The 71277-nt window shown below is 45.5% G+C and overlaps 4 protein-coding genes across 5 annotated transcripts; 2 read left to right on the top strand and 2 right to left on the bottom strand.

Annotated features, from left to right (window-relative positions):
• Nucleotides 1–6252: 6252 nt before the first annotated feature.
• LOC120942567 (olfactory receptor 8D4-like) lies at nt 6253–7153 on the bottom strand. The gene has a single exon (XM_040355546.1). The coding sequence runs from the start codon at nt 7021–7023 to the stop codon at nt 6253–6255; it is 771 nt and encodes a 256-aa protein (XP_040211480.1). The 5' UTR covers nt 7024–7153.
• Nucleotides 7154–26634: 19481 nt separating this feature from the next.
• On the top strand, nt 26635–52702 carry LOC120942566. The gene is made up of 11 exons (XM_040355545.1): nt 26635–27263; nt 28555–28802; nt 30361–30588; nt 32433–32467; nt 36214–36490; nt 38913–39143; nt 41659–41859; nt 45347–45436; nt 46979–47025; nt 49560–49836; nt 52441–52702. Exons 1-11 carry the CDS (start codon nt 26758–26760, stop codon nt 52590–52592), a joined length of 2292 nt encoding a protein of 763 aa, XP_040211479.1. The 5' UTR covers nt 26635–26757; the 3' UTR covers nt 52593–52702.
• A 3793-nt stretch (nt 52703–56495) lies between these two features.
• PPIL3 (peptidylprolyl isomerase like 3) lies at nt 56496–61948 on the bottom strand. The gene is made up of 7 exons (XM_040355902.1): nt 61852–61948; nt 61581–61602; nt 61422–61496; nt 60941–61034; nt 59605–59672; nt 59358–59476; nt 56496–56794 (listed from the first exon to the last, which is right to left on the bottom strand). Exons 2-7 carry the CDS (start codon nt 61581–61583, stop codon nt 56668–56670), a joined length of 486 nt encoding a protein of 161 aa, XP_040211836.1. The 5' UTR covers nt 61584–61602; nt 61852–61948; the 3' UTR covers nt 56496–56667.
• A 196-nt stretch (nt 61949–62144) lies between these two features.
• NIF3L1 (NGG1 interacting factor 3 like 1) lies at nt 62145–69799 on the top strand. 2 transcript variants are annotated; one of them, XM_040355901.1, is made up of 8 exons: nt 62145–62237; nt 64615–65067; nt 66907–67060; nt 67138–67252; nt 67488–67626; nt 69139–69222; nt 69360–69545; nt 69639–69799. In XM_040355901.1, exons 2-7 carry the CDS (start codon nt 64638–64640, stop codon nt 69542–69544), a joined length of 1107 nt encoding a protein of 368 aa, XP_040211835.1. In that variant the 5' UTR covers nt 62145–62237; nt 64615–64637; the 3' UTR covers nt 69545; nt 69639–69799. The 2 variants fall into 2 exon arrangements, with proteins under 2 accessions (XP_040211835.1, XP_040211834.1); XM_040355900.1 differs by having other exon boundaries at nt 69360–69556; nt 69650–69799.
• The last annotated feature ends 1478 nt before the right edge of the window (nt 69800–71277 follow it).

Below are 71277 nucleotides of genomic sequence, written 5' to 3'. Positions count from 1 at the left end.
TACATTATTTGAGTTACAGAGGAGGTCTAGAGCTAGAATTATTGCTCTCACTCTAACGTTCGCGGTGACACCTCACATGTGTGGTTTGAACACCGTTTTCATATGTGGGCGGGACTTATGTATGCGTTCGCTTCTGGGTGCAAGCTCACGGGAACAGGGGCACTTTAAAAAAATATTATTTTTTTATTGTTAATTTTACTTTTTTTTTTACTTTGACACTTTAAAAAAAAATTGATCACTTTTATTCCTATTACAAGGAATGTAAACATCCCTTGTAATAGGAATATGACATGACAGGACCCTCTTTACAGTGAGATATGGGGGAGGGGTCAATAAGACCCCACATCTCACCACTAGGCTGGGAAGCCTAAAAAAATAATAATCACCGCTTCCCAGCCGAAGTGGCACCGTTTTTTTTTTAATGCAGAGGCCGGGTTTGACTTCATAACATTGCGCCTGGCCTCGGACGATCACAGAGACTCCGGCGACCATCTGGTCCACCAGAAATCTCTATGATCGACATGCCGGGGCCGGCGGATCCTCTCACCGACTCACCAATCGCACAGGTGAGTCGGTAGAAGCACCGGATGGCGGCGGGAGGTGGGGATGTCCCCTTCCGCTGCCTGTAAGAATGATCAAGCGGCGGAACAGCCGCTATGATCATTCTTATGGTGTAGGGAATCACCAGCTGAAACCGGCAATATCTGAATGATGCCTGTAGCTGCCCCCACCATTCAGATATTACACCACAAAGCCCAGGACGTCATATGACGTCCCCTGGGCGCCAAGTGGTTAAAGGTGCAAAAATACAACAAAAAAGTAGAAAAAAATATTAATTTATTTAAAGAGCATTAAAAGCAGTATAAAGACATGAATATGTCCAAAATGACCATACAATACATAAACAGGTACAAACTGATTGGATCTATACATGTTTTCGCCATTCCAATGGCTTCTTCAGGAGAATTATTATCAGGCACTGTACAAATGTTGGTCCCACTTTATTATGCTGCAGCCAATGATACATAAATACTGTCTTTATACTGCTTTTAATGTTCTTTAAATACATTTATATTTCTTCTACTTTTTTGTTGGTTTTTTTGCACCTTTAAAATCCCCAAATCCTTTGGTCTTCGATAGGCTATCCATTAACTTAATTGTTAATCATCTGAATATTTGACATAGAAAATAATAAACACATACCGTATATACTCGAGTATAAGCCGACCCGAATATAAGCCGAGGCACCTAATTTTACCAAAGACAACTGGGGAAACGTATTGACTCGAGTATAAGCCTAGGGTGTCCATCTGCATGCCTCTCTGTGCCCATGTCCATGCCTCACTGTGCCTCACTTTGCCTCACTGTGTCCATGTGCATGCCTCACTGTGCCTAAGCCTCACTGTGTCCATGCCTAACTGTGTCCATGCCTCACTGTGTCCATGCCTCACTGTGTCCATGTGCATGCCTCACTGTGCCCATGCCTCACCGTGTCCATGCCTCACTGTGTCCATGCCTAACTGGTTTCATGCCTCACTGTGTCCATGCCTCATTGTGCCCATGCCTCACTGTGCCCATGACTCACTGTGTCCATGACTAGACTGACGTTTAACATGGGAGTCAAAGGAAGAGGTGCCCGGGTTTGAAAAATCGGTGCTCCCCAGCTGTAAATCCTCTGGACAACAAACTTTGCACACTTGTAGAGGCGAAATGGGGCTACAGTTGTGCCAATTTCCGGGTCCAGGGAACCTACGACCGGCCGATTCCAGGTTACTTTTTAACATGGGAGTCTATGGAAGGGGTGCCCGGTTTGAAAAATTGGTGCTCCCCAGCCATAGGTCCCCTGGACAACAAACTTTACACACTTGTAGAAGAAGAGTGGGCCTACATGTGTGCCAAGTTTGGTACCGGGTCCCCAAAGTCTGGAAAATCAGGCACAAAAAGGTGACTTGAGTATAAGCCGAGGGGGGCATTTTTAGCACAAAAAAATGTGCTGAAAAACTTGGCTTATACTCGAGTATATACGGTAATTAAAAAGTGACACGTTCTCTTTAACATATTAATACCAATGTAATCAATGAAATATTCAGTACAGGAACCTATGGTAATAAATCATTTAATAGATTAAGTTACACTTCTATCCATCCAAAGCATAGAGAAGCATAAAAAAATGTGTGTAAGGCGTGAGAATGTCTTAGAATTTACCAATTTGGACTTGATATCAAATGTTATCTTCCTGACATCTAAAAAAAAGTCAAAAGCCATGTTAGCAGTAAGAGCATTTTTTTTCCTGTACCCAAAAATATATTTAAAGAAAAAAAATATATTTGGTTGAGCAAACTTTATAAATATTAATGCCTGGTACCTATAAAAACAAAACAAAGAAACAGGTAATTAAAATTTAAATAAATACCTAAAAAAATCCAGACTGAAAAAATGGTAATTTTTCTTTGTTTTGGCCTCTTTCCTCTGATACCCCCCAAGAAGTAGTGAATGCTGATAAAAGAGGAATGGGGGAGTCTCCTATGGAAGGGTCATCTCAGAGGCAGCAGGTCTAATGCAAATCCATTTTGCTGAAGAAAGTGACATTACAAAGACAGAAAATCCATCTGAAATTTCTGGTCACAATACATTTTTACTACAAGCACATACATATATTTATTACAATACAGAAATTTCCCCTGACACCTTTAGAGCACACAGGAGGGTACATTGGCTCTGCATTCATCGAAATAATTGCTACATAAAATAAAGCATTGCTATTGATTCATTTATTCCCTGCCGACACACAACTTTATCCCTTCTGATAATTGAGTAACTTTAAGGAAAAGTAAATTTGCTCAGGTTTGAAAGAAGTTTTCATTCTGAAAGAAAGTGACAATAATACCACGTACACACGATCATTTTTCGGCATGAAAAAAACGAGGTGTGGACTGGATCAGGGGGCCGTTACTGTGGCGGAAGCTACTCCTTGGCCCGTTACGGCTACTACTTCGGCTGCTACGCCTGCTGTGTCTGCTACAGTAAGTGACTTTGCTAGAAGTGATGAAAATGTTTCCGAGTCACTTGTGGATGCTGCTACAGAAACCACTTGTATGGCGGTTGTACCTGCCTGGCCTGCCGTAAAGAAAGTGGGCTATGTAAAGGCCTCCCACGGCCGTGGTCGAGGCCTACTCCAGCGTATACCGGGACCGGACTCCGAGGAGGATGTTGCCCTCGTAGAGGCCACGACGGGAACTAGTAAGCAGACTGGGGACAAAAGTGATTAAAGTTGTGCCTACCTGCTTTCCCTCAGAGGAGTATGCAGACTCTGAATTAGATTTATCATCTGATGCGGGGGATGATCATTGGTTTGAGCCAGAGTTTCTTGAACTGACATGGGATAAAATATTCCGTGCTGCCACTACCCGCAATTCAGGGAAATGCCCACCCATGGACTCTGGGGATACAACGCCTTGGCCGGAGATCCCGAGTGTAAATTGGGAAGTTGTGTTTTATACAGGTGTCATTACTGGAGGGAAGGATGTGCCTCCAACCATGACACCTACCTTAAAAAGGTCCCTGGAGGCCTGTGTGATGCCAGGACTGGGACACTCTCGCACACTGCCCAAACTTGCCCATTTGCAAAGAATTTTAATGAAAAGGGTAGCACTTGATTATGGGTGGGAGTTCCCCTATGTGCCCGAGGCCACTATGAAGGAGATTGAGGACAACTGTGAGGGATGGTATCAAGAAGCTATCTGGGACTATCTTAAAGTGCCAAAGTCATCCCAGGATTTCAAGTTGTCATTCATTATGACCCACCGTTTAATAAGTTGTCGGCAGTCTTGGAGCTATGGCCGGCACATCTATGCTGATCGGGTGGTTATTCAACGGCCTGGGAAGGATGACCTGGTCTACTCAATTACCACCCCTGATAACCAGGGAAAAACCCTTACCTTGCCCGATCCCAGGTTCTATTTGTAGGACAAAGAAGGAGAACTGGCAGAACTTGCTCGCATGTTTTTTTTCCCCTTTTCAAGAAGTCCACGAGGAACTATACTTTCTTCCTTGGTGTTGCTGAAGATGTGTTTGACTTTGGGGGGAAAGAACCTAGTCAGTTTAGATTAGGGCCTATGAGGACTTTGTGGTCAAGAAGTATCTTTGCTAGAAAGTGGTGCACATTATGATCATATACTCTGCCGCCAGAGGGCAGTGTTTGGTAACGCTCAGGAGAGACTTTGTTTTTTTTCTCTCCCTTCTTCATATTTTTTGCCTAGCACTTAGGTTTTAAATGCTCTTTAGGGAGTGTAAATAATTTGGTATTGTGTGTGTTTTTTTATTTTATTTTTCAGGTCCAGTTGATCTTCTATCAAGACTGTCGGAGAATGGGGCAGACTAGATAGATAGGAATAATAATGTGAATTGTACAAAAAACTGTGATGTGATATATCATTTTATTATTCCCACTCTTTTCCTCTCTGCTGTTGTTGCATTGTTCAAATGGGTTCAGGTGTGGGCGCTCAGGCTTGAGACGCCATGGTTTCGACACTGGGGACAGTGTATAGTTTAGTGGGGGAGTGTGTAGCCGCCTGCTACTTTTTAGCTGGTGCTGCTTTAAATTTAGAGTCGATCGCTGGTCTGTCGTCCCACCACCCCCGTGAGTGGCCCTCCTGGCCGGGGGTGCGTGTTCATGTGTTCCTGGCTCCAGGACCACATTGGTCTGGATGTGTGATCTACTAAGTAGGCCCGGTAGTCAGACTGGGTCTACGTTTGCAGAGTGGTCCTGTGCTGTCGATGAAGAACCTATCTTGGAGAGCTCCAAGCACAAGGCTGGTATCTCAGGAGAGGCCTTGAACTTCATTAAAGGATGCACTATTACTGAAAGGCTGAATGATGGTCGCCTGTCAGTTCTAAGTTTGCAAGAAGTTAATCGGGAGAGATCCGGGTGCTGAATCCTGCGTTGAGAGGATTTTGGACCAAACATACCTCTATCTGTGTGGGTGGGAAGGTCTATGGCAGAGACTTTACCAATTTCTGTGCGCCATCCTGGCTGCTAGGCTAGTGAGAGAGGTCTATCTAGGTGTGCAATACCCACTCTGTCTAGAGTGGCGACGAAAGCTGTGTTGCTGGAAGCAGGAGTGTTTCCGGACAGAAGTTGTGCACCTGAACCTACTACCTGTTACCCTTCCACCTCTTCTACTACGTCTTTTATTCTTTTACCAAGTTCAGCACATAAATCAAAGAAAAAGAAGTCTAAAGTGTGGACATTTAACTTTTTCAGCTCTCATCTGATACCCTAGATGGAAATAGAGGTAACTTGCCACCCAAAACTAACCAGCAGCTCCTCCAGGGGTAGTGCTACAGTAAATGCATTAAAGTTTGAAATAATAAGTTCTAAATCTTAAAGAAAGTGACAATAAAAATGGTGAAAAGTAGAGCGCTTAAATTTTTTTTAACACATATAAAATTAATAGAGGATAGAGGAATCTGAGGAACAGTATTTCTCCAATTTCCCTCGGTTGAAAACTTCACTGCATTCTGTCAGGTTTAGAGTGATGTATATTAGAATTTTTTTTTTATAAATAAAAAACAAAGTTTTTATAATTGTTCCAAGTTTCATGTATATTATAGTTTGTAAGAATATTTCTCTATCAAATAAAAAAAAAATGTATGAAAAGTTTTCTTACATCCTGGCATCACAATTACAATTAAGAAAAAAGCATCCAAGAGTTGCTGGGACTTGTGAGTTCAGTTCATACAGGGCCGATCCTAGGCAGGGTGCACAGGGTGCTTTGCACCCAGGCGCCTGCAGAGGTGGGAGCGCCTAAGTGCCAGAGTTCTCCCATTCCTCCTTTTCTTCTTGTTTGTGTCTGTCCAGAACTGATGTGTGAGCATAGGGCAGCCCGTCCAGCTTGGCAGTGCTCGGGGGAGTGTCCGCTCCTTTTCCTTACACAAGGGTCCTAGTTTTCAATGGCTGCTTACTGCTGATGAATGAATTGTGAGTCTTGGATCCCGCACTGTCTCCTCCAACTCCAGTTGGAATGGTTAAAGTAAGAGGTACATTCTAAAATTAGATCTAGTACGAGTATGCTTGTGAGGCAGTAACCTTTTATTGTGGGCGAGAACGGATGTGAATAAACAATATGTACAGCACTGATGCAAATTGTTGATGTTCTAAAAAAAATACTTTTAATAATTAAACAAGTATTATTTAGCTGAATCTTTCTAATTTCTCCTAATAAAGGGTTTAGCTCAGGCGGGGTCTGTATTTCAGGTGGAAGGTGGAAGACTCTTCTGTAAAAAAACATTGTGAAAGGCTTTTCTGATATCTTGGTTCCTCAGACTGTAGATCAGAGGATTGAAGAGAGGGACAACCGTGGTGTAAAAGACAGACACCACTTTATCAGCAGCAAAATGATTATTAGTGCTCGGGCGAAGATAATTAAAAAGAATTGAGAAATAAAATACGAAGACCACAGTCAGATGAGAGGTACATGTAGAGAAAACTTTACTCCTTTTACCTTTAACTTTCATTTTCAGGACAGTTTTGAATATATAGAGGTAGGGAAAGATGGTCAGTATCAGAGACCCAACTCCAATGAACCCACCTGAGAGAAAGATGAGAAGAATGTTCATGTAGATGTCACTGCAGGAGATCTGAAACAACTGGGGCAAGTCACAGAAGAAGCTTTTTATAATATGTGAGCCACAGAATGATAATCTTAAGGCACAAAGTGTGTGAACCAAAGAATAGGTAAAACCGAGACACCAGACAGTGGAGGCCAACTGTACACACACTTTCCAACTCATGATCTGTGTGTAATGTAATGGCTGACAAATGGCGATATATCGATCATAGGACATGACAGCCAACAGAAAAATCTCAGAGTAGGCAAAGGATATAAAACAGAAGACTTGGGTTATACAAGCCATTATTGTAATATTTCTTGTCTTGGTGTGAAGGTCAAATAACATTCGGGGGCCGGTGACTGAAGAACAACAGAGGTCCAAACCGGCCAGGTTCCCAAGGAAGAAATACATAGGAACATGGAGGTGAGAGTCGGAGACTATAAGGAAGATGATCAGCAAATTACAGATTATTGTCAGAAGGTAGATGAGAAGGAAAAATAAAAACAGAGGGAGCTGAAGAGAGGGAAGGTCCGACAGTCCAGAAAGGACAAATCCAATTGTCTGATTCAGCATTACAATATTTAGGGTTAAAGTTCATAGGTCAAAGGTCAGTTAGGGTTAGGGTTGGAATTTAGGGTTAGGGTTGGAACTTAGGGTTAGGGTTGGAACTTAGCGTTAGGGTTGGGGTTAGGGTTGGAACTTAGGGTTAGGGTTAGGGTTGGGGTTAGGGTTGGAACTTAAGGTTAGGGTTGGAACTTAGGGTTAGGGTTAGGGTTGGAACTTAGGGTTAGGGTTGGAACTTAGGGTTAGGGTTGGGGTTAGAGTTAGGGTTGGAACTTAGGGTTAGGGTCAATTTTCCAACAAACCAAGCGGGATCTGGGAAAGGTAGGGGTTTTAGGGTGGGACTGGGTAGAGTCAATAAGTGCACTTAGGATTAGGTTTAAAGTTAGGGTTTGGGTTAGGATTAGATGGGTTAGGGTTAGATGAGGTTACATGGGTTAGGGTTTCCCCTTGAAAAATAATGCCAGGACTCAGGAATTGGAACAGGGACCTCCCCAGAGGTCAAAGGTCAGAAGGAGGTTTCCCAGAGGTCAAAGGTATATATTTTTTTGTGATATAAACATCCAAAAAAAACTAAATTCAGCTCTTCAATTTATTGTAGGACTTGATATATGCCAATCCAAAGTATCAAATATAGAAATGTTGACACAAAATGTGGTGCAGAAATCATTAGACAATTTCTTGTAATGTCAAATGTTAAAATTCTTTACCAGAAATCAATTTTTTTTGCTCAAAATTTAAAGTTCCTGCAGAATACATAGAGTAGAGTGTCACTGCTTTCCTTTATCCAAGATACAGAGAAAAGTCAGTTTTTACTGCAGAATCAGAAATAAAAATAAGACTTCCCCTAAACAAGATATTTATTTTAATGTATGTAATGTATGTAGTTCTGGAAGTCCAGGCTGTAATAACAAAGCCCTAATAAGGTTCTAAAAATGTGATTCATAATGCAATCATTGCTATATATCACAATATTTAGTCTGGAGATAAGAATATGTTTTACTTTCCCTGAGTTGCCCCCCTCCTCGAAACAGAATACCAGATAATTATTAGATATGTGCAATTTGTTTTGTTTCAATTTTTTTTTATGAATTTCGACAAACTTGATCATTCAGAAATATCCAAAAATTTAGTAAATTCGTAAATTTTAAAAAAAAATTACTAAATTTGTAAATTTGAAATAATTTGAGAATTTGTAAATTTGTAAATTCATTCATTTGAAAATTTAAAAAACAGAAAATTCTAAAATCTGAAATGGTAAACAAACTTTTAATAACTTGACTATTGCTAACTATTAAATTATAGGTATGATCGGAATTCTTAAATTTGTAAATTAGAAAATTAGAACATTCGTAAATTCGTAAATTCCAAGTTCGAAATTTAGAAAAAATTTAAATCCATAAATTTGAATATCCGGAAAATCAAAAATCCTGAAATTAAAAAATGTAAAAATTAAAAAATCTGAAAATTCAAAAGAACAAAAATCTGAATATTCAAAATAATAACTAACTAACTAACTAATAATAACTAACTATTAAAGTGTAGGTACTGGAATTTCCTTTCAAATTTGGCTGTTAGTAAACGCAACGAATACGATTTTATCCAATGTTACGAATTATCCAAAATAATGAATGCTGCATCTAAACAAATGGAACGTAACAAATTAATAATAAATAATAATAATAAAAAGGTTTTATTATTATTTTTGTTTTTAATATTAATAAATTGTCCCCTTACATTTGTTTACATACGGCATTCAATATTTAGGATAATTCAGAACTTTGGATAAATTTGTATTTGTTACTTTCACTAACAGCCAAATTTGAAATTGGAAATCCCACCGACATTTCCCCTTAATACTTGTCATCCTTCCCAGTCAATAAAACGACAGCTAGGAGTTGCCAGACCTTCTGATAGAGAGATATATTGTTTATAAACAGTGTTTATGAAGAAAGATACAAAGTAACATTATTTATAAATATTGATCAGACAGGATATAAAGAGATGCAAAAGCCCATTGTTTATAAACATTGTTCATACAGAATTTAGAGGAATCCAAATAAACATTATTTATAAACATTGATCAGGCAGGAAATAGAGAGATACAAAGTGACATTGTTTATAGACATTGATCAGACTGGAGATAGAGAGATACAAAGTAACATTGTTTATAAATATTGATCAGGCAGGAGATAGAGAAATAAAAAGTAACATTGTTTATAAACATTGACCAGGCAAGAGATAGAGAAATACAAAGTAACATTGTTTATAAACATTGGTCAGATACAAGATGGAGACAGGCAAGACAAATATTTTTATAAATAGAATGTTAAAAAGAAAATCTATTCCTATTGAACTTTAATCAGCCCTAACTAACCCTCCCCTTTTTGTTTTTCAAACAACATTTTTTTTTTTTTATATATATATAAATGTTGTAATTTTAAACAGGGCAAATCCTTTTTATCCATATTTTTTTATCCTAACATTGATCAATTTAAAAAATAGTTTTTTTTTTAGTTTTGATACATTTTTTATCTATGAATTGCTTCAAGAATAAAATAATTTTTAGACAATATCAAAGACCAGATATAATTGTCTGATTCCGCATTACAATGTTTAGGGTTAAAGTTCATAGGTCAAAGGTCAGTTAGGGTTAGGGTTGGAATTTAGGGTTAGAGTTAGGGTTGGGGTTAGGGTTGGAACTTAGGGTTAGGGTTGGAACTTAGCATTAGCGTTAGGGTTGGGGTTAGGGTTGGAACTTAGGGTTAGGGTTGGAACTTAGGGTTAGGGTTGGAACTTAGCATTAGGGTTAGGGTTGGAACTTAGGGTTAGAGTTGGAACTTAGGGTTAGGGTTGGAAGTTAGGGTTAGGGTTAGGATTGGAACTTAGGGTTAGGGTTGGAACTTAGGGTTAAAGTTAGGGTTGGGGTTAGAGTTAGGGTTGGAACTTAGGGTTAGGGTAAATTTTACAACAAACCAAGCGGGATCTGGGAAAGGTAGGGGTTTTAGGGTGGGACTGGGTAGAGTCAATAAGTGGAGATGCACTTGAGGTTAGGTTTAAAGTTAGGGTTAGGGTTTGGGTTAGGATTAGATAGGTTAGGGTTAGATGAGTTAGGGTTACATGGGTTAGGGTTTCCCCTTGAAAAATTAGGCCAGGACTCAGGAATTGAAACAGGGACCTCCCCAGAGGTCAAATGTCAGAAGGAGGTTTCCCAGAGGTCAATGGTATATATTTTTTGTGATATAAACATTCATAAAAAACGAAGTCATTTGCATATTCTACGCCGACCGCAATGGAATCGCCACCTAGCGGCCGGCCTAGAATTGCAGCCTAAGATCCAACAGTGTAAGTCAATTACACCTGTTGGATCTTAGGGCTATCTATGCGTAACCTGACTCTATGAATCAGGCGCATAGATACGATGGGCGGATCACAGAGATACGCCGTCGTATCTCTTTTGTGAATCTGGCCCCATAAGCCTTCAATGACAGATTCGACCTTAATTAATTTTGATTTTCGGACAAATGCATTTTTTTAACGAAAAACAAAATAAATAAAAATTAATTTCGGGAGTAACTAAATACACTTATTTTTCGGACGAAAACGAAATTTCGAAACAAAATATTTCAGTGTGCACATGTCTCCTGCCTTATACAGTATTTTTGTATCAGTGTCTGCAGCATAATAAAGTAGAACCAAATGTTGCAATATTGCTGAATGTGACATAGATAACTCCTCCACAAAGATGTACAAATACAAACTCTTGGAGCATGAGCAAATATTTACTTAATTTTTCACAGGAGAAAGATTTTTTTGGGCATCAGAGAGTCATTTAGCACCACAGAAAAAAAAATATAAATTTATTTAAAGAGCATTAAAAGCAGTATAAATGAATATGTCCAAAATGACTATACAATACATAAACAGGTACAAACTGATTGGATTTCTACATGTTTCGCCATTCCAATGGCTTCTTCAGGAGAATTAAAAGCAGTATAAAGACATGAATATGTCCAAGATGACCATACAATACATAAACAGATGCAAACTGATTGGATCTCTACATGTTTTTGCCATTCCAATGGCTTCTTCAGGAGAATTATTATCAGGCACTGTACAAATGTTGGTCCCACTTTATTATGCTGCAGCCAATGATACATAAATACTGTCTTTATACTGCTTTTAATGTTCTTTAAATATATTTATATTTCTTCTACTTTTTTTTTTTTTTGCACCTTTAAAATCCCGAAAATCCTTTGGTCTTCGAGAGGCTATGCATTAACTTAATTGTTAATCATCTGAATATTTGACATAGAAAATAATAAACACATACCGTATATACTCCAGTATAAGCCGACCCGAATATAAGCCGAGGCACCTAATTTTACCACAAAAAACTGGGAAAACGTATTGACTCGAGTATAAGCCTAGGGTGTCCATCTGCATGCCTCACTGTACCTCACTGTGTCCATGTCCATGCCTCACTGTGCCTCACTGTGTCCATGTGCATGCCTCACCAGGGCTGGACTGGGACAGAAATTTGGCTCTGGACTTCATCCAGACTGGCCTACTTTGACAAGTATCTCCCATGGTGGCCGGACAACTCCCGCACCCCCCCTCGGCCACCCAAGCCCCCTCTCCCCCTTCACTAGCCACTAGCCGTTCTACTTTATTAGAGTAGAAGGGCTGGTACTGCACCTCTTATAGGCAGTACCAGTGGGGAAGCTAGACATTATTTCACCCGGGCCAAAGAATCAGTTCGTTGACCCCCTCCCCCTATGGGACAAGATTAGGTAGAAGTGAGAAACTCCCAGGCCATAGCTGTTGAGCCAGCTGTCTGTCCCCTCCCCCCATGATCCTCTGTCGTCCCCCCTGCTTCTTTGTTCCCCCCTGGTGAGTGCTGCGGGGAGGGAGAGACAGAGGAGTGGAGGGGGGCTGCAGTCTGCTGTCACTGAAGCCGGACCCACTGAGCCATCGGCCCACCGGGAAACTCCCTGTAGCCCCAATGGCCAGTCCATCCCTGTGCCTCACTGTGCCCATGCCTCACTGTGTCCATGCATCACTGTGTCCATGCCTCACTGTGCCCATGCCTCACTGTGCCTATGCCTCACTGTGTCAATGCCTCACTGTGCCCATGCCTCACTGTGTCCATGACTAGACTGACATTTAACATGGGAGTCTATGGAAAGGGTGTCCGGCTTTGAAAAATCGGTGCTCCCCAGCTGTAAATCCTCTGGACAACAAACTTTGCACACTTGTAGAGGCGAAATGGGGCTACAGGTGTGCCAAGTTCCGGGTCCAGGGAACCTTTGACCGGCCAGTGCCGGGTCCCCAAAGTCACTGGAGAAATTACCATTTAACATGGGAGTCTATGGAAGGGGTGCCCGGTTTGAAAAATCGGTGCTCCCCGGCCATAGGTCCCCTGGACAACAAACTTTACACACTTGTAGAGGAAGAGTGGGCCTACATGTGGGCCAAGTTTGGTACCGGGTCCCCAAAGTCTGGGAAATCAGTCACAAAAAGGTGACTCGAGTATAAGCCGAGGGGGGCATTTTCAGCACAAAAAAATGTGCTGAAAAACTTGGCTTATACTCGAGTATATACGGTAATTAAAAAGTGACACGTTCTCTTTAACATATTAATACCAATGCAATCAATGAAATATTCAGTACAGGAATCTATGGTAATAAATCATTTAATAGATTAAGTTACACTTCTATCCATCCAAAGCATAGAGAAGCATAAAAAAATGTGTGTAAGGCGTGAGAATGTTTTCCGAATTTACCAATTTGGACTTGATATCAAATGTTATCTTCCTGACATCTAAAAAAAGTCAAAAGCCATGTTAGCAGTAAGAGAATTTTTTTAACTGTACCCAAAAATATTTTTAAAGAAAAAAAAAATTATTTGGTTGAGCAAACTTTATAAATATTAATGCCTGGTACCTATAAAAAAAAAACAGGTAATTAAAATTTAAATAAATACCTAAAAAATTCCAGACTGATAAAATGGTAATTTTATTCTTTGTTTTGTTCTTTCCTCTGATACCCCCCAAGAAGAAGTGAATGCTGATAAAAGAGGAATGGGGGAGTCTCCTATGGAAGGGTCATCTCAGAGGCAGCAGGTCTAATGCAAATACATTTTGCTGAAGAAAGTGACATTACTATGACAGAAAATCCATCTGAAATTTCTGGTCACAATTCATTTTTACTACAAGCACATACATATATTTATTACTATACAGAAATTTCCCCTGACACCTTTAGAGCACACAGGAGGGTACATTGGCTCTGCATTCATCAAAATAATTGCTACATAAAATAAAGCATTGCTATGATTCATTTATTCCCTGCCGACACACAACTTTATCCCTTCTGATAATTTCAGAAAATGGAAGATAGATAGAAGAAGCCAGGTCATATTCTATTGTATTTGATTACATTCTATTCAATTCCATTCTGTTCTTTACTATTCTTTGATTTTCATTCTATTGTTTTATCATTTTATATTCTATTTTATCGTATTCTTTTTTAGAAATCGATTTATATTTTTTAGATTTTGATTCAAATTTGCTTTCAATTTTCATTCGAATTTGTTTTCGAATCGAATTGTTTTCGAATTCGATTCGAATAGAATTTGTTTTCGAATCCGATTGAAATATTATCAAATCCGGTCGAAATATTTTTGAATTCGACTGGATTTTTCGAAATTCGGTCGAAAACGAATTTAACACATGTAACAAATCTAACTTAACGAAATTAATTAAATAATGAATTAAAACGAAACAAAAATTTTTTTCCCTTTTGCACATGCCTAGAGAAGACACTGGGGGCCGTGTTATGCCCCGTACACACGATCTGGCTTTTGCCCGGCCAAACTCGCATCGGAATTTCCGACGGAATTCCATCGGAGTAAAAGAAAACATGTTCTCTATCTAAATTCCTCGGAATATCCAATGGAAAAAACTCTGATGCGGCATACACACGGTCAGAAATTTTCGATGGAAAAAGTCCATCTATATAGCACAGGCTATCCCCCGGAACACACGGCGTCATACAGCTTAGTATATTGCTCTGGCTGCCTTACCCTTGAGGGCTCTCAGTACATAAATACTTGGATTCAGACTTGATGCACTTGGCTGCATTACATTGGATGCCTACGTTTCTCTGCCACTCCCACTGTCCCGGAATCAATGTTCATATATCTTTAAAGCGGATGTGCCACTAAAAAAATATATTAAAAGCCAGCAGCTACAAATACTGCAGCTGCTGACTTTTAATATAAGGACACTTACCTGTCCTGGAGTCCAGCGCCGATCGCAGCAGATGACGAGCCGATCGCTTGTCACCCTGCTGCTCCCCCCTCCATCCTCGGTGAGGGAACCAGGAAGTGAAGCGCTCCGGCTTCACTGCCCGGTTCCCTACGGCGCATGCGCGAGTCGCGCTGCGCCCGCCGATTGGCTCCCGCTGTGTGCTGGGAGCCGAGTGTTCCCAGCATACAACGGGGGACGGACGGGAAGCAAGGAAAAAACCCGTCCTTTGCCCGTATCGTAGGGCCGGAAGTGGGTGCAGATACCTGTCTGTAGACAGGTATCTGCACCCCCCTCCCCCCTGAAAGGTGTCAAATGTGACACCGGAGGGGGGGAGGGTTCCGATCAGCGGGACTCCACTTTAGAGTGGAGATCCGCTTTAAACCATTAGAGTTTTTGGAGATATCTCTGGCCCTTTCCTACTATATATGGAACTCCCTTTTATGATCTTCTCGACATATATGTATATGATCCGGATTTTTCTAAGATAAAGAAATGTATTTTTCTACTGTTACTTTCTTCTGCTCGTCCTGAGGAAGCCCAACGGCGAAACGCGTAGACGATGCACAGACAATATTTTCCATATCATATATCCTATATGTTTTTTTTATTGATCTGTTTTGTTAATTTTCTATTTTTTGTAAAATTTATATTTTTGATATTCCCGTCTTGCCCCTAAAGTCCGACCATCAATTACCATTTATCTTATGAATTATCTTTTTTTTGTCTTCTAAACCTACGGATGTGGCAATGTGAGTGCTCCCCCCTCTTTCCCATTTTTTTATGAGTTACAGACAGAAGAACAGGAAGTGAGGATTTCTCAGAAGAAATAAGGACATTTAAAAGCAAAATGGAAGGATGAGGTAAGTGAAGGAGGACGGCACTAAGGTAAAGGAAGCTATTTAGGGAAACAAATTGTATCTTTACAACCCCTTTAAGATTCAATCCAAACTTCAGCAAACAGGCAAACTAAATGGGGGGTTGCCCTTAACGCCAAATGGCTGCAGCAGAAAATCATAAATATAACAGCAGTATTATTATGGCTGCTAAATGTGACCTTCCTGTTTAGGCTCCTGGTTTTCTAGGAAGCCAACCGCCACTGGCATCCTAACAACCAATTATGCGCCCACTCATCTCCCGGCTGAGAGATTCTGAACCAGAAGCTAAATGCAAACAAAGGGGTCGGTATGGCATTGGCAAGCATACCCACCCCTTTGTTTACATAGAAGCTGCTGGATGGGGAAATGTCATTTATAGCAAGTCTCCATCAGGAGCGGATTGTGTCGCCAAATTGGTGTTTTTGTTTTGGTGGATCTACGTTCTACGGACATTGTTCATCAAGACAGAATATGGATCTACATCAGTGGTCATCAACCCTGTCCTCGGGGGCCCACTAACAGGCCAGGTTTTATATATTACCTTGGGGAGATGCAGACTAGAATACGGCAATCACTGAACAGCAAATGATATCACCTGTGATGTATTTCAGTTATCTTGCAAACCTGGCCTGTTAGTGGGCCCTGAGGGACAGGGTTGATGATCTACATCACTGGATGACATGAGTGACAATGAATTAAAATTGTTGGATTATTTTTCTAAAATTTGTTTACTTACTTTTCACATTTTTGGGTGAAAAAGTTACCCTTACTTATTCCCCTGGTGTCCGAGGTCCCTCTTATTTTTAGCCCAACTCTATTTTATGCCAGGAATGGGACCAGAAGCCCCATAATGTTGCCAAAATACCAAGCTGTATACTGTATGTAATTGTATCAAAAAAATGTGGTTAACCATGTGTATCTCTCCTCTGTAGCTGCTGTTCAGAAGGTGTTAAATGCCTATACAAACATTTTCATTTTATACTACAGTACATACATTACGGCCCGGATTCAGATAGGAGATACGACGGTGTATCTCCTGATACGCTGTCGTATCTCTGAGTGTGGGAGGTCGTATCTATGCGCCTGATTCATAGAATCAGTTACGCATAGATTTCCTTAGATCCGACCGGCGTAAGTGTCTTACACCGTCGTTTCTTAGGCTGCATATTTATGCTGGCCGCTATGTGGCGCTTTCGTATAGTTACGCAAGGAATATGCTAATTAGGTATTTACGCCGATTCAGAAACGTACGTCCCGCCGGCGCATTTTTTTACGTTGTTTACGTTAGGCTTTTTTTAGTGTATAGTTACCCCTGCTATATGAGGCGTAGCTAATGATAAGTATGGACGTCGCTCCCGTGCCGAGTTTTGAAAATTTTACATTGTTTGCGTAAGTCGTTCGTGAATAGGGCTGGACGTCATTTACGCTCACGTCGAATCCAATACGTCCTTGTGGCGTACTTTGGAGCAATGCACAATGGGATATTTCACGGACGGCGAATGCGCCGTTAAAAAAAAACGTCAAAAACGCGGGGTCATCTTAAATTTAAATGAAACACGCCCACAACATCCCCATTTGAATTAGGCGGACTTACGCCGCCACACATACGTTACGCCGCCGTAACTAAGGGCGCAAGTTCTTTCTGCATACGGAACTTGCGCCCAAAGATACAGCGGCATAACGTATCTAAGATACGTTACATCCGCAGATAGATAGAGCATTCTATCTGAATCTGGGCCACAGTGTGTATCTCATACATATCAAATTAAACGAAAATAAGAGATATAAAGTAGACATGTCCAATTAGTTTTGTTTCAAATTCTTTTTTAGACGAAATTCATCAAATTCCGAAATTTGAAAATATTCTAACTAACGAAAACCCGTTTTGCTAATTATTTCCGAAATTTGAAAGTCCAAAAAATCTAAAATTCGGAAATTTGAAAATCCGAGATGTGAAAAATCTGAAATTCTAAAATTCAAAGTTTTCAAATCTGAAACTCCGAAAATCCAAATATAAGAACGAAAATTCGGAAACCTGAAAATTCGAAAATCTGAAATAATAACTAACTAATAATAACTCTTATTAACTTTTAAATTATAGGTATTGGAATTCCTTTCAAAACTGGCTGTTGAACATAATGAATACAAATGTATCCAAAGTTATGAATTATCTGTAATAACGAATGTTGCATCTAAATGAATGGAACGCAACAAACTAATAATAATAATAATAATAATAATAATAATAATAATAATAATAAAATCTTTTTATTATTATTATTTATTATTATCAATTCCTTATGTTCCATTCGTTTAGATGCGGCATTCGTTATTTCGGATAATTTGTAACCTTGGATAAATTCGTAAATCATCACGTTCACTAACAGCCAAATTTGAAAGGAAATTCCAATATCTATAATTTAATAGTTAGTTGATATTGGTTAGTTATTATTTCAGATTTTCAAATTTTCAAATTTTCGGAATTTCATTCTTATTTTTGGATTTTTTAATTTTCAAATTTCCGGATTTTTTAATTTTCTGAATCTTCGAACTTCTGAATTTCCAAATTTATACAAAGTTACGAATTATGTGAAATAATGAATGTTGCATCTAAACGAATGGAACACAACAAACTAATAATAATAATAATAATAAAAACTTTTGATTAATATTATTTTTTATTATCAATTCGTTATGTTCCATTCATTTAGATGCAGCATTCGTTATTTCGAATAATTTGTAACCTCGGATAAATTCGTAATTCGTCACGTTCACTAATAGCCAAATTTGAAAGGAAATTCCAATATCTATAATTTATTAGATAGTTAATATTAGTTTTTTCAGATTTTCAAATTTTCGGATTTTCAAATTTTCCGAATTTTGGGCCAGATTCACAAAAGAGATACGACGGCGTATCTCCTGATACGCCGTCGTATCTCTGTGATCCGCCCGTCGTAACTATGTGGCTGATTCATAGAATCAGTTACGCATAGATCTCCCTAAGATCCGACAGGTGTAATTGACTTACGCCGTTGGATCTTAGGATGCAATTCTAGGCCGGCCGCAAGGTGGCGATTCCATTGCGGTCGGCGTAGAATATGCAAATGACTAGTTACGGCGATTCACGAACGTACGCTTTACCCGTCGCTCTAAATTTACGTTGTTTCCGTCGAGATACGCCGCGTAAAACTAAGACTGCCCTCTAGGTGGCCTAGCCAATGTTACGTATGGCCGTCGTTCCCGCGTAGAAATTTTTAAATTCACGTCGTTTGCATAAGTCGTCCGTGAATGGCGCTGGACGCCATTTACGTTAACGTCGAAACCAATGACGTCCTTGCGACGTCATTTAGCGCAATTGCACATCGGGTAATTTGACGGATGGAGCAATGCGCAGTACGTTCGGCGCGGGAACGCGCCTAATTTAAATGGTGCCCGCACCATTTGAATTAGGCGGGCTTGCGCCAAGCGGATTTACGTTACACCGCCGCAAGTTTACAGGTAAGAGCTTTGTGAATCAGGCACTTACGCTGTAAACCTGCGGCGGTGTAATGTAAATGGGATACGTTACGCCGCCGCAGCGTAACGTATTTGTACCTGAATCTGGCCCTTTGTTCTTATTTTTGGATCTCCGAATTTCCAAATTTCCAGATTTTTGAATTTTCAAATTTCTGAATCTTCGAACTTCTGAATTTCCGAATTTATACAAAGTTACGAATTATCTGAAATAATGAATGTTGCATCTAAACGAATGGAACGCAACAAACTAATAATAATAATAAAAACGTATTATTATTATTATTTATTATTATCAATTCGTTATGTTCCATACATTTAGATGCGGCATTCGTTATTTCAGATAATTTGTAACCTCGGATAAATTTGTAATTCATCACGTTCACTAACAGCCAAATTTGAAAGGAAATTCCAATATCTATAATTTAATAGTTTGTTATTATTTCAGATTTTAGAATTTTTGGATTTTCAAATTTTTCGGAATTTCGTTCTTATTTTTGGATTTCCAAATTTCCAAATTTTTGAATTTTCGAATTTCTGAATCTTCAAACTTCTGAATTTCTGAATCTACTTGAAATAACACATTTTGATCATAATGAATGACCAGAAAAATTAAAAAACAAAAACGAATTAAACGAAAAAAAAATTACAAATTTGTTGGCAGTGCACATGTCTAATATAAAGGTGAAAATCAATCAGTCCCCAAAAAGTGTTCCAAGGACAAAAGAACTGTTCATTCCATAGTAGACTTCTTCATAAAAGTGCTTCATACTCAACAATTCATAAATAGTGAAGTGCTGAAGAACTACAAAAATATTATGCCGTGAGAGTGTAGTACACGCCCCTCTCATGACCCTACTCACCAAAAAGAATGGACACCCAGCTTTCCAGCATAAGGGTCTAACACGCTTTTATATGGTGAGGGGGTGCTCAAAGGATCTCCTTTCTCCTCCTGTGCCTCCCGTAGACTGGTACCTAAAGTATGCAGCTTCCGCTGTAGGTATCACTTGTGTGCCACCAGTGTCAATAGAGGGAGAGAAACTCTCAAAGTGTAGTAATTTAATTTATTCAGTTAAAAAAAGTTTAAAATTACCCTACGTGGAGGGAATGCGGAGAAGAAGGAAATCATGCTCATATCTGGTGGCAATGCAAATTTATCCAAATATACTGGATGGAGGTATTGGCCCTAATAAAACAGATAGATGGGAAGGAGATAGGTTTGGATCCCTGGAAATGTCTATTTCACGCTATGGAAGGTCAGAGGAAAGATTATAGAGCATCCCTCACTCCATTTCTTTTAAATGCAGCGAAAGCATTAATTCCGAGAAATTGGAGAAATAAAGATCCACCAAAGATAAAAGAATGGTTTAGTGAGGTAGATAAAATAAGAGTAATGGAAGAGCTAATAAGTTATCAAGAAGAGGCAGAAATAAAATTCCAAGAAATCTGGGGGAAATGGATATATTTTAAGCAATCCCAGACCTATCTGAAGATTATGGGGAAAGAAGACAGCTTGTAGGTTGATATCTAGAAAGACATCTTCCCCCTCCCCTCTCTCCCTGGGTTTTTTTTTTCTCTCTCTTCTTCCCCTTCCTCTTACTCTTTTTCACATAATTAGAAGTGATGGGAGGACAGAAGGTCCACCATCTCACTTCCCTAAAAAATAAGGACACGGGGATAGGGATGGGTTATACTATAAAAGCGATAAGTTTGTTAGGGGGTGCTTTCACCCCCCTTTTTTTTTATATATATACACTTTAAAAAAAATTCACTTTGGCCCCCTCCCCCCCTTTTTTTTTTTTTAACTAGGGAGAAGGGAGAGGAGAATGTGCCTTTAATTTAAAAGGACATCACTATAGAGATAGTATTGTAACGGCGGACCCAACTCTGTACCCACACAAAATGTTCTTTGTTATTTTTGTAATATGTAGTCTGTAAATGTTAATGTTATATGTGTGAAGAACCTGTGAATTTTTATGACCGATATTTAAAAAAAAAAAATGTATTAAGAAAGTATGTAAAGTTCTTCTATTTATGTGAAAAATAATAAAAACAATTGAAATATAAAATGACCCTACAACAAGAAAGGCAAATATTCACTTAGCAGAGCATAGGCAATCAATACAAGCCTCTTCCGGGTCCGCCGCAGCTCAGCATACGTTCCACGGATATCAGAAGTGACGTGACATGGCTAGAAACCAGGAATTCTGACGAAGCATTTCACCCCTCTCACCGACATTGTCAAAGGACCCGGAAGAGGCTTGTATTGATTGCCTATACTTTGCAAAGCGAATATTTGCTTTCCTTGTTGTAAGTGTAAATTTGTACTTTTTTACTAAATAAATTAAATTACTACACTGTGGGAGATTCTCTCCCTCTATTGACCCTGGTGGGACACAAGTGATACTTACAGTGGCAGCTGCATACTAGACAAGCCACGCACTGACGTCACCGCGTTGAATAAGAATGAAATTCCGAAAATTTGAAAATCTGAAATAATAACTAACCAATATCAACTAACTATTAAATTATAGATATTGGAATTTCCTTTCAAATTTGGCTGTTAGTGAACGTGGCGAATTACGAATTTATCCGAGGTTACAAATTATCCGAAATAACGAATGCCGCATCTAAACGAATGGAACATAACGAATTGATAATAATAAATAATAATAATAAAAAGTTTTTATTATTTCTAGTTCGTTGCGTTCCATTAGTTTAGATGAAGCATTTGCTATTTCAGATAATTCGTAACTTTGGATAAATTCGGAAATTCAGAAGTTGGAAGATTCAGAAATTCTAAAATTCTAAAATCCGAATATTTGGAAATTCAAAAATCCAAAAATAAGAACAAAGGGCCAGATTCATGTAGATTTACGGCGGCGTAACGTATCCCGTTTACGTTACGCCGCCGCAAGTTTTCGGGCGTAAGTGCTTGATTCACAATGCCCATCTGTAGCCTCTCCATTGCCCATCAATGCAGCCTGATCAATGTCTATCTATAGCCTCTCCATTGACCATCAATGCAGCTTGATCAATGCCCAACTGTAGCCTCTCCATTTCCCATCAATGCAGCCTGATCAAGGCCCATCTGTAGCCTCTCCATTGCCCATCAATGCAGCCTGCTCAATGCCCATCTGTAGCCTCCCCATTGCCCATCAATGCAGCCTGATCAATGTCCATCTGCAGCCTCTACATTGCCCATCAATGCAGCCTGATCAAGGCCCATCTGTAGTCTCTCAATTGCCCATCAATGCAGCCCATCAATTCAGCTTGATCAATGCCCATCTGTAGCCTCTCCATTGCCCATCAATGCAGCCTGATTAATGCCCATGGTCAAGTCTCTCCATTGCCCATCAATGCAGCCTGATTATTATTATTTTTTTGAAAAGCCTATGGCGTGTGAACACACCCAAAGAAACTCCACCCGGTGCAGAAAAAATGTGCACACACATAAAGAGTGTTCACAAAAATGTGCAGACGGGTGCAACGTCAAGTGGTCCGCCTGTGAAGAGGGACCCAAACCCTGATCCCCCGGGGCGTTAGGCTCCAGACGGGGACTGAGGTACTGTGGTCCGAGCAACCGAAGCCGACACGGACCCAACTTCCTCGGAGGGACTGCCGAAACAGAACCCTCCCAGTACTAGGTGGGGCTTCCCCGAAGGGAGACCCCATGAGAGCAGGCGAACTAAGCCAGAAGGCCATGTCCACCCACTCCCAAGACGTTCAGGGCTGGCCCGAGGACCCGCACCCTACTAATCACACAGTGACACAAAACGTGCACAACAAAAAAAGACAAAAAAGTGACAAACACAGGCTTAAATAAAATAAAGTGGGGGAAGGGATAGTGGAGAGGAGAGTGAAAGAAGTGGCCATTGTGGTGAAACAATGACCAGGCCCTCGGGCCAGGAATAAAAAAATTCCTCCGGTCCTAGCCAAAAGGCCCGGCCCAGGAGGCAGGTGCTAAAAAAGGCGTGTATCAGGACAGTTCATCCGTTTTTAATCTATCGGACATGCACGGAATTTTTTTTCGTACGATGCCAGATCGTACGATTTTCGTTTAATCAGTACAGCTGTCGTTCGAAAATGCAATACAAATGCATTACAACACATGACATCACTTCCGATTTTCTGCCGTACGAGAATTTTCGTGACTTTAGTAAACTCATCAGATTCGACATGAGATTAGCATACAAAAAAAAAACGGACGATCATTCGTCTGATAATCGGATCGCGTGTACCGGGCATTACAGCTAAACTCTTTCATAATACACAAAACTCTAAACAAATGTATTTATTGGGCCAGATTCACAGAAAAAGTACGCCGGCGTACTTTCAAATTTGCCGCGTCGTATCTTTAGTTTGAATCCTCAAACCAAGATACGACGGCTTTTGGCTTCGATCCGACAGGCGTACGGCTTCGTACGCCTTCGGATCGTAGGTGCAATACTTTGGCGCCCGCTGGGTGGAGTTCACGTCGTTTTCCGCGTCAGGTATGCTAATTAGCTTTTTCCGGTGATCCACGAAGGTACGCACGTTCGTTGCATTCTCTTACATCGTCGCTATTCGGCTTTTCCCGGCTTATAGTTAAACCTGCTATTTTGTGGCCTATATTTAGACATGCCATGTTAAAGTATGGCCGTCGTTCCCGCGTCGAATGTAATTTTTTTTTTTTTGCGTAAGTCGTTCGTGAATAGGAAAGGACGTAACTCACGTCGACGTTCAAAAAATGACGTTGGTGCGACGTCATTTCGCGCAAAGCACGGCGGGAAATTTGAAAACGGAGCATGCGCAGTACGTTCGGCGCGGGAACGCGCCTAATTTAAATGATCCACGCCCCCTACCCAGATCATTTGAATTAGGCGGGCTTGCGCCGGAGGGATTTACGCTATGCCGCCGCAACTTTACAGGCAAGTGCTTTTTGAATCAAGCACTTGCCCGTAATACTTGCGGCGGCGTAACATAAATGGGATACGTTACGCCGCCGCAGATGTACCTGAATCTGGCCCATTGTGTCTCAATTCAGGCGATAAGTCTTTTATTTATTTATTTATATTTTTTTTATACAGGGCGGGTAAAGAACCCAGTTTTATTTTAAGTGCAAGCTGATTCAAATGATGCTTTTCTCACTTTCTACACATGTATGTTGCTGTGTTTCTTTTAATTATGGAAATCTGAATTAATAATCATGGACTATTTTATTTAAGGTCATTTTTATATTTCATCTGGTTGTTTCCTGTGTTTGATGTGTGACTGAATTTGTTTTACATATATGTATGTATAGGAAAAAAAATTACAGATAAAGAATTTTTTCATTTTTGTTTTACAGGGATCATAATTTTTAGGCATGATTTCATTTGTAAAACCGAGCTCAACCTAATTGATTTAATTATTTTTTGTTTGTTTTGTATCGAAACAGAATAAATGTTTTCTTCTTTTAACACTCTGATATATTTGGTCTTAATTCAGATAATGTGTATTTTTTTTTAGATACAGGGCAGGTAAAGTGTCACATTTAATGTTATGTACAAGCTGATAAATATGAGGCTGTTCTCACTCTGTACACATTGTACGCTCACATGTCTCTTTAAATTGATGGAAATTTTATTTAAATTAACCTATGAAATGTTTTATCATTTGTGTCATTTTTTTATATCTCATCTGGTTATTTTCTGTGTTTGATATTTCATTGTTTCTTATCATAAAGGATTACGTTTTGGCACATTTAAAAGGATCATGTCACTCACTCTCTGACTCACCATTCATTTATATATTATGATCTAAGCACTTTAGCCGACTTGTTAATTCCCGACTTAGTTGGGGTAGGCGGTACACTTTGATGGGGGTGACCATTGACCTCTGGGAATCCACATTCTGACCTTTGACCTCTGGGGGTCCCTATTCCAATTTCGGAGTCCTAGCCATATTCTTCAAGGGTAAACCCTAACCCTAACTCTAACCCTAACCCCTAAACCTAACCCCCACCCCCTAACTATAACCCTAACACCTTAACATCCTAACCCTAACCCTCACCCTAACCCTAACCTAACCCTCACCCTAACCCTAAATCTAAACCTAACCCCCACCCCCTAACTATAACCCTAACACCTTAACCCCCTAACCCTAACCCTCACCCTAACCCTAACCCTAAATCTAATCCTAACCCTAACCCCCTAACACTAACCCTAACCCCTAACCCTAAAACTAACCTTAACCCTAACCCTAACCCCCACACCTAACCCCTAACCCTAACTCTAACCCCTACCCCCTAACCCTAACCCTAACACCCTAACCCTAAATCTAATGCTAACCCTAGCCCCCTAACACTAACCCTAACCCCCAGCCCCTAACCCTAACCCTAACCCCCACCCCTAACCCTAACCCTTAACCCTAAATCTAACCTTAACCCTAACCCCCTAACCATAAATCTAACCCTAACCTTAACCACCACCCCCTAACACTAACCCTAACCCCCACCCCCTAACCCTAATTCTAAGCCTAACCCCCACTCCCTAACACTAACCCTAACCCTACCACCCACCCCCTAATGCTAACCCTAACTCTAACCCTCACCCTAACACTAACCTAACCCTCACCCTAACCCTAACAATAAATCTAATCCTAATCCCTAACCCCCTAACACTAACACTAACCCTTAACCCTAACCCCCAGACCCTAACCCTAACCCCTAATTCTAACCCTAACCCCTAACACAAACCCTAACCCCTAACACTAACCCCCACCCCCTAACCCTAACCCCTAACCCCAACTCTAATCTAACCCTAACCCTTACCCCCTAACCCTAACCCTCACCCTAATCTAACCCTCACCCTAACCCTAAGTGTATCTCCACTTAGTGACTCTCCTACAATCCCCAGATCCATAACATGTGAGTGTTATTTTACTATTACTAACACCTAAAAATATTTGTGCAATGAGGATTCTTTCTGGTTTATCTATCTGTATGAGGCATCACACAGCACGAGACGCCAGCAACGGATCTCTGCAGAGATATCCCCACACGCGTGAACGACCATGCTAGAGATAGTTGGTCAACGCTTAGGGCTGCGTTTAATGGCATGGCACAGTGGCTGCGTTTGATGGCATGGCACAGTGGTGACAATTGATGGCACAGTGGCTGCGTTTGATGGCATGGCACAGTGGCTGCGTTTGATGGCATGGCACAGTGGTGCGAATTGATGGCAGAGTGGCTGCGTTTGATGGCATGGCACAGTGGCTGCGTTTGATGGCATGGCACAGTGGCTGCATTTGATGGCATGGCACAGTGGTGCGAATTGATGGCACAGTGGCTGCGTTTGATGGCATGGCACAGTGGCTGCGTTTGATGGCATGGCGCAGTGGCTGTGTTTGATGGCATGGCACAGTGGTTACAATTGATGGCACAGTGGCTGCGTTTGATGGCATGGCACAGTGGTGACAACTGATGGCACAGTGACTGCATCTGATGGGCACAGTGAGGCTGAAATTTTTTTCTTTTTCGTTTGCGCCCCCCGGAAAATTCTGAGCACCAGCCGCCACTGCATCATATTATGTTTAATTTTGTTCCATATTTCTAATTTACTACATCTTTATCTGAAACACAAGCCCATTCATAGAATGAGTTGAAACAGGGAACTTCCCTGGGAATTCCAGTCCTCCTCTCTGACCTGAAATACAACATATTTCAATGTCAGTGAACTGTTAAGAAACTACAGATAAAAGACAGAAAAAGCTGCTTTGGTGCAAGAGAACACCAGGAAACGAGACCAAATAATACATCATCTAAAGCCTCGAGCTGCGAGAAGGAAGAGAAGGACAAAGAAGTGGAATGGCTGTCCTTGGTTTTGGGAAGCATAATCTATCCTAGGAATTATTACCACTAATATGTCAGCTATGGCTATGATTGGAACTGAGACTTCTCGGGACGTTTGCCCTTCGGATCAGGGGCCTGGGATGGAACTCTGTGAGATTGACTTATCCCTAAAGAAGCACGTGTTCCTCAATCTACGAGGGAAAGTCCAAGTCCACGTGAATGGATCCGTGGTGGTGACAGGGACACCCTTATTTCATGAGGATGAGATCCAACTGGGGAAAAGTAATCCCTTGTATGTCTTAAATCTACCTAACCATAGGAGGACGGGCGTTCTTCGAAATCCCCCAAATAATTCCACGTATTATAAACACAGAGCAACGGGGCAATCTGAAGAAGCTTCCGTGGAAGGTTCCCAAGATCAGAAGGTCATTTTCCTGTCCGGGGCCGGCTTAGATCTAAACAGAAGTGCAGACCGCAACAATATGTCTTTATATTTCAATATTCCAGAGACCCTGTCCAAAGTGGGGCTGATCCAGGGGGGAGGGGTCACTTTTCAGCAGAAAACGGCAGCAAGAAGGTAAGAAAATGTTTCTAAATCTTCATGGGTCACCATTTTTGGGGTATCAGTAAGGATGCTTTCCAAGGAACGATGTATTTACTATCAAAGTATTTATCCACCCCAAACTATTTTGGTTAAAGGGGTTGTAATGTAAACTTTCCTGTTTTTTTCACCTTAACCACTTCCATACCGGGGGGCACTTATACACCTTCCTGCCCAGGCCAATTTTTAGCTTTCAGTGCAGTTGCACTTTGAATGACAATTGCGCGGTCGTGCTACACTGTACCCAAACTACATTTTTATCATTTTGTTCCCACAAATAGAGCTTTCTTTTGATGGTAGTTGATCACCTCTGGGATTTGTATTTTCTGCCAAAAAATAAATAAAAAAATTACCGAAAATTTGGAAAAAAAAACGTTTTTTTTTGTTTCAGTTACAAAACATTGTAAATAAGTACGTTTTCTCCTTCACTGATGGGCACTGATAAAGCGGCACTGATGGGCACCGATGAGGTGGCACTGATGATGGGCACTAATATGCGACACTGATGGGCACCGATAGGTGGCACTGTAATGCAGCACGGATGGGCACTGATAGGCGGCATGGATGGGCACGGATAGGCGACACGAATGGGCACTGATAGGCGGCATGGATGGGCAATGATAGGCGGCATGGATGGGCACTGATAGGTGGCACGGATGGGCATAGATGGGCACTGATAGGTGGCACTGATAGGTGTGTTCTACTAATGCATGCCAATCAGTGCCAAACAATAATGCCTGCCAATCAGTGATGCCCATTGTGGGCACTGATTGGTATCCATTGTGGGCACTGATTGGCATCCATTATTTATTTCTGAATGGCATCCCTGGTGGTCTAGGGTGGCATACCTGTTGTGGGCATCCCTGGTGGTCTGGTGGCATCCCTGGTAGTCCAGTGTGGGTATCCTCGGGGGGCTGCACTGATAATCGATCAGCACAAACCCCTCCTGTCAGAGGAGCAGCTGATCGGCTGTCCTCTACTCGCGTCTAACAGACGCGAGTGAGGAAAAGCCGATCACCGGCTTTTCCTGTTTACATCGTGATCAGCCGTGATTGGACACGGCTGATCACATGGTAAAGAGTCTCCGTCAGAGACTCTTTACCTAGATTGGTGTTGCGGGTGTCAGACTGACACCCCGTCTTAAAGGGGACGTACCTGTACGTCCATATGCCCAGCCGAGCCATTGTGCCAACGTATATAGTCGTGCGCTGGTCGGCAAGTGGTTAAAACTTGTGTTTTTTACATTTTGTTCTTGCTCCTTTTCAAGGGAAGAAAACGGAGAGAAACTGGGAGTCTTCTTCTGGGACTCTGACACAGACATCAACTGGCTCACACATGAAGTTGCTGATAGGATGATCAGTTCCATGTTCTGTCTGGCCCTGTCATGGGTTGGAGACCAAGTCTGGAGATCTGTGGCCTCAAGGTGCACTATGATAATCTTCTGCCATTCCATGAGGTCAGGGAAATCTTTGTATGACCTGAAGATGTACCTGGACCACCTCCTGGAGTCACATGGTAAGAAGGACATTCAATAACTATCTACTGTATGTAATGTATATAGCATAGTGAGGAAAGACTATCCTATAGAACTTGGATGTCACGTACCAGGCTGGAGGCTGAGGTGACGAGAGGGCTCCCCTTGCGGCTGATAGCATAGTACCCCTGGAGTTGGAGACAGAGGGTGCTCTGCACAGAGATGCACGGGTTGCCTGCCGATGAAGCTGTCTGAGCAGAGAAGGTGGTCACAGACAATGGTTCCCTGGAGGTGCTGGCAGATCTTAGCAGGTGGAAAAGCAGAGATGTTGTCAAAAGCCAGGGCGGGGGTCTAACAGGAAGGCAGTCAGAAGCAAAGGCAGGAGGTGTGGTTGTGATCAAGCCTGGGTCCAGGGCTTCAGGCCTGGGCCCCCTGAAATTGAGAAGAGGAGGGCCGCCACAAATTGAGAAGCGGGGGGGCTTTTTACAAAAAAAGAAGAAATAAAGAAAAATATATATTAAAAAAAATTATAAAAAAGGGGGGTAGCCATCCAGGGCCAGGGGGACCTCTGGGCCCTTTAATAAAATCTATATATATATAAAAAAAATATATAAAAAGAATTTACAAAAAAAGGGGGGTTGCCACCCGGGACCTCTGGGCCCTTTAATAAAAAAAAATAAAAAAATAAAAATTTATAAAAAATAAATAAAAAAAGGGGGGTTGCCATCCGGGGCCCTGGCGACCTCTGGGTCCTTTAATAAAAATATATATATATATAAAAAAAAAAAAATGAAACATTTATAAAAAAAAAATAAAACAAGGGGGGTTGACATCTGGGGCCCTGGGGACCTCTGGGCCCTTTAATAATAATAATAATAATAAAATATATATATATATAAATATATATATATATATATATATATATATATATATATATATATATATATATATATATATATATATATATACATATATATATATATATAAATAAAACAATAAAAAAATATAAAAAACATTTTTTGTTTTATAAAAAAAAGGGGGGGGGGTTGTCATCCGGGGCCCTGGCATCTCCGTACCCCTTACAGGTGTACTGCCTGTACTGCCTGTACCCCCCTGATGGGTCAAACACAAGAAGTCAATCTGGAACAGGCCCGTGAACCAAGCCGGGTTCAGAGCCAGAAGAGAAGCCAGAGCAGGTCAGGGTAAGCCGGGTCGGTATCAGGTAATCAAACAGGAGCAAGGAACACAAGAACACAGGATACAGAGCTGACGATAATCCAGCGATCAGCGAAAGTAGTTGGAGTCCTTATATAGGCCAGCAAAACACTGCTAATTAGCATGTTTGCGTACGCACGTTAGCCGTTATGCGCCGATTGCTAATGCGCATGCGCGCATTAGTGCGGCCATAACAGATATGGGCATATCTGCCAGTTCTTCTCCGGTTTCTTCCCTGACACTGGAACTTCATAGGGAAATGAAAAGCTAATGCAGTTTGGGAGTAGTCAACGCTCCCCTGAAGCCCAAGTTTCCTGTAACTCATTAGTCTGAATCTGACAGCACAAAAATGATGATGACATTGTTTCCTTCTATGACATCCAGGAGCTGAAAACATAATAATGGTCATTGGAGACCTGGAGGATTTGATGTGTGAGAAAGGGATGAGGGCCCTGTGGAGACAGAGCCGCTTCTCAGCCATTCAACTGCTTCTCTTCTCGGAGATGGAAATGAATTTACTCTGCCCCCTCAGACTCCGCCAACTGATGGAAACCTGCCGGGTGGAGGCAAAACTGAGCCAAATCCGATGCATCTTACTTCAGCTGATTTCAGGTAAGATACAAGTGCCATTTGTGAAGGTGGTACTGCTGGCGGTGGGAGGGGAAGTAAAAAGTAAAAAGATTTCTGTTTATTGCCCATTGGGGGGAAATCTCTTCCAATAGGACCAGATGAAATAAAAAATAATAAACCTGATGGGGGTTTTATACGTTCCCTATTCCAGCCTTTTTAAACCAAGGTGCCCAGGCAGGTTACTTCAGGGGCGCCTTGGCAAAATGCCTAAAAATTGCCCAACAATTGTATACAAGCCGGTGGGTAGATGAATCCTTACATTCAAGACTGTTCATAATTTTGGAGGGTGCCTCAAGACTGTCCATAATTTTGGAGGGTGCCTCAAGACTGTCCATCATTTTTAAGGGTGCCTTAAGACTGTCCATCATTTTTAAGGGTGCCTTAAGACTGTCCATCATTTTAGAGTGTGCCTCAAGACTGTCCATCATTTTTAAGGGTGCCTCAAGACTGTCCATCATTTTGGAGGGTGCCTCAAGACTGTCCATCATTTTGGAGGGTGCCTCAAGACTCTTCATAATTTTGGAGGGTGCCTCAAGACTCTCCATAATTTTAAAGGGTGCTTCAAGACTGTCCATCATTTTGGAGGGTGCTTGAAGACTGTCCATAAATTTAGAGGGTGTCTCAAGACTGTCCATATTTTAAAGGGTGCCTCAAGACTGTCCATAATTTTAAAGGGTGCCTCAAGACTGTCCATAATTTTAAAGGGTGCCTCAAGACTGTCCATAATTTTAAAGGGTTTTCTTAAGACTGTCCATAATTTTAGAGGGTGCCTCAAGACTGTGCATAGTTTTAAAGGGTGCCTCAAGACTGTCCATAATTTCAGAGGGTGCCTCAAAAATGTCCATAATTTTAAAGGGTTTCCTTAAGACTATCCATAATTTTGGAGGGTGCCTCAAGACTGTCCATAATTTTGGAGGGTGCTTCAAGACTGTCCATAAATTTAGAGGGTGTCTCAAGACTGTCCATAATTTTAAAGGGTGCCTCAAGACTGTCCATAATTGTAAAGGGTGCCTCAAGACTGTCCATAATTTTAAAGGGTGCCTCAAGACTGTCCATAATTGTAAAGGGTGCCTCAAGACTGTCCATAATTGTAAAGGGTGCCTCAAGACTGTCCATCATTTTAAAGGGTGCCCCAAGACTGTCCATAATTTTAGAGGGTGCCTCAAGACTGTCCATAATTTTAAAGGGTTTCCTTAAGACTGTCCATAATTTTGGAGGGTGCCTCAAGACTGTCCATAATTTTGGAGGGTGCCTCAAGACTGTCCATAATTTTAAAGGGTGCCTCAAGAGTGTCCATAATTGTAAAGGGTGCCTCAAGACTCTCCATAATTTTAAAGGGTGCCTCAAGACTGTCCATAATTGTAGAGGGTGCCTAAGACTGTCCATAATTTTAGAGGGTGCCTCAAGACTGTCCATAATTTTAAAGGGTGCCTCAAGACTGTCCATAATTTTAGAGGGTGCCTCAAGACTGTCCATAATTTTAAAGGGTGCTTCAAGACTGTCCATCATTTTGTAGGTTGCCTCAAGACTGTCCATCATTTTGGAAATGGTGTCTTGAAAGAAAAAAGTAAAAGAGTGAAATACTTACACAAAAGAAAAGCAGTGGTAAAAGGAAAAAATATATATTTTTGATTTTTTAGGCTTGATACCACCCTTTCTATACCCCCCCCCCCCCCAAGCCACTGACCCTCAAGGTCCGTAATGGTGCATGCAATCCTGTCACCTACTATTCTTGCTATCATTTATTATTTTATTTTGGGAAAAATATAGCTTAGTCTCCCAATCCCAACAACTCAGAAACAGTTCTTGTCTTTTATCTTTTCCAGAAATGAATTCCACATCATCCCGACACATTTTCAAGGTAAGCAACAGCTAAAGAAGATTGGTGGAATTAGTGGACTGTGCGTTTCTGGCAGCACATTGTGGAGTTGACCATCGGGCAGGTGTAGGACATAAGAGTTTGGAGAGTTGAGACGAAGGGTATAACATGCTGACATATCAGCTGATTGCATTGTAGATGTGTTTAGCTCAAATGAAAGAATGTCGAGGCAACTCAAACCCGTCACGGCTGAGGCCCCCATAGAAAAAAAGTTTCCATTGCTCAACTGCCAGAGGTGGGTCCAATCCTGGGGCAAGCATTTTGTTATAATGACTTTCCACAGGAGTGACAGATTCACTTTAAAGTATGTCCCAGAGACACAGAAAGAGGTAGGAGGAAATATCTGCTCCTGTTCTGGTTGCCCCCAGAGGATTACCTATTAAAGCGGAAGTAAACCCAACATTTTCAAAGAACAGTTAACATCCCTGGCATGACGGGAATGCTAACTGCACATTGGTTGTGCTCTCAACCAAACTGTTAAACTATCCAATGGCTGGTGTCATAACTGATCACATGTGCACCATCATGCCAGTTGTATATTAAACAGAGGCCAAGATGGCAGCTTCCTTGGCTGAAAACCATAGGAGGGTTTACTTCCATTTTAAGAGATTTCCTCTCTATCCCTGTTTAGGTGACAACTCCAAACGTTTAGGCCCAGTTTCACAAAGCACTTACGTCGACGTATAACACGTTACGCCGACGTAAGTGCCAATGTGCGCCGGCGTATGTGTGCGGCAGACCCACGAACCAACATGCGCCTAAAAACAGGATACACCCCGCCGACGTAGCTTGCACACGCCGGCGTAGGGTGGGCGCACATATGGGCTGGGCGCATGTTGCTGCTCCCATTGATTAGCCATTCAAACATGCAAATGAGGGAAATACGGCAATTCACGATTGCTACGCGAGATGCGCGTAAGTTGTACGTGCGACGTAACGTTATTCCCCATAAATGACGTGCAACCCGGCAACAGACATGCACAGGTCTGCACCAGGGAATACAAACCGGCGTATTGTGCGTTGGACGTGTGTCTGGCTGGGCGGATGTTATGTTCATGGCATACGCGGTGATCCGACGTAGCTTAGGCAGTTGTGCCGGCGTTGTTGTGAGCAGGCGCAGGGGGGTGCTGTGTATGCGTCCACGTCACGGCGCATGCGCAGTTCGTGATACGTACCTGTCTGGCAGACTGTGAGTTCCAAATAGCTCGGAACCACGATCTGTAATTTCCCCTAGTAAGTCCCACCCCATCCTACAGTTAGAACACACCAAGGGAACACAATTAACCCCTTCCCCGCCCCTTAGTGTTAACCCCTTCCATGCCAGTCACATTTATACAATTATCAGTGCATTTTTATAGCACTAATCGCTGTATAAATGCCAATGGTCCCAAAAATGTGTCAAAAGTGTCCGGTGTGTCCGCCATAATGTCGTAGTCCCGATAAAAATCGCAGATCGCCGCCATTACTAGTAAAATAAATAATAATAATAAAAATGCTATAAATCTATCCCCTATTTTGTAGATGCTATAACTTTTGCGCAAACCAATCGATAAACGCTTATTGTGATTTTCTTTACCAAAAATATGTAGAAGAATACGTATTGGACTAAACTGAAGACATTTTTATTTTTATTTTTAAATTGGGGATATTTATTATAGCAAAAAGTACAAAATATTGTGTTTTTTTTTCAAAATTGTCGTTCCCGCACCGAGCGTAGAGCGCATGCTCCGTCGGGAAACTTTCCCGACGTGCATTGCGGCAAATGACGTCGCAAGGACGTCATTTGCTTCAAAGTGAACGTGAATGGCGTCCAGCGCCATTCACGATTCACTTACGCAAACTACGTAAATTTAAAATTTCGCGACGCGGGAACGACGGTTATACGTAACATTGGCTGCCCCTGCTAATAGCAGGGGCAGCCTTACGCGAAAACTGCCGTATGCAAACAACGTAAACTGCGTACGCAGGGCTCGCGTAACGTTGTGAATCGGCGTTAGTATGCAATTTGCATACTATACGCTGAGCACAACGGGAACGCCACCTAGCGGCCATCGCAAGAATGCAGCCTAAGATATGCGTGGCATAAGAGCCTTATGCCACGCATATCTTAGGCTGCAGTCGGCGTAACGAGGTTCCTGAATCAGGAGCATTCGTTACGCTGGCGCAAGTAAGCAATTGCGCTGCGTAACTATGGTTACGCAGGCGCAATTGCTCTTTGAATCCGGGCCATCGAATTTTTCCCTTTTGCACATGCCTAGCTAGTGAAGATCCCTGTAGTAGCAGTGTAGTAGCGTTGCCTATTACGGTGATTTCCAGCTTCTATAGAGATCCCACAAGGTACATGCATAGTTACATCGGTCCAAGTTGGTCCAACTATCCATACCTGGAATTCTTCTTTAGGGCTGTCATAGACGGTTCAAATTTCGTCCAATCCTTGCTGAGCTGGATTACATCCGAGCCATGGTCTGTGACGGCCCATCAGCACCTCTCAGTCTATTTTTCAAATCAGTGAAGAGCTGTCAAAATTCCGACTGGGTAAACAGCAGATCAAGCACAGTCTAAAAGCATCTAAAGCACTCTAGGAATGTAGGACGTGCACTTGTATGTAAAGGACTGTGCGAAAAAGATGGGGTGTCAGCACACATGCACATGATTCTAGGGTTCATCATCTACCGTTTACTTTTTTTGCGATTCGGGACTGCGTCGCTTAAACTGACATTTGCGCGGTCGTGCGACGCGGCTCCCAAACAAAATTGACGTCCTTTTTTTTCCACAAATAGAGATTTCTTTTGGTGGTATTTGATCACCTCTGCAGTTTTTATTTTTTGCGCTATAAACAAAAATAGAGCGACAATTTTGAAAAAAAATACAATATTTTGTACTTTTTGCTATAATTAATATCCCCGATTTTATTTAAAAAAATCTTCTACATATTTTTGGTAAAAAAAAAAAAACGCAATAAGCGGATATTCATTGGTTTGCGCAAAAGTTATAGCGTCTACAAAATAGGGGATATTTTTATGGCATTTTTATTAAAAGATTTTTTTTTTACTAGTAATGGCGGCGATCAGCGATTTTTATCGTGACTGCGACATTATGGTGGACACATCGGACACTTTTGACACATTTTTGGGACCATTGTCATTTATACAACGATCAGTGCTATAAAAAGGCACTGTTACTGTGTAAATGACACTTGCAGGGAAGGGGTTAACCACTAGGGGCGAGAAAGGGGTTAAGTGTGTCCTAGGCAGTGCTTCTAACTGTTAGGGGGAGGAGCTACCCGTGACACGTCACTGATCACTGTCGCCGATCACAGGGAACAGTAGATCAGTGACGTGTCACTAGGCAGAACAGGGGAATGCCTTGATTACAAAGGCACCCCCCCCCCCCTGTTCTGCCTTTGCCGACAGCAATCGCGGGCCGCCTGGGAACATCGAGTTCCCAGGACCCGCGGGCGCACTCACGAGGCACGCATTGGGCGCGTGGCCAAATTTAAAGGGAGGTACAGGTACGCTTATTTGACTGCCCGTGCCATTGTGTCAACGTATATCATCGTGCGCTGGTCGGCAAGGGGTTGAAGCATTGTCTGTTGATTATTTTGGGTACCATAGCCGATCTTATCCTATGTGTGAAAAATAGAGTAATTGCTCTGGTATCAAACTTGTTATACCCATCCCCCCCACCCCAGATTTTATCTTATTGTATCTCTGTCCTTTTTTTATCAGTCACATAAAAAACACGTCATTGGAATCTTCTCCAAGTCAGCCAGCAAGTGTTTTTCCTGGCTGAAGACAATCTTGTCATCTGCTGAGAACTTCAGGGATTTGGTGAAGGAGGTCCTGCAATTCCAGCTGGTCGCCATCGACAAGAAGCTCACCGGAACGATTTCCAAGTGTACGCTTGCCATCTTGTATCACACTAAGGAACAAGGGAGTGTTAAAATGACTGACGTGTCCGGATCGATCTACAACGAGGAGCTTCAATGTCTATCCACTATCCTCGGTAAGTGGTCATGAATGGCTTTTGTGGAATTGGAATTAACTGCTGTCTAAACAATTGTCCACATGGATTGGCACTGGAATATTATGGCATTAGGTTTTGTTCTGGTCTTTCACCATAGACAGATATAAAGATTACGGCCCAAATTCAGAAAGGACTTACGCCGACGTATCTTCTGATACGCCGCGTAAGTCCACGGATGCGCCGTCGTATCTATGCGCCTGATTCAGGAAACAAAATACGCCTGAATTTTGGCTTGATCCGACCGACGTAAGTCTCCTACGCCGTCGTATCTTGGGCGCATATTTACGCTGGCCGCAAGGGGCGCTTCCATTGATTTACGCGTCGAATATGTAAATGACCGAGATACGCCGATTTACTAATGTACTTGCGCCCGTCGATGTAATCTACGCCTTTTACGTAAGGCTTACGACCGGCGTAAAGTTAAGCTTCATAAAGCAGGGGTAAGTCATGTTAGGGTATGGACGTCGGAACAGCCGTCGTATTTTACGTTGTTTACGTAAGTCGTACGTGAATGGGGCTGGGCGTAGGTTACGTTCACGTCGTAGGCAGTTATTCGACGTATCTTCTGGAATATTTTAGGCGTGATTCTGAGCATGCGAACTGGGATGCGTCCACGGTACGGCGCATGCGCCGTTCGTTCGGACCATCATTTGCATGGGGTCACGGTTCATTTTAATAGATCACGCCCACTACCTTCCTACTTTGAATTAGGCGGGCTTGCGCCGGCCAATTTACGTTACGCCGGCGCAAGTTTGGGAGCGAGTGCTTTGTGAATACTGCTCTTGCCTCTCAGAGTTACGTCGGCGTAGCGCATATGAGATGCGCTACGCCGGCACAAAGATGCGCCGAGCTACCTGAATCTGGCCCAAAAAGGTTTAAGTAAAGGCCCATACACACGATCTGACTTTTTGACAACAACGGTCCAACGGACGTGTTTTATCGGACAATCCGGCCGTGTGTAAGCTCCAACGGACAAATGTTCACTGTGAATGCTCTCAAACTTTCCGGCAACAAATGTCCGATGGAGGATAATCCTACACAAATCCATCGGACTAAAGTCCAAAGTACAAACACGCATGCTCAGAACCAATGCTAAAGATCAGACAACAATAGCAGACGTTGCCCATGGGGTGGCGGTAAAAAGCTGAAAAACCAGGTGATTTGGTGAAAGATGGCTGAAAATGTTCTGCCGTGTGTATGCAGGACAAGTTCACGGCCAACGCCCATTCGGACAAAAATCCACGGAAAAGTCCAATGGACGTCCGATCGTGTGTATGAGGCTTTAATGTAGGTGTTAATTTAGAGATTAGGTTAGTGTTGGGGTCGAAGTGATAGGATGTTCAGTTTAGGTCAGGGGCAGGGGCGGACTGACAACTCATGGGGCCCCCGTGCAATAGAAGATTATGGGGCCCCCGGGCTTACAGATGGCCACCACGCCAGGAGGCAGTGCAGAGGTGGGGCAGCTAAAATCTCAGGATTTTCACATCAAAAGCATGTCAGTTTTGGACATATCAGGGACAGATGTAAAAAACACAGATTTTTACATACTGTCCCTGGTTTTACTGAGCCTCGCAACCCTGATGGGGCCCCCTAGTGGCATGGGGCCCTCGGGCAGTGCCCGAGTGACTCAATGGTCAGTCCGCCCCTGGTCAGGGGTCTCCAAACCTTCTAAATAAAGGGCTAGTTTACTGGTCTTCAGACTTTAGGAAGGCCAGACTTTGGCCTGTAATAGTATACTGTACAATGCCTCGGGCTTGGTGGCCAATGGGAGTAAAAACACTACATAGTGCCTGTAGTCAGTAGGTTTAGGAATACCTCCTCATCATTGGTATCGGTTGGAGGAATAAAGCCACAATGTTGGCATCAGTGGAAGGAATAGTGCCCCATTGTTGGTGCCAGTGGGAGGAATTAGGGCTCATTGTTGGTGTCAGTGGGAGGAATTAGGGCTCATTGTTGGTGCCAGTGGGAGGAATTAGGGCTTATTGTTGGTGTCAGTGGGAGGAATAGCGTTCCATTAAAACTATAGTTTCCCTTTTAACAATACAAATTATGCCCCATTGTCGCAGTCAGTGAAGGAAATGGTGTCTCATTGTTGGTGTCAGTAGAAAGAATGGTGCCCCATCATTGGTGTTAGTGGGGGGATAGTGCCTCATATCAGTGAGAGAAGGCGGGGGGGGGGGGTAAAGTCAAGAAAGGGTGACATCTGGCCTGCAAGCTGAAGTGGAGACCACCAGTTTAGGCACTAGGGTTAAGATTTGGGTTTAGGGCAGTTATCTTTTAGGTTAAATGTGGGTGTAAAGGCGAACTTATCCTTTAAAGATAGTAACTAAGCCTGTGGTTATGTTTGTTGGCGTTATGCTCCAATTCACCCAATCGTTTGTTTCTTCTTCACCTACTACAGGGAGGGACAACGTGATTGTAGTGCTGGACGATATGGATGAAAGCCGTTCGGCAGAGAAAATGAGGATCCTCAAGGAACAACCGAGTATTGATAGACTGGCCCGGGATCTGTTCCTCTTTGGTATCAAAGAAAAATCAGAACATGTGACAAACAAAACCTCTAAAGACTTCAGAGAGGGGGAAACAATGCAGCAAAAGATTAAGCCATTCAATGATCGGATAAAGATAAGAGGTGAGCAGTGATTCGGGGCGGGCAGTGTGGGATGATGTCATCTCTCTGCTCCCCGCCGCACCTTCAACACTGAGACAGAACACTGGCTTTGAGGGCGAAAGAGCGACAATGCGGGGGGCGGAGAGAGATGATATCATCTCTGCTTGCCTGCCCGCTTGCTTCTCCCATCCACCCAGCTCTCTCATGCCGGCAGCACAGCATGTCTCTTGCTGGCTGCCCAAACCCGCGGCCCGGCTGCAGAAGGTCCACGGCCCGGTAGTGGGCCGCGGCCCGGGGGTTGATGACCCCTGCCTTAGATGATCAGATATTCAGCACTGAGGGGTGCTTAGTCACAGGAGATGTACTGCTAAACATAAAAGGTAATATTTTTAGGGGGAACTGCTTAGACTCAACTAAAGGAGTTGTAAACCCACAAGGTTTTTCGCCTTAATGCATTGTATGTATTAGGGTGAAAAACCTTCTGTGCTGCAGCTGCCCCCCAGAGCCCTCCTTTTACTTACCTGACCCCGATCCTTGCAGCGAGGAGCAAAAGCCCTGCAGCTCGAGCCACTGCCTCTGGTCCTCATTGGATAGATTGATAGTAGATTGATAGCCATTGGCTCCCGCTGCTATCAATCAAATCCAGTGACACAGGAGCCGGGGGCGGGGCCGAGTCCTGCAATGGATGCAGCAGCAAATGGGTGCCCCCGTGGAAAGTGTTTCTCCATGGGGGCACCGGATGAAGAGGAGGAGCCAGGAGCACTGCCGGGGGACCCCAGAAAAGGAGGATCGGGGCTGCACTGTGTAAAACCCTTGCACAGAGCAGGTAAGTATGATATGTTTGTTACTTTACAAAAAACTAACTTATACAATCACTTTAACTTTAACAATTCTAGATGTTCCCTATAACATTGCAATCCTCACTTTTTGAGGTCAGGTCCACTTCAAAGTAAATACCGTATTTATCTGCATAAATTAGGCGTATATAGGCACCTTGGTTTTAAGAGGGAAGTTTAAGGAAAAATACTTACATTTTAAATAAAGAACTTTGAAGCAAAATAAGGGCCAGTGCCCATCAATGCAGCCTGATCAATGCCCATCTGCAGCCTCAAAATTGCCCATCAATGCAGCTTGATCAATGCCCATCTGCAGCTACACAATTGCCCATCAATGCAGCTTGATCAATGCCCATCTGCAGCTACACAATTGCCCATCAATGCAGCTTGATCAATGCCCATCCACAGCCACACAATTGCCCATCAATGCAGCTTGATCAATGCCCATCTGCAACTTGACAATTGCCCATCAATGCAGCTTGATCAATGCCCATCTGCAGCCACACAATTGCCCATCAATGCAGCTTGATCAATGCCCATCTGTAGCCTCACAATTGCCCATCAATGCAGCTTGATCAATGCCCATCCACAGCCACACAATTGCCCATCAATGCAGCTTGATTAATGCCCATCTGCAGTCACACAATTGCCCATCAATGCAGCTTGATCAATGCCCATCTGCAGCTACACAATCGCCCATTAATGCAGCTTGATCAATGCCCATCCACAGCCACACAATTACCCATCAATGCAGCATGATCAATGCCCATCTGCAGCCTCAAAATTGCCCATCAATGCAGCTTGATCAATGCCCATCTGCAGCTACACAATTGCCCATCAATGCAGCTTGATCAATGCCCATCCACAGCCACACAATTGCCCATCAATGCAGCTTTATTAATGCCCACCTGCACCCTCCTATTGCCATAAAAGCAGCCTGATCAATGTCCATCTCAGGGAGGGGGCGGGACGAGCGCCGTCAGATTACATACAGCGAGAATCTCCTGCTTACTCAGCAGCCTCTTTACTACAAAGTCCCGCCTCCTGGACCGGCTTCTATGATAGACAGAACATTGATCCAATGCCGGCCCAGAAGAGGGGACTTCCTATTACAGAGGCCGCTGAGTAAACAGGAGATTCCCGCTGTATGTAATATGACGGCGCTCGTCTCGCCCCCCTCCTCCCCGTTCTCTCCGAGGCGGCCCAAATTGCAGTATCGGCGTATAACCCGCACACACGATTTGCAACCGATTTTCAGGGTGAAAAAGTGAGTGTTATACGCCGCTAATAAATACAGTAATCATTTGAGGCTTTTCATCAGCCCAACACAGTGATTGTTGGAGCTCACTGGCCAATAGTGAAGCTAAGGAGGAGTGGTGGAGCAGTGCCAGGCTCTCAGGCTTTTCATCAGCCCAACACAGTGATCGTTGGAGCTCACTGGCCAATAGCGAAGCTAAGGAGGAGTGGTGGAGCAGTGCCAGGCTCTCAACCCAGAAGGCTTGGTCATTGCTTGCATTCCAGAACAATCAGGGATTCGGGACGCCTAGTGCTAATACAGAGGAAAGATGGGCTCAGGGGTTCTGGTAGGTTTGTGACTTGAGGTTTGCTTTACATTTTTGGTTACTGATTCCCATGAACTGGACTTTATTCTGTGAAAGAACTGGTTAGTAACACTGGTTAGTAACATTTTATTATCTTAGGACCTCGTCATTCAAGAAACAAGGACAAGAAGACAGAAACTGTTCCAAATGAGGTTAAAGATGATCGGCCTGAATCTGAAGACAAGACAGATTTCGAGGAAACACAACAACCTCCTCCTCCTGCAGAAGAAGAAGGATTTGGCGACCACTCGTCCCCATTGCACGTGGCATTAGTGGAAGCCGAGAGGTTGAGGTTGAACGGTAGGTTGACAAGTCCCGGGAAAAAGCCAGACTAGGCCCTTCAGAAGGCGATGCAATCATCTCTGTAGAATGAACAAGCAGAATATACATTATTTTTGCTAATATCTGGTGTCCTACATCAGCGCCTCGCCTCGCAAATCCTCGTTTGACCAATTGGATACAGACACACTCCAAAATCTTGTGGAAAGCCTTCCCAGAAGGCCAGAGGCTGTCACCGCCACAAGGGGGCAACTCCAGTCAAAGTTAAATACACAGGCCCGGATTCAGATACAATGGTGTATCTATCGGCGGGCGTAACGTTTCTCAGATACGTTACGCCGCCGTAATTTAGGGCGCAAGTTCCATATTTAAAAAGAACTTGCGCCCTAAGTTACGGCGGAGTAACGTATGTGGTCCGGCGTAAGCCCGCCTAATTCAAATGTGGATGATGTGGGCGTGTTTTATTTAACTTAATTGTGACCTCACGTATTTGACGTTTTTTACGAACGGCGCGAACGTGAACGTATACCAGTGCGCATGCTCCAAATTAACCCGCAAAAAGCCAATGCTTTCGACGTGAACGTGAGTTACGCCCAGCCCTATTCGCGAACGACTTACGCAAACAACGTAATTGCCGGAAAATACGACGCTGGCCCGACGTCCATACTTAACATAGGGTACCCCTCATATAGCAAGGGTAACTTATTGCCGGAAAAAGCCTAACGTAAACGATGTAAAAAAATGCGCCGGGCGGACATACATTTCTGAATCGGCGTATCTACCTAATTTGCATATTCCTTGTGTAAATCTACGGAAGCGCCACCTAGCGGCCAGCGTAAATATGCAGCCTAAGATACGACGGTGTAAGAGACTTACGCCGGTCGGATCTTAGGGAAATCTATGCGTAAGTGATTCTAAGAATCAGGCGCATAGATACAACTCCGCAACTCAGAGTTACGACGGCGTATCCGGTTGAACGCCGTCGTAACTCCTATCTGAATCCGGGCCACAGTGATTTGATGACACTGGACTTTTTGCCAACAAACTTCAAAATCTGCAAGTTTTCAAATTTGTCCGATCGTGTGTACGCTCCATCGGACCAACTTTTTCAAGTTTTATCGGACAACAAGTTTGGTCTGCAAACGGACAAACTTTACGTCAACAAAAGTCAGATGGTGCCTAGTCCAACCGTGTGTACAGCAAGCAATCGGACTTTTGTACAAAGTACAAACGCGCATGCTCAGAAGCAAAGACCAGCCGGAAGCGTTCTGTCTGGTAGAACTAGCATTCGTATTTGAAAGAGCCCATTCGTGACGCGGCAAGTTCTTAAATCAAGAAAAGCAGCGCACATTCTCTTCTTATTTATAATGTGATAATACTAAAAGCTGCTTTGCTGGTGATACTGACGGAGTAAAAACAAATGTCTTTACTTTGGATTGGTGTATTTTGGTTATATGAAGCAAACATATTTCTATATTTTTTTGTGGGTCAAGTTAGCACAACCCCATTGCGCAACATGTCTGCTTGACGGACGGACGCTCAGAAACGAACAAAATTGCACAAAACTAGGGATTTCCCGAAACCAATACTAGTATCGGTATCGGGACCGATACCAAGCATTTCCCTGAGTACTTGTACTCGGGGGAAATGCTCCGATGCCTCAGCCGATACCTGGGCAGGCAGGGGAGTTGCAAGTCTTCTCCCCCCGTGCTATCTTTCCCCCGTGCTGTGTTGTCTTTCCCCCGTGTTCCGTGCTGTGCTCTTTCCCCCGTGTTCCGTGCTGTGCTCTTTCCCCAGTGTTCTGTGCTGTGCTCTTTCCCCCGTGTTCCGTGCTGTGCTCTTTCCCCCGTGTTCTGTGCTGTGCTCTTTCCCCCGTGTTCCGTGCTGTGCTCTTTCCCCCGTGTTCCGTGCTGTGCTCTTTCCCCCGTGTTCCGTGCTGTGCTCTTTCCCCCGTGTTCCGTGCTGTGCTCTTTCCCCCGTGTTCTGTGCTGTGCTCTTTCCCCCGTGTTCTGTGCTGTGCTCTTTCCCCCGTGTTCCGTGCTGTGCTCTTTCCCCCGTGTTCTGTGCTGTGCTCTTTCCCCTGTGTTCTGTGCTGTGCTCTTTCCCCCGTGTTCCGTGCTGTGCTCTTTCCCCTGTGTTCTGTGCTGTGCTCTTTCCCCAGTGTTCTGTGCTGTGCTCTTTCCCCAGTGTTCTGTGCTGTGCTCTTTCCCCAGTGTTCTGTGCTGTGCTCTTTCCCCAGTGTTCTGTGCTGTGCTCTTTCCCCTGTGTTCTGTGCTGTGCTCTTTCCCCAGTGTTCTGTGTTGTGCTCTTTCCCCAGTGTTCTGTGCTGTGCTGTTTCCCCCTGTTTTCCGTGCTGTGCTCTCCCCCCCCCGTGTTCCGTGCTGTGCTCTTCCCCCCTCCCCCCGTGTTCCGTGCTGTGCTCTTTCCCCCCCCCGTGTTCCGTGCTGTGCTCTTTCCCCCCCGTGTTCCGTGCTGTGCTCTTTCCCCCCCCCCGTGTTCCGTGCTGTGCTCTTTCCCCCCCCCCCCCGTGTTCCGTGCTGTGCTCCCTTCCCCCCCCCCTGTGTTCCGTGCTGTCCTCTCTCCCCCCTCAATTTGTCAGGATGGAGAGCAGAGGTAGGAGCCGCTAAACCCGGCTCCTACCTTTTCAGAATGAACAGAGTCGGTGATCACTGACTCTGTCCAATAATATAACTGAGCATCGTAACCTGTTTACGATGCTTCAGTTTATGAATGGAGAGGAGCTTCTCTCCATTCATTTCAGCTGAGGCTGCAGAGAAAGGGACTGGGGAATCTGTGTCCTTAGTCCCTTTCTCTGTCTTAAAGGGGAGATGTCAGAGTTCTGTTAAGACCCCTGATATCTCTCTAAAGACCCCCAACAGGGCTGATAAAAAAAAAAAAATTGCAATAAATATATATTTTTTTTTAAATAAATAAAAATAAAATGTAAATAAATAAAATAAAAAAAACACACTGACAATCCTACCCCCCCCCCTTAAAAACACAAAAAAAAAAAAATAACTGTAAAAAATGTAAAAAAAAGTGTAAAAAAAAATTGTAAAAAAAATACTGTCACATGACATTTAAAAAAAGTATCGGTAATCGGTATCGGCGAGTACTTGAAAAAAAGTATCGGTACTTGTACTCGGTCTCAAAAAAGTGGTATCGGGACAACCCTACACAAAGAATGGCGAATGCACACAGACGAAACCTCTACTAACTCTCGATTAGCAGAAGGCGCCCAAAGGGTGACGCCGGAGAATAGAACTTCCTCTTTTAAACTCTCGTCAGTACGTTGAAACGCCACTACGTTTGTGTTTGTTGCCGAAAAAGTCAGAGCGTGTGTATGCTATGGGTGTGACAACTCCCTTCAGACAAAAATCCAAGGGAACGTTTTTTTGATGTCCGATCGTGTGTACGAGGCTTTACACATTTTCTGTTGTTTGCTGTGTTACTTTCCTCTCTTACATTCCATCCTCCACGTTCCTTTTGTTTTTTTACTCCATTTTAGGAAATAATGTGGAGAGCGGATTTCAAGACCTTACAGCTAACCCCAAAAAACATCTCACAAGAGTGGACCGGCCTGAATCTGATAAGGAAGGTTTGTCTTGTCCTAAGAAACCTCCCTTCCTGTAATGCCCCATGCAACCTCCCTTCCCGTTCTGTCCCAAACAACCTCCTTTCCTTTCCTGTTCCAAGCAACCTCCCTTCCTGTAATGACCTAAGCAACCTCCCTTCCTGTAATGTCCTAAGCAACCTTCCTTCCTTCCTGTAATGTCCTAAGCAACCTCCCATCCTGTAATGTCCTAAGCAACCTCCCTTCCTGTAATGTCCTAAGCAACCTCCCTTCCTGTAATGTCCTAAGCAACCTCATTTCCTGTAATGTCCTAAGCAACCTCCCTTCCTGTAATGTGATGTCCTAAGCAACCTCCCTTCCTGTAATGTCCTAAGCAACCTCCCTTCCTGTAATGTCCTAAGCAACCTCATTTCCTGTAATGTCCTAAGCAATCTCCTTTCCTGTAATGTGATGTCCTAAGCAACCTCCCTTCCTGTAATGTCCTAAGCAACCTCCCTACTTGTCCTGTCCCAAGCATCCAACTTTTCTTATCTTTCCCACGCAACCTCCTTTCCTCTCCTGTCCCAAGCAACCTCCTTTCCTCTCCTGTCCCAAGCAACCTCCCTTTCTTTCTGTTCCAATCAACCTCCCTTCCTGTAATGTCCAACCAATCTTCCTTTCCCATCCCAAGCAACCTCCCTTCCTGTAATGTCCAACCTATCTCCCTCTCCCGTCCCAAGCAACCCCCTCCTGTACTGTCCCAAACAACCTCCCTTCCTGTAATGTCCAACCTATCTCCCTCTCCCGTCCCAAGCAACCCCCTCCTGTACTGTCCCAAACAACCTCCATTCCTGTAACCATCCACAAGGAGGAACAATACATTATGCAAATATCAAACCCAATACCGCCACCTAGTGGCAGGACTAGTAATCACAGTATATTAAATGAGAATGGTTGTTGCACCTATATCTGAAAAGAACAGCACACTAACAACATGGGTTCCAATGTACAGATAGATATTTACACATGGGGGTTTTATACCAGTTTATATATATATACAGGGGCAGATCCACAAAAGGATTACGCCGGCATATCTACTGATACGCCAATGTAATTTTAAATTTCCCGCGTCGTATCTTTATTTTGTATCCACAAAACAAGATACGACGGCACCTGGGCTTGATCCGACAGGCGTACGTCTTCGTACGCCGTCCCATATAAGCTGCAATTTTTCGGGGGCCCCTAGGTAGGGTTCCCGTCGAAATCCGCGTCGGCTTTTTCTGGCGTATAGTTAAAGCTGCTGTTCTGAGGCGTACTTAATGTTAAGTATGGCCGTCGTTCCCGCGTACAATTTTGAATTTTTTTACGTCGTCTGCGTAAGTCGTTCGCGAATAGGAATTTGCGTAGAATTCGTTGAGGATTCGAATAAAAAAAAAGTAAGTTACAGCTGCGTAGTGTATCTTAGATACGCTACGCCCGGCGCAATAATGCGCCATTGTACGTGGATCTACCCCACAGTGTATAGAGAGAGATGGACAGAAAAGTGTGGCAGCTCTTTAAATCTTCATATGAATTTGAATTTTCCAGAATTAATGCTCGATGCTCTGACTTTTCCTGGAACACGGCAAAAACAGGTGGGAAGATATTTTTTTTCATTTATTTGGATTAATTTGACCCCCCCCCCCCTCTCCACTGTATTGTATGAAAAAAAACATTGAGGGGGTGCAAATGTCTATTTCAGTGCTGTTAACGATTCACGCCTGTTTACGTTGGCAGAATGGCGTGGCTGCGCAAAGGGACGTACCTGTACCTCCATTTTAAATAGCGGGATTGCAGGTTTTTCGCACACGCGTGCCCGCCGCAAGCTCCGTGAGTGTGACCGTGGGTCCCGCGAACTCGATGTCCGCGATCGTGTCACGGAGCTGCAGAACGGGGGAGATGGCATTTCCCTGTTCTGCCTAGTGTCAGGACACTGATCGTCTGCTCCCTGTGATCGGGAGCTGTGATCACTGTCGTGTCACACATAACCCATCCCCCCTACAGTTAGAATCACTCCCTAGGACGCACTTAACCCCCGTCCCTGCCAGCGTCATTTACACAGTGATCAGTGCATTTTTATAGCACTGATCGCTGTATAAATGACAATGGTCCCAACATAGCGTCAAAAGTGTCCGATGTGTCCGCCATAATGTCGCAATCACGATAAAAATCGCAGATCGCCGCCATTACTAGTAAAAAAATTACATACATTTATCCCATATTTTGTAGACGTTATAACGTGTGTGGGGACACGTGTGTGGGGACACGTGTGTGAGGACACGTGTGTGGGGACACGTGTGTGGGGACATGTGTGTAAAAAGCTGTGAAAAACAGCTCATACTCACTGATCACCGGCCGACTTCAGTGATCCGCTCTCCTCACCGACAACTAATGTGTGAGGAGAGGAGAGCCGATCGCCTAGCAACCAGGTCTCTGTTTCCATCACATGACGGCTGTGATTGGACATGGCCGTCATGTGATCAGGAGGGCCAAGCACAGAGCACTCCTGCTGATCCGAGATGCGCCAAGTCCGCGTGACACGAGCGCATGGGGATCGCGCTGCGTGATCCCCTTCTTCTGAGGGACCGTCCTGAACGTCCACTCAGAAGGAAAGAGCGCCCACCCGGCCGCACATGGCCAAGTGGGAAGTGGTTAATTCACTATTGTCACACAACTGGGTGGGCTCAGGGCACAGCGCTCTGCCCCAGAGCCCACCCTTTTTTTAAAGCCAATTAGAGCCTTAAGCTCTAATCATGTGCTTCCAAAAAAAAAAAAAAACCCTATTGGAATCCATGCGTCTGGTGCCCTGTATGGCGAATAGGGGGCCGGATGCATGGATTAGGGGGGTGGCGACCCTGTACCCCTTATGGTTGGGCTGTCACTGATAGACTCCCTCCAGAGGTGGTTCCGGCCAGATCAGTAGATTGCTATAAGAAAGGTCTGGATACTTTCCTAAATGTACAGAATATAACTGGGTACTGACATTTAGAGGTAAAGTTGATCCGGGGAAAATCCGATTGTCTCTCGGGGGATCAGGAAGGAATTTTTTCCCTGTTGGAGGAAATTGGATATCGGATATTGGTTGAACTGGATGGACTTGTGTCTTCAACCAAACTAACTATGTAGCGATGTAACTGATATCTGAGGATTGGTATGACTGACTGAGTCAGTGAGTGAGAGAGAGACTTGTAAAGCACAACACATGCAAACTGAATCGCCTCTGGGCGCTGTATCCATTTCATGGGTAAGGAACCCCTTGACCTCAGAAGAGATGGGTTTTAATCTTTCTCCTGAAGGCCAAGTGGTCCGACTCCAGTCGGATGGTGGTTGGTAGTGCATTCCACAGGCGAGGTCCCTGGACTGCAAATCTTCAATCTCCTTTGGACTTGTATCTGGCCTTGGGTATCTGGAGGATACCCAAGGCTTGGTGGATTGGTGGATCGCAGAATGCGATTGGGGTTATGGGCTTTTATTTTTTCGCATAGATATTGGGGGGCGTTGCCTTGAATACACTTATGTATTAGGCAGAGTGCCTTGAAAGTGATTCTGTCTTTTACTGGCAACCAATGAAGGGATCTCAGTGAAGGGATCTCAGTGAAGGGATCTCAGTGAAGGTGAGATTGATTCCCATGGTTTTTTGCCGGTCACTAGTCGAGCGGCCGTATTTTGAAGGACTTGCAGACGAGTGATTTGGTATTTGGGGAGTCCTAGATAGAGGGCATTTGCGTAGTCGAGTCTGGAATTGATGATTGTTCCCACCACGACTGCAATGTCCTCTTTCGGGATAAAGGGCGTGAGTCTGCGTAGTAGGCGCAGCAGATGGTGGGATCCGCTGACTACTGACCCTATTTGTGCGTCCATTGTCATGTAGGTATCGAAAATGACTCTGAGACTTTTGACTTTGGTGCTAGGGGTGATAGTTTTACCCAGAATGGGCGGGGGAGTCCATGTTGACGCGGGGTGATTTTTCCGGTTTGCGTGAAACAGGAGAAGTTCTGTTTTCGAACCATTGAGTTTAAGATCACTGTTTGTCATCCAGTTATCTATTAGAGTGAGGCATTTCTGAATTGTGAATTGTCTTGTATGACGTATATCTTCCATGACTGGTCACCTCCCTCCCTCTCTGTAGATGTCCAAGAAGCAAGTTGTTGGGATTTTCTCCAGGTCTCCTCAGAGGGATTATTATTGGTTACGGGACCTTCTGAAGTCCGGGGCACTGCTGAGTTACGTGGAGGAGGTCAAAGACGGATACATCCTGGAGTGTGACGGGAGACCGTTCCGGCGGGTGGCCTCAGAGTGTACATTTGGAGTCTTGTATCACAGCAAGAGGAACGGGAGAGCGCACATCACCGATGTCCCGGGGTCTCTGTATGACAGCCATCTCAATCACCTCTCCGCCCGGCTCGGTGAGTGCCGGTCTCCATATTCCAACCGTATTTAAAGTGGAGATCTGCCGATTTTTATTTTTTTAAAGTCAGCAGGTACAAATACTGCAGCTGCTGACTCTTAAAATAAGGACACTTACCTGTCCAGGGCGCCCGCGATGTCGCCACTCAAAGTCGATCTATCGCTCGGCTCTCAGGTGCTGCCGCCGCCATCTTCCATAAGGGAATCAGGAAGGAAAGCCTTGCGGCTTCACTTCCCGGTCCCCTACTGCGCATGCACGACTCGCGCTGCGCGATTTCACTGGTCCCTGCTGTCTTTTGGGACCCGTGTGTCTTCCAGAGGACAGCGGGGGGGCGAAGGAAGTGGCGTAGTTACCCGAGCCATCTGCAGGTATCTATGCCCGGAAGTGGGAGCAAATACCTACATTACACAGGTATCTGCTCCCCCCTCCCCCCGAAAGGTGGCAAATGTGACACCGGAGGGGAGGAGGGTTCCAAAAAGCTGCGGCAGGTTGGCTTGGCTGCGCAAATTCCTATAGCTGTATGTCGGCCGCTCTAAAAAGCACATACCAGCCACGGCACGCCCCCGGAGCCGATGCGTGTGGCCTTCGACAGCGATGTCCTCCAGCCACCCCGCGATCGCTCCATAGAGTGCTAGAACGGGGATCTGTCAATGTAAACAAACAGATCCCCATTCTGTCAGGGGAGGAGAGAGAGATCTGCTGTTCCTAGTGATCAGGAACATCGATCTCTCTCCTCCTCCAGTCAGTCCCCTTCCCACCACAGTTAGAATCACTCCCTAGGGAAAACGTAACCCCTTGTTCACCCCCTAGTGTTAACCCCTTCCCTGCCAGTGACTTTCCTACAGTCATCAGTGGTTATTCTTATAGCACTGATTGTTGTATAAATGCGAATGGTCCCAAAAAAATGTCAAAATTGTCCGATCTGTCCGCCAGGAATGTCGCGGTCCCGCTAAAAATCGCAGATCGCCGCCATTAATAGTAAAAAGAAAATAAATAATAAAAATGCCATAAAACTATCCCCTATTTTGTAGGCGCTATGGGCCAGATTCACAAAAGAGATACGCCGTCGTATTTCTGAGATACGATTGTCGTATCTATGCGGCTGATTCATAGAATCAGGTTAGGCATAGATAGCCCTAAGATCCGACAGGTGTAATTGACTTACACCGTCGGATCTTAGGCTGCAATTCTAGGCCGGCCGCTAGGTGGCGATTCCATTGCGGTCGGCGTAGAATATGCAAATGTCTAGTTACGCCGATTCACGAACGTCCGCTTTGCCCGTCGCTGTAAATTTACGTTGTTTCCGTAGAGATACGCCGCGTAAAACTAAAGCTGCCCTCTAGGTGGTCTAGCCAATGTTAAGTATGGCCGTCGTTCCCGCGTCGAAATTTTAAATTTCACGTCGTTTGCGTAAGTCGTCCGTGAATGGTGCTGGATGGCATTTACGTTAACGTCGAAACCAATGACGTCCTTGCGACGTCATTTAGCGCAATGCACGTCGGGAAATTTTAGGGACGGAGCATGCGCAGTATGTTCGGCGCGGGAACGCGCCTAATTTAAATGGTCCCCGCCCCATTTGAATTAGGCGGGCTTGCGCCGGGCGGATTTACGCTACGCCGCCGCAAGTTTACAGGCAAGTGCTTTGTGAATCAAGCACTTACGCTGAAAACTTGCGGCGGTGTAACGTAAATGTAATACGTTACGCCGCCGCAGCGTAGGGCGATTCTACGTGAATCTGGCCTTATACCTTTTGTGCAAACCAATCAATAAACGCTTATTGCGATTTTTTTAACCAAAATGATGTAGAAGAATACGCATCGGCCTAAACTGAGGAAGAAATTTGTTTTTGTTTTTAAATGGGAATATTTATTATAGCAAAAAGTAAAAAATATATATTTTTGTTTATAGTGCAAAAAATTAAAACCGCAGAGGTGATCAAATACCACCAAAATAAAGCTCTATTTGTGGGAAAAAAAGGACGCCAATTTTGTTTGGGTGCCACGTCGCACGACCGCGCAATTGTCAGTTAAAGACACATTGAATTTTAAAAGCAGCGAACTTATGTCCGATTAGCAAACCTGTAAGATCAGCGCGCTTGCAGCTGCTTTTATAATGCAACATCGAAAAACAGTCAGACGGAGTTCTCAGTCCTGTATTTTACTATATAAACTCAGTTTACTGTTAAAAAAAAAAAAATGTAAAATGCAAAACTGCGGTGGGTGTAACAAGATGTCCGCTTGTCCCCTTCTCACTCTATCATTACTGTGGAGAAGTGGGGGGGTGTAGCAAGATGGCGGCGACGGAACGTCACTTCCGTTACACATTCTGACGGGTCGCCTAATCTGATGAAACACAGGCAGGAGAGTGTTATTAGCGTAGAAAATCCCTCCTACTCTATTCCTGAAGTCTCCTGGGATGTATGACATAACTTGCCTAGGCAAGAAACCAGGAAGCAAGTGAAGAAATTCGATTTTTTTTTAAACAAATAAATATGATATACTTTTTCTATCTATCTACTAAAGCTAACAGCATAAAGATGAAATAATAATCAATGCTGATTGGGAGAGTGACGTTCCACTTTAACTTCTCCTTCTGTGACCAGGGAAGAAGAATGTCCTTGTGGTGATCGATGACGTGGAGAACCCGAGCGAGGAGGAAAAGGCCCGGATCCTGGAGAAACAGCCCAGCCTCAGGAAACTGACCGCAGGTGTTCTCCTCTTCAGCCGGGAGAAGACGGAGATACACACTAAATAATTCCATAGAGAGAGAGCAACAACTGACATACTGAACTGATGTCTCTCTCTCTCTCTCTCTTCCTCCTCCTCCTCCATCTTCCTCCCTCTCTCCATCTCCCTCCCCCTCATTCCTCCCCCTCCCTCTCTCTCCCCCTCTACCTCCCTCCCCCTCTCTCTTCTTCTCCCCCTCTACCTCCCTCCCCCTCTCTCTTCTTCTCCCCCTCTCTCTCTCTCTTGCCCTCTTCTTCTCCCCATCTCCCTCCCCATCTCTCTCCCTCCCCATCTCCCCCCCTCCTCTCTCCCCCCCACTCTCTCCCCATTTCCCCCCCTCTCTCCCTCCCCATCTCCCCCCTCTCTCCCTCCCCCTTCCCCCCCCTCTCCCTCCCCTCTCTCCCCCTCCCCCCTCCTCTCTCCCCCCCCCCTCTCTCCCTCCCCCCTTCCTCTCCCATCTCCCCCCCCCCTCTCTCCCCCCTCTCCCTCCCCCTTTCCCCCCCCCTCTCCTCTCTACCCCCATCTCCCCCTCCCTCTCCCTCCTCCCTCTCTCTCCCCCTCCCTCTCCCCCTCCCTCTCCCTCCCCCCCTCTCTCTCCCTCCCCCCTCTCTCTCCCTCCCCCCTCTCTCTCCCTCCCCCTCCCTCTCTCTCCCTCCCCCCTCTCCCCCTCCCCCTCTCTCCCTCCCCCTCTCTCCCTCCCCATCTCCCCCCCTCTCTCTCCCTCCCCATCTCCCCCCCTCTCTCTCCCTCCCCATCTCCCCCCCCTCTCTCCCTCCCCATCTCCCCCCCTCTCTCCCTCCCCATCTCCCCCCCTCTCTCCCTCCCCATCTCCCCCCCTCTCTCCCCATCTCCCCCCCCTCTCTCCCTCCCCATCTCCCCCCCCAATCTCTCTCCCTCTCCATCTCCCCCCCCCCCCTCTCGCTCTTCCTCTCCCTCTCTCATTCCAACCTTCCTCTCTCTACCCCCCTCCCCCTCTCCCCCCCCTCTCTCTCTTCTACCCCCCCTCCCCCTCCCTTCTACCCCCCCCCTCCACCCCTCTCCTTCTCTCCCTTCTCCCTCTCTCTCTCTACCCCTCTCTCCATCTCGCACTCTCTCTCCCTCCCTCTCACTCCCCCTCTCCCTCTTTTTCTTTAATTTTACTCACATGAAATGAAGAATATGAATACTTTATCATTTTTATTTGCCAGCAGGTGGAGCTATAAAATTCTTTATACTTCATTTCCTGATTCCTGATTATTGCTTGTGCATGACGAACAAATTTGTTTTATTTCGTTTAGATTCGTTAATCTATTTATTTCGTTTATTAAATTCGATTGATTAGTTCAATTCGTATTCGGAATTCATTTTATGTCTTTTTTCAAATTTTCTACCAATTTTTTTTTTTTTTTCAATTCGAAATGTTCGAATTGATAAATTTTTTATCTGCCAAATTGAAAAAAAATTTAGATCTTCTTTATTCGATTCGAATTAGGCAGTGAACTTCATCAAATGATTACAATGACTCTTTAACCACTTCAGCCCCGGAAGTTTTTACACCCTTAATGACCAGGTCATTTTTTGCGATACGGCACAGCGGCGCTTTAACTGACAATTGCGCGGTCGTGCGACGTGGCACCCAAATAAAATTTATGGCCTTTTTTTCCCCACAAATAGAGCTTTCTTTTGGTGGTATTTGATCACCTCTGCGGTTTTTATTTTTTGCATTATAAACAAAAAAAAGAGCGGCAATTTTGAAATATAAAACAACATTTTTACTTTTTGCTATAATAAATATCCCAAAAAATATAAAAAAAATGTCTTCATCAGTTTAGGCCGATATATATTGTTCTACATATTTTTGGCAAAAAAAAAAAAAAATCACAATAAGCGTTTGATTTGTTTGCGCAAAAGTTATAGCGTCTACAAATTAGGGGATAGATTTAGGGACTTTTTTTTTTTTTTTTATTGTTTTTACTGGTAATGGCGGCGATTTTTACCGGAACTGCGACATTGTGGTGGACAAATCTGACCCCCAAGTGACACTTTTTGGGAACCAGTGACATTATTACAGTGATCAATGCTAAAAAAAAAAAATGCACTGACCAATGTATAAATGACACTGGCAGGGATCTCAATGTAGTACCCTGTCAGAACGGGGATCTACCTTGTTTACATAGGCTGATCCCTGTTCTGCCTCTCTTTACTGCGAACCCACGGCCGAGCTTCTGCGACACGTGCCCGCTGTATCTCATGCATGGACCAATGCACAGGTACAACGGTTCGCGCAGCCGGGGCGGCGCCCAGTTGCCCCTTATAGACGCACTGCCACTGCCCGTGGAGGGAGCATTGTTGAGGTCTTTGTTGTTGTTGAGGGCACTGTTCGGTCTTGGAAACCATTGTAGCTGAAAGCCCCTGCTGGGGGGGCACGGGAGTGGCCTGAGATGCTGGGCTTTAGGGCAATAATATTACTGCTATCCCCGCCCCTTGCTTTATATAGCCAATGACAGTTCAGGGTCACCATCGGTAATCGGTTATTATGTGCGGCTGGTCATTGGGTGGGGGGGGAGTTTTTGGTGAGTAGCAACGGCCATAGCGATTGATGATGAATTTATAATGAGGGACATATTCGGGGATTTTAATTTATTTAATAAAGGGCCTGTCAAATGTTTTGGTGTCTGAATTTTTTTCCTGTGAATGAGTCAGAGTATTATATAATCCTTATTATAAAGGGGGCTTCTAGATTCCGATAAGCCCCGCCAACCTCAGACTCCGACAACCACTGGGCAAGGGTTGTGAGGAAGAGGCATGGGGACAAGATGCTTTGACAGGGCTGTTTGACTCGTCACTACTCCCTACACTTTCAGAGTTACTCTCAGGATTCTTGAAAGCAGGGCTCAAGTCCTGTGGGAACGCGTGGGAACGGAGTTCCTGCACTTTTTTCACAGCAGGAACTCAGTTCCCTTTGCAGGACTAGAGCAGCCGAGCCGCCCGAGCCAATCCTTCAATAAGCGTCGATTCCCAGCTCGAGTCACTGTCAGGGGCAGGCGAACCTTAGTAATCCTTTGTTACTGGCCACTTCCTGTATATGGATTCATCGGGTAGTGTGCGGGTATTCCGTCACTTCCTCGATGCCGCAATGTCTCCTGGGAGCTTTTGTCATTGTTCCGAGGAGACATTGCGGAGGTCTGCTTAAAGTTCTTTCTAAATCCCACGATAACTCACGGCAGACCTCCGCAATGTCTCCTGAGAACAATGACAAAAGCTCCCAGGAGACATTGCGGCATCGAGGAAGTGATGGAATACCCGCACACTACCCGATGAATCCATATACAGGAAGCGCCAGTAACATAAAGGATCACGAAGGTACAGTGGATCGAAAAAAAAAGAAAAACATGCGGTTCAGTAATTATGCATATGAGCGTATCATTTTTATTTTTTTGGTGGGGGGGAGTGGATCTTGGGTGGGAGTTCCCACACTATTTTCCCCAGGACTTGAACCCTGCTTGAAAGGTAACATATGGTAGTTTGTTGTATATTTAGACATCATCTCCCTGATCCAGCACTGGGTCTCTTTTCTGGTGCGTGGTAAATTTTGTTTGGGAGCCGCGTCGCACGACCGCGCAATTGTCAATTCAAATCGACGCAGTCCCGAAATCGCAAAAAGTAGCCCGGTCATTTGGCAGCCAAATCCTCCGGGGCTGAAGAAGTGGTTATAAGTGAGGACGCCTACTAATTGCCTAACAAGACGCTTCCAATGAGATGGGCGTGTGCGCCATTATCAATGAGAAAACCGACGTTACCCTGGCAACAGTTGCAGTTTATATATTTATCATCGTTTTGCGCTTCAAAGTGCGCCAGTTCGATTAATGACTTTTTCCGGCGCACCAATTAAAAAAAAGGTATGAACCGGTGCAACGCATTGTTCTTAGTAAATCAGCCTCAATGTGGGTAAAAAAAAAGTTTTATTTTTGACAAAACAATTTTCATGTAGAAAAAAAAAAATTAAAAGAGATCACAAACAGCAGCAGTAGTGCAGCACACATCCTGCTGGTTCCCTCGCCACAATGTAACATCTGATACAGATGAGCACAGACGGACAAAGTTCACCTCCGACCCGACAGAGGTCAGAGGGCAAACGGGTTGGCGTGAATGGAGACATCTTTTATCCGCACTTCTGTCAGCGGGCGAAACGACTTCTCATGGACCGGAAGCTTCTCCAACTCATCCAGAGTGTCCAGACCATCGATCACTCTGCAAGAAACGCGTCAGACAATGTGAGAGCAGAACAAAGAGCGGGGGGGGGGGGGTCAGGCTTAAAGGGGTTGTAAAGGTCCGTGCGTTCTCACCTTAATGTGTCCTACGCATCGCCCTATGCATCGCCCTATCCATCACCCTATGCGTTCCATGCGTCGCCCTATGCGTCGTCCTTTGCGTCGCCCTATGCATCACCCTATGCGTCGTCCCATGCATCACCCTATGCGTCGTCCCATGCATCACCCTATGCGTCGTCCCATGCATCACCCTATGCGTCGTCCCATGCATCACCCTATGCGTCGTCCCATGCATCACCCTATGCGTCGTCCCATGCATCACCCTATGCGTCGTCCCATGCATCACCCTATGCGTCGTCCCATGCATCACCCTATGCGTCGTCCCATGCATCACCCTATGCGTCGTCCCATGCATCACCCTATGCGTCGTCCCATGCATCACCCTATGCGTCGTCCCATGCATCACCCTATGCGTCGTCCCATGCATCACCCTATGCGTCGTCCCATGCGTCAAGGTGAAAAAACACCTGGCAGTGTCCGGCCCCCTCGTTTTGCTTACCTGAGCCCCGAATTTCGGTGGGCGCGATCCCGCTTTGCTCTCTCCACGGGTTCTTGGCTCTTTATTGGTTAGATTGATAGCAGCGCAGCTATTGGCTCCTGCTGCTGTCAATCAAATCCAATGACGTGGGCACCGGGGGGGGCGGGGCAGAGTCATACACTCGGTGTCTATGGACGGCAAGTGTATGATATGGGAACGCAAGGTAACCCCCTTGGGATCCAGTATCCGGCATCTCCAGGTCTGATATCCTGATAAGACTAAAGGGGAGACCCCCCCCCCCCCCCCCAGATACACATCTCCAGGTCTAATATCATGATAATAGGACAAGAGGAAGAGAAAGAGACCCCCCCCCCCCCCAGATACACATCTCCAGGTCCGATATCCTGATAATAAGACTAGAGGAAGGGGAGACCCCCCAGATATACATTTCCAGGTCTGATATCCTGATAATATCTGGGGTCTCCTCTTCCTATTATCAGGATATTAGACCTTTAGATGTATAGGACCAGAGTAAGGGGGAAACCCCCCCCCCCCCCCAGATATAAATCTCCAGGTCTAATATCCTGATATCTGGGGAGGTCTCCCCTTCCTCTAGTCTAATACATCTCCAGGGCTAATATCCTGATAATAAGAATAGAGGAAGGGGAGACCCCCCCAGATATTATTAGGATATTAGACCTAGAGATGTATATCTGGGGGGGGGGGGGGGGGGGTCTCCCCTTCTAGTCTTATTATGAGTATATTAGCCCTGGAGATGTATAAGACTAGAGAAAGGGGAGACCCCCCCCCCCCAGATATACATCTCTAGGTCTAATATCCTAACAATATCTGGGGGGGGTCTCCCCTTCTTCTAGTCTTATTATCAGGATATTCGACCTGTAGATGTATAAGACTAGACTGAGAGACCCCCCCCCCCCCTGATATAGATCTCCACGTCTGATATCCTGATAATAAGACTAGAGGAAGGGGAGACCCCCTTGGTGTAATATCCTGATAATAAGACTAGAGGAAGGGGAGACCCCCCCCCTTGGTGTAATATCCTGATAAGACTAGAGGAAGGGGAGACCCCCCCCCTTGGTGTAATATCCTGATAATAAGACTAGAGGAAGGGGAGACCCCCCCCTTGGTGTAATATCCTGATAATAAGACTAGAGGAAGGGGAGACCCCCTTGGTGTAATATCCTGATAATAAGACTAGAGGAAGGGGAGACCCCCTTGGTGTAATATCCTGATAAGACTAGAGGAAGGGGAGACCCCCCCCCTTGGTGTAATATCCTGATAATAAGACTAGAGGAAGGGGAGACCCCCCCCTTGGTGTAATATCCTGATAATAAGACTAGAGGAAGGGGAGACCCCCCCTTGGTGTAATATCCTGATAATAAGACTAGAGGAAGGGGAGACCTCCTTGGTGTAATATCCTGATAATAGGACTAGAGGAAGGGGAGCCCCCCTTGGTGTAATATCCTGATAATAAGACTAGAGGAAGGGGAGACCCCCTTGGTGTAATATCCTGATAATAAGACTAGAGGAAGGGGAGACCTCCTTGGTGTAATATCCTGATAATAAGACTAGAGGAAGGGGAGACCCCCTTGGTGTAATATCCTGATAATAGGACTAGAGGAAGGGGAGACCCCCTTGGTGTAATATCCTGATAATAGGACTAGAGGAAGGGGAGACCCCCTTGGTGTAATATCCTGATAATAAGACTAGAGGAAGGGGAGACCTCCTTGGTGTAATATCCTGATAATAAGACTAGAGGAAGGGGAGACCCCCTTGGTGTAATATCCTGATAATAGGACTAGAGGAAGGGGAGACCCCCTTGGTGTAATATCCTGATAATAAGACTAGAGGAAGGGGAGACCCCCCCCCCCTTGGTGTAATATCCTGATAATAGGACTAGAGGAAGGGGAGACCCCCCCCCCTTGGTGTAATATCCTGACTGTTGTCCCCCCCCCCCCCCCCCCCCCCCCCCCCGATAACTCACTTTCCGAACACGGTGTACTTCATGTCCAGGTGGGGTTGCTTGGCGTAGGTGATGAAGAACTGGGATCCGTTGGTGCTGGGGCCGTTATTGGCCACGGAGACCACGCCGCGCACGCTGTGCTGAGGGGGGGAGGGGAGAGAAGAAAAGATATAAATGACTCTCTATACAATGCAGTCACCTCTAATCTCCTATCCCCATCAATACCGATCTCTACAACGCCTGCAGCAGAGGGAATGAGATTCCTTACCTTGAGATATTCACTATATTCATCTTCGAATTTCCGTCCCCAGATGCTCAGCCCCCCCTTCCCCGTCCCTGGGAGGAGGAAACACAAGAGAGGATTAGATTTGAAGCCCGTGGGGACGCCGTTCCGCATTGAGGCCCGCGGGGACGCCGTTCCGCATTGAGGCCCGCGGGGACGCCGTTCCGCATTGAGGCCCACGGGGACGCCGTTCCGCATTGAAGCCAACGGGGACGCGATTTCCGCATTGAAGCCCATGGGGACGCGCTTCCGCATTGAAGCCAACGGGGACGCGATTTCCGCATTGAAGCCCATGGGGACGCGATTTCCGCATTGAAGCCCACGGGGACGCCATTGCGCATTGTAGCCCACGGGGACGCCATTGCGCATTGTAGCCCACGGGGACGCCATTGCGCATTGAAGCCCACGGGGACGCCATTGCGCATTGAAGCCCACGGGGACGCCATTGCGCATTGAAGCCCACGGGGACGCCGTTCCGCATTGAAGCCAACGGGGACGCGATTTCCGCATTGAAGCCCATGGGGACGCGCTTCCGCATTGAAGCCAACGGGGACGCGATTTCCGCATTGAAGCCCATGGGGACGCGATTTCCGCATTGAAGCCCACGGGGACGCCATTGCGCATTGTAGCCCACGGGGACGCCATTGCGCATTGAAGCCCACGGGGACGCCATTGCGCATTGAAGCCCACGGGGACGCCATTGCGCATTGAAGCCCACGGGGACGCCATTGCGCATTGAAGCCCACGGGGACGCCATTGCGCATTGAAGCCCACGGGGACGCCATTGCGCATTGAAGCCCACGGGGACGCCATTGCGCATTGAAGCCCACGGGGACGCCATTCCGCATTGAAGCCAACGGGGACGCCGTTCCGCATTGAAGCCCATGGGGACGCCATTCCGCATTGAAGCCAACGGGGACGCGATTTCCGCATTGAAGCCCACGGGGACACAGCATGCCATTTGGCACTTTTTTTTTTTTTTAATCAGCCAAACGCTGATAACCCCCCATTTCCGGCGGATATATTGGTACATCCCTAATAACCAGGCAAGCATTCCTTGCCATTTTATGTACCAGGCTGTGCCCCCCCCCTCCCCCCGCTGACCCAATGAGGACCCGTAGGGGAGCCCTGACAGTTGGGAGTTTGTTGGCAGCAAAACTGTAATCAATGTGATGCCAATGGGCTCCCTGTTACCACATACTTCAATCTGCAGAAAAGCGACTAGTTGGTGGTGAAGCCCCAGTCTAAATAAGGGCCCCTCCCCCCGGAGTACAAATCAGAGACTACAGATATGTGTAGATGGGGGAGGGTCAGCTCTCACCGGTGGGGTCCCCCGTCTGCACCATGAAGCCTTTGATGTTGCGGTGGAAGAGGCAGCCGTTGTAGTAGTTGCTGGCGCACAACGCCAAGAAGTTCTGTTGGGAGAGAAAAATGAGAAGAAGGACGTCCCTCAGATTCAGCAACATTCACCTTCAATCCAGAGATGTCCCCTCCATTGCCACCCGCTGTCCCGGAGGGTTCAATATTGAGTTGGCCCCGCCCCCTTTGCAGCTATAACACCTTCAACTCTTCTGGGAAGGCCATCCACAGGGTTTAGGAGGGTGTCTATGGGAAGGTTTGACCCATCATTCTGCAGATATACGCCCCCTAGAGGAGGGGTGCAAGAAGCATGGCGGGGGGGGGGGGTGAGAAGAATGGCGGGCGGGGGATGTGAGAAGAATGGCGGGGGAGGGGGGGTGAGAAGAATGGCGGGGGAGGGGGGGTGAGAAGAATGGCGGGGGGGGGGGGGATGGTACACTCACCTCGCAGGCCTTGGGCGCCCTCTCACAGAACACTTCAATCTTCATATCCCCCAAATCTGTGTGCAACGTCACCGCCTGAAAGACACCCGGAATCAGCCAATCACATTCCTCTGCAGAGACATCACATGATAGGAAAAGTCACCGACTTCCAATACTCACCATCCTGTCCCCTCCCCCGATCCTGTAATACACAGAAATATAACAAAGGACATTAGAAGTGTAATAAGATTATATATGGTCTGTCCCCCTCCCCCACTTACACTGAAAACAGATCCTTATCTTACATAAAGCTCAGCCTGACACAGAATATATATATATATATATACACACCCGCCTAACCCCCTAAAACACTATACACTGCCATATACCCGGTATATACCACTCAGCCCCCCACATTACACTCCAACTCACCACTCAGATAATTACCCACCTCTTCTCTCCTCTGGGTGCACCAATATGGCCGCCGCACTACTTCCTGTCCACCGTTCTACGTTTCCTGGGAACTAACTTCCGGTTCCGCCCAGCACACTTCCTGTGCTCTGGGCGTAGCAAGAAGGTGGTGTTCCGTCAGCTATGGCGACCTGTCATAATATGTAACGGAAGTGACGTTCCGTCGCCTACCGCTTTTCTTGCAGGAAACTGTCATTCTGGGTGTAGTAAGATGGCCGACAAAAGGTTTTTATACAGGAAGAAGCTTTCATGCTGGGTGTAGTAAGATGGCCGACATAGGTTTTTATACAGGAAGAAGCTTTAATGCTGGGTGTAGTAATATGGCCGCCCCCTATAGCGTCTGATGATGGTGTGTACTCAGTGCTGGTGAGTGTTCTGTGATCTGTAGCTTTATATAACACCTTATTATTATTAGATCTGACTTATCTTCTATTATTGATATATACTTGCAGCTCATTACCCCAGAGAGGAAGTAGCTGGGGAACTACAAGTCTCAGCATGTCCTGTCACCTCCCTGTAGTTCCTATTCCTCCTCTCTGTGTATTGCTCAGTACATGAAGCTGACACTCCCAATCCTCCCTACAAGAAAAGAGTAGAAGCCGCCATCGCTGGGCTCATTCAGCAATGCCGGTCGCCTGGCTGAGGGGGTCCTGTACTGGGGGGATCCTGGCTTTGTGAACTTACCTTAGATAAAATAGCTCTTATCAATACCATGTCATTGATATTGATTTAGAACAGCTGTGCAAAGTAAAGTGAGGCTGGGTTCACACTACTACACTACTTTCATCCTACTTTGCTCTGCTACATTGGTCCTACATCCATCCTACTTTCATGAACAGGATACTACTTTGGTCCGACTTCAATGATATTCAATGGGCCTGAAGTAGGATCAATGTAGGACCAAAAGTAGTACAGGGAGCATTTTCAAAGTCGGACCGACTTGTGTAGGACCAGTAAAGACGGCTCTCATAGGGAAACATTGATTTTCACACGTCATGCTACATGAGCTCCCAATGTAGGACCGTTTGTAGGACAAGTGTGAACCCAGCCTCAAGGTGTTTTTATTGCACAAGAACAAATGTTCTCTCTGAGGCTGGGTTCACACTTGTCCTACAAACGGTCCTACAGTGGGAGCCTCATGTAGCATGACGTGTGAAAATCAATGTTTCCCTATAGGAGCTGTCTTAACTGGTCCTACACAAGTCGGTCCGACTTTGAAAATGCTCCCTGTACTACTTTTGGTCCTACATTGATCCTACTTCAACCCATTGAATATCATTGAAGTCGGACCAAAGTAGTATCCTGTTCATGAAAGTAGGATGGATGTAGGATCAATGTAGGACCAATGTAGCAGAGCAAAGTAGGATGAAAGTCGTGTAGTAGTGTGAACCCAGCCTCAAACCTGAAAACATGGCCCGTTGGATAAGGTGACCAGATTTTTTAAATTAAATCCGGGGACATATTTTGTCTTTACTAGTAATGGCGGCAATCAGCGACTCTCTGCCCGTCGCCGCCCGCCTCACAGCCTCTCAAGTCTTACTCTTTGGGCCCCGGCTACTACTGGATGGGGAGCGGAGGAAGATCACTCCGCCAGAGAAGGCAAGGAGATCGGCAGGTGGCTGGCCGGGACTTGAGCCAAGGCAGAAGAACATGCGAGCGGAGCTGAATGGGCATGCGCCCGAAACTAAAGAAATATTCCCTCCGCTCCGACCAGCACATGATCATCAGAAAGGGCTCAGATAATGGGAAAAATACAACCCCACTATGCTAGTAGGCACAGCGTAGCAGGGGGGGGTGTAATTCAATTTTTTTTTTTTTAATTCTGTACTGATTTTCTTTGAAATTGCCCCTGCCCCCTATTAAATCCAATCCGGGGACAAAACCAGGGACAGACTTGGTCCGGGGACAGTGTCCTCAATCAGGGGACTGTCTCCTGAAACTGGGGATGTCTGGTCACCCTACCGTTGGGGGTACTTGAGGACTGAGGTTGAGAAGCACTGCTTTATAGTAGGAGGACACAGTGAGGGAGATGACATGTACATTAGATCCACCTTTTGCTCCAGTTTATAGTTCCCCAACATTAGCATATAAACACCTCTTGTTCTTGTCATGCTGGGATTGTACGCGGAACTCTTATTTTTTTATTTATTTTTGTTTCTTTAGACTAGAGATGGAGGATACGGCAAGAAAGATGACTTGGTCATCAATTCCATTTTTGCTTGAGGTTATTGTTCCCCAACATTAGCATATGAGCACCTTGTTGGGTTTGTTGTTCTTGTCATGCTGGGATAGTACAGGGGGGGGGGACTTTTTTAAATTTTTAGCCTACTTTTTGGTTCTTTATATCGGAGTTGGGAGAAATGGCCAGGGAGATGACTTGGACATCCGTTCCATATTTTTCTCCAGTTTCTAGTTCTCCCAACATTAGCATATAAGCACTATGGATGAGCTCCAGCGTGTTCGCATGGTACACGTGCAGAGCCCGCCAGGAAGTCTGCACGGCGCTGCGCTAATCACAGCCAGTTAGACATTTCCCGATCTCTGCAGCCGAGCATCGGAAAATGTCTCCCTGGCTGTGATTAGCGCAGCACCGTGCAGACTTCCTGGCGGGCTCTGCCCGTGAACTATGTGAACACGCCGGAGCTCATCCTTAATAAGCACCTCTTGTTCTCATGCTGGGATTGTACGTGGAACTTTATTTTTTTGATGTTCATTATTCCCTGATTTTTGTTTTTTCCTTCAGACTCCTCTACGTGGATGAAGTGAATGTTGGGTAGCCGTTGGATCAGACATCTCCTGCCATCCCCTTCGTCTCATCTTCGGTCTCCGGTGCGACATTTGATGGACCTCCGTTCTGTGGTCTCCCACCTCAAAGCCTTGGCCCCCCTGGCCCTGGCCGAGAGCTGGGATAATGTGGGCCTGTTGGTGGAGCCCAGCCCCCCGCATCAGGTACAGAAACTCCTGCTGACCAATGACCTGACAGAGGAGGTCCTGGAGGAAGCGGTGGGGATGGGAGCCAACATGGTCCTGTCCTATCACCCTCCCATCTTCAAGGCTCTGAAGCGGCTGACGTCCGGACACTGGAAGGAGCGCCTGGTGGTGAAAGCCTTGGAGAACCGCCTGGCCGTATATTCCCCACACACCGCCTGCGATGCGTTGAGCAACGGTGTAAATGACTGGCTGGGCAGGGCGCTGGGTGAGTGGTGACTCTGTGTCTGTTATATGTATGTTAGGGAACACCTAAATCCTGAGCCTGAGATTCTGCATACCAGCCTTTTCCAATGATGGTAGCTTATAAATGTGCCTTTCAGCATGGCCATCAAATGAAGAAGTATGGGGTTGCCATTCCTGGTCTGAAAATGCTAGTTGCCTGGCAACGATAATGGTTCAGTCACTGACATGGAACAAGAATGCTGTAAAGGGGAGACAGAAAAGTGTCAGAATTCCCTCTCTCTGTACTCCAGAGAGCATTGATGCCAAGGCATTAACACGACAGTCGTGTGTGAGCAGAGGGTAGAGCTGTTTTCCAAGCACTGGCCTCTGTGGCTGGGAGGGATGCAGCAGTCCATAGACGTGGCCACGCCTCCTCTGAGTATGGATGATGGGACCAGCAACATGATCCATGCACGAGTCCCTCTGGTGGTGCGATTGGGGGATTTACATCAAATAGTTACATACCAAAATGTCTGCACTCCTGTGATGACCAACACTTTCTCTTCTCCCCCCTATGATGACCCCCTATCTTCTCCTCTTATCTCATCCACGATGACGGTTTCCTTCTCCATGATGACCACTACCTTCTCTTCTCCTCCCCCATGATGATCCCTATCTTCTCTTCTCATTTCCTCCTCCATAATGACCCTTATCCTCTCTTCTACATAATGACCCTTATCCTCTCTTCTACATAATGACCCTTATCCTCTCTTCTACATAATGACCCTTACCTTCTCATCTCTTCCACCATGATGACCTATACCTTCTCATCTCCTCCTCCATGGGAACCCTTTCCATATCCTCTCCTCCTCCATGGTGACCCTTGCCGTCTCCTCTCCTCCTCCTCCTCCTCCTCCTCCATGGTGATCCTTACCGTCTCCTCTCCTCCTCCTCCTCCTCCATGGTGATCCTTACCGTCTCCTCTCCTCCTCCTCCTCCTCCATGGTGATCCTTACCGTCTCCTCTCCTCCGCCTCCTCCATGGTGACCCTTACCGTCTCCTCTCCTCCTCTTCCATGGTGACCCTTACCGTCTCCTCTCCTCCTCTTCCATGGTGACCCTTACCGTCTCCTCTCCTCCTCTTCCATGGTGACCCTTACCGTCTCCTCTCCTCCTCTTCCATGGTGACCCTTACCGTCTCCTCTCCTCCTCTTCCATGGTGACCCTTACCGTTTCCTCTCCTCCTCTTCCATGGTGACCCTTACCGTCTCCTCTCCTTCTCTTCCATGGTGACCCTTACCGTCTCCTCTCCTCCTCTTCCATGGTGACCCTTACAGTCTCCTCTCCTCCTCTTCCATGGTGACCCTTACAGTCTCCTCTCCTCCTCCTCCTCCTCCTCCTCCTCCTCCACGGTGACCCTTACCCTCTCCTCCTCCACGGTGACCCTTACCCTCTCCTCCTCCACGGTGACCCTTACCCTCTCCTCCTCCACGGTGACCCTTACCCTCTCCTCCTCCATGGTGATCCTTACCGTCTCCTCTCCTCCCCCTCCATGGTGACCCTTACCGTCTCCTCTCCTCCTCCATGATCTGTGCTTTTATCCTTCTTTACATTCTTGTTGCCTGCAGGAGCTCTTTAATGAGAAATGGTCACAACTGGTCTTGTGCAGGAACTGTATAATTTGATGGTAAATAATTATACCTGACCATGATTGGGTTGAGAGGAACTTAACCCTCAGCAGAGGATAGGTTATATTATAAGTTTTAAATAAGCATGGTCATACAATTTGTATTTGATCAGTCCTTGTCCGTATTTTAATGTTTTCTGTAGAAGTGCGGAAAGACGGCTGGATCTCTCATGAATGTGTTTTGGGTTCTCTGTAGGCCCCTGTGTGTCGGTGCCAATCCGGGCCTGCACCTCCCTCTCTCACCCTGGCGGATATGAGCACATCTTGACGTTTGACTGCGACGCCCCAGCGACCGTCCTGCCCAGACTGCAATCCCTGCGGGACGCCCGTGTGCGCACCTACCCCCTCATGTAATGATGGACTCTTTGTACATGTCTTGTCTGATCTATGGCATACACCGTCTACAGGGCCTGTGTTTATTTTCCAGGAACAAAGACCGCTTCCACCTAAGCTGCTCCCGCGATGCTTTGCTGCAGGCCCTGGCCATTCTGTCAGAGAAGCCGGGTCTACGTGACAGCATGGAGATCGTCGCACTGCAGAAGGTGAGCGATACTCTGCATAGAGATTTACCAAAAACTACGAGGGGGAGGGGCTGACAACTCAGTAGGCTGTGTTTTGTTTAAAAGGGAAAATACAATGAAAAACGTGTTCAATTGTGTAGGGATAAAAGAACATCTAATAAAAATATGTAAGTGGGCTCAACAACTTTTTTTTTTTTCCAAAAATGTAACTGATGTTTTATGTTTTGTTTTTTCTTAAATCTTTTTGTTTCCGCAGCCCCCCCTACTGGACACAGGCATGGGCCGTCTCTGCACTCTGTCTGAGCCGGTGTCCATTTCTGCAGCCGTGGAACGCGTCAAACGTCACTTGGGATTGGCTCACCTCCGCCTGGCACTGGGAAGCGGGAAGACTCTAGGTGAGCTCTCACCTTCTCCTCTCCTCCTCCATTGGGGTCTATAGTCCTTCTCTCCTCTTCACTGATGACCCTTCCCTTCTCCATGATCACCTTTACCCTGTTCTCTCCTCCTCCAACGTGACCCTTACCTTTTTATCCTCTGTTTTTTTTATGATGACCTTTACCTTATCCTCTTATTCCTCCTCAATAATGACCATTACCTTATTCTTCATATCTCTTGGCTTTTTCCATGATGACCCTTGCTTTCTCCTCTCCTTCTGAGTGATGATCCCAACCTTCTCCTCTCTACTTCTAGGATGACCCTTGCCTTATCTTCTTCTCTCCTTCTCCATGATGACCTTTTACCTTTTACCTCCTCTTCTCCTCTCCTGCATGATGACCCTACCATGGGCAAAGCATAAGGGGTTGCAGGGGTCACAATCGCAACCCCACCCCTAGCTCCAAGGGGCCCCTGCAGCCTTCCTGTCATATTATCATATCCTCCACAAAATCCAGCTCTAATCTGCCCAAGGGCCCCACAGTCACGCTCTAGTACTGGGCTTCCACTTTGCCTTCCACAGTCCACACCTCTCTGTTCTCATTGGCTGGGGACAAGCTGTGAGCCATTTTCTAAATGGAGAGGAGCACAGGGTGAGAACAGCCCAGGGGCCAGGTCAACTTTTGCATCTGGTTCCACAAGCTTCAAGCTACGCCTCTGGACCCTACCATCTCCTCTCCTTGTTCATGATGACCTTTACCTCCTCTTCTCCTTTCCTGCATGATGACCCTACCATCTCCTCTCCTCATCCATTTTGACCTTTACCTCCTCTTCTCCTCATCCATGATGACCTACCATCTCCTCTTCTCCTCGTCCATAATGACTTTTACCTCCTCTTCTCCTCGTCCATGATGACCCTACCATCTCCTCTCCTCGTCCATGATGACCTTTACCTCCTCTTCTCCTCTCCTACATGATGACCTTTACCTCCTCTTCTCCTCTGCTGCAGGGTGACCTTTACCTCCTCTTCTCCTCTGCTGCAGGGTGACCTTTACCTCCTCTTCTCCTCTGCTGCAGGGTGACCTTTACCTCCTCTTCTGCAGGATGACCTTTACCTCCTCTTCTCCTCTCCTGCAGGATGATCTTTACCTCCTCTTCTCCTCTCCTGCAGGATGACCTTTACCTCCTCTTCTCCTCTCCTGCAGGATGACCTTTACCTCCTCTTCTCCTCTCCTGCAGGGTGACCTTTACCTCCTCTTCTCCTCTCCTGCAGGGTGACCTTTACCTCCTCTTCTCCTCTCCTGCAGGGTGACCTTTACCTCCTCTTCTCCTCTCCTGCAGGATGACCTTTACCTCCTCTTCTCCTCTCCTGCGGGATGACCTTTACCTCCTCTTCTCATCCGGGATGACCTTTACCTCCTCTTCTCCTCTCCTGCAGGATGACATGCTTTATGTCTCTCTGCCCCCTTAGTATCCGTATTTCTTCTACTTGATTAGTATAAATATAACAAATACTGTTTTTCTTCCCCCCCCAGAATCCTCGGTTAATGTGATGGCCGTGTGCGCCGGCTCAGGAAGCAGCATCCTCAGCGGAGTCCCTGCTGATCTCTACCTGACAGGTAAAATCTATTCGTCGTTGTGCCTTCCCAACAAAGCTGGATATATCTGTGACGTCCATAAGGACTTGTGTAATATTTCTTCCCATAAGTCTCCCAATTGTTCACCCCCCTCAACTTGTCTCCCTCCCTCCCGTCAGGTGAAATGTCCCATCACGAAGTTCTGGACGCGGTGGCGGAGGGTCACAGCGTCATCCTGTGCGAACACAGCAATTCAGAGCGGGGGTATCTGCAGGAGCTGCGGGGGCAGATTGCGGAGAGACTGGAGGGCAAGGTGGAGGTGGTGGTGTCCAAAAAAGACCACGACCCCCTGCTGGTGGTGTGAGGAACAACAATGAGAACGTGACTCCCCCTGCTGGTGGTGTGAGGAATAACAATAAGAACGTGACCCCCCCCCCCCACCCCGCTGGTGGTTTGAGGAACAACAAAAAGACTGCAGGTTGTGTAAGGAACAGTGGAAAGCCCAAGACCCCCTGCAGGTGATATGAGGAACAGCAAAAAGACCGCGACCCTCTGCTGGTTGTGTGAGGAACATCAGACGGTTATATATCATGACAATAAACTGGCAGAATTTTGAGCATCTTTGTGTGTTTATTTAGGATATTTCCCAAAATTCTCACCCCCTGCTAACATGATCCATTCATCCATTCTCCCAAACACATTCAGAGCTTGTATTATTATCATACCTGGCCAATGCCCCTGAGAGCTGAAAAACACTAAAGAAGACAGAACTACTACAATGCTACTACACTGATCTCCCCTTCTGCTGCTACACTGATCTCCACTACTACAATGCTACTACACTGGTCTCCCCTTCTGCTGCCGCTACACTGGTCTCCCCTTCTGCTGCCGCTACACTGGTCTCCCCTTCTGCTGCCGCTACACTGATCTCCCCTTCTGCTGCCGCTACACTGATCTCCCCTTCTGCTGCCGCTACACTGGTCTCCCCTTCTGCTGCCGCTACACTGGTCTCCCCTTCTGCTGCCGCTACACTGGTCTCCCCTTCTGCTGCCGCTACACTGATCTCCCCTACTGCAATGCTACTACACTGATCTCCCCTTCTGCTGCTACACTGGTCTCCACTGCTGCTACACTGGTCTCCACTGCTGCTGCTGCTACACTGATCTCCCCTTCTGCTGCTACACTGATCTCCCCTTCTGCTGCTACACTGATCTCCCCTTCTGCTGCTGCTACACTGATCTCCACTGCTGCTGCTGCTACACTGATCTCCACTGCTGCTACACTGATCCCCACTTCTGCTGCTGCTACACTGATCCCCACTTCTGCTGCTGCTACACTGATCCCCACTTCTGCTGCTGCTACACTGATCCCCACTTCTGCTGCTGCTACACTGATCCCCGCGGCTGCTGCTACACTGATCCCCGCGGCTGCTGCTACACTGATCCCCGGCGGCTGCTGCTGCTGCTGCTACACTGATCCCCGCGGCTGCCGCTGCTGCTACACTTATCCCCGCGGCTGCCGCTGCTGCTACACTTATCCCCGCGGCTGCCGCTGCTGCTACACTGATCCCCGCGGCTGCTGCTGCTACACTGATCCCCGCGGCTGCTGCTACACTGATCCCCGCGGCTGCTGCTACACTGATCCCCGCGGCTGCTGCTACACTGATCCCCGTGGCTGCTGCTACACTGATCCCCGCGGCTGCTGCTGCTGCTACACTGATCCCCGCGGCTGCTGCTACACTGATCCCCGCGGCTGCTGCTGCTGCTACACTGATCCCCGCGGCTGCTGCTGCAGCTCCTACACTGATCCCCGCGGCTGCTGCTGCAGCTCCTACACTGATCCCCGCGGCTGCTGCTGCAGCTGCTACACTGATCCCCACTGCTGCTGCAGCTGCTACACTGATTTCCGCTGCTGCTGCAGCTGCTACACTGATTTCCGCTGCTGCTGCTACACTGATTTCCGCTGCTGCTGCTACACTGATTTCCGCTGCTGCTGCTACACTGATTTCCGCTGCTGCTGCTACACTGATCTCCACGGCTGCAGCTTCTACACTGATCCCCACGGCTGCTGCTGCAGCTTCTACACTGATCCCCACTG

The sequence above is a fragment of the Rana temporaria genome, chromosome 6 (assembly GCF_905171775.1).
Source record: "Rana temporaria chromosome 6, aRanTem1.1, whole genome shotgun sequence".
Classification (NCBI taxonomy): domain Eukaryota; kingdom Metazoa; phylum Chordata; class Amphibia; order Anura; family Ranidae; genus Rana; species Rana temporaria.
Note: the sequence above shows the minus strand (reverse complement) of the source record. Positions and strands in the feature narration are given on the sequence as shown.

Bases quoted from the DNA above. Each gene is read 5' to 3' on its own strand.
- LOC120942567 (XM_040355546.1), bottom strand. From the start codon at position 7,023: ATGTATTTCTTCCTTGGGAACCTGGCCGGTTTGGACCTCTGTTGTTCT.
- LOC120942566 (XM_040355545.1), top strand. From the start codon at position 26,758: ATGTCAGCTATGGCTATGATTGGAACTGAGACTTCTCGGGACGTTTGC. The intron at 28,803-30,360 runs GTAAGAAGGACA...TATGACATCCAG, and splicing joins CCACCTCCTGGAGTCACATG to GAGCTGAAAACATAATAATG. The intron at 41,860-45,346 runs GTAGGTTGACAA...ACTCCATTTTAG, and splicing joins CGAGAGGTTGAGGTTGAACG to GAAATAATGTGGAGAGCGGA.
- PPIL3 (XM_040355902.1), bottom strand. The intron at 61,035-61,421 runs GTGAGTGTACCA...CTCTCCCAACAG, and splicing joins GGGCGCCCAAGGCCTGCGAG to AACTTCTTGGCGTTGTGCGC. The intron at 59,477-59,604 runs GTAAGGAATCTC...TCCCCCCCTCAG, and splicing joins AATATAGTGAATATCTCAAG to CACAGCGTGCGCGGCGTGGT.
- NIF3L1 (XM_040355901.1), top strand. From the start codon at position 64,638: ATGTTGGGTAGCCGTTGGATCAGACATCTCCTGCCATCCCCTTCGTCT. The intron at 65,068-66,906 runs GTGAGTGGTGAC...GGTTCTCTGTAG, and splicing joins CTGGCTGGGCAGGGCGCTGG to GCCCCTGTGTGTCGGTGCCA. The intron at 67,627-69,138 runs GTGAGCTCTCAC...TTCCCCCCCCAG, and splicing joins GGGAAGCGGGAAGACTCTAG to AATCCTCGGTTAATGTGATG.